Source organism: Asterias amurensis, chromosome 6 (genome assembly GCF_032118995.1).
Source record: "Asterias amurensis chromosome 6, ASM3211899v1".
NCBI lineage: Eukaryota > Metazoa > Echinodermata > Asteroidea > Forcipulatida > Asteriidae > Asterias > Asterias amurensis.
The window spans coordinates 10,578,985-10,630,511 of NC_092653.1; the positions used below are offsets into that span (position 1 = coordinate 10,578,985).

At 37.6% G+C, this 51,527-nt stretch overlaps 2 protein-coding genes across 2 annotated transcripts; one reads left to right on the forward strand and one right to left on the reverse strand.

Annotated features, from left to right (window-relative positions):
* Positions 1 to 12,829: 12,829 nt before the first annotated feature.
* Positions 12,830 to 30,022, reverse strand: LOC139939175 (beta-ureidopropionase-like). The gene is made up of 13 exons (XM_071934948.1): positions 29,808 to 30,022; positions 28,839 to 29,010; positions 28,259 to 28,346; positions 27,679 to 27,773; positions 26,978 to 27,062; positions 25,836 to 25,912; positions 25,141 to 25,195; positions 24,765 to 24,879; positions 23,834 to 23,915; positions 22,925 to 22,967; positions 22,472 to 22,539; positions 18,361 to 18,447; positions 12,830 to 12,992 (listed from the first exon to the last, which is right to left on the reverse strand). The coding sequence occupies exons 1-13, from the start codon at positions 29,915 to 29,917 to the stop codon at positions 12,909 to 12,911; spliced, it is 1,161 nt and encodes a 386-aa protein (XP_071791049.1). The 5' UTR covers positions 29,918 to 30,022; the 3' UTR covers positions 12,830 to 12,908.
* Positions 30,023 to 30,356: 334 nt separating this feature from the next.
* Positions 30,357 to 50,735, forward strand: LOC139939174 (acyl-CoA dehydrogenase family member 10-like). The gene is made up of 18 exons (XM_071934947.1): positions 30,357 to 30,405; positions 32,212 to 32,466; positions 33,725 to 33,873; positions 35,183 to 35,377; positions 35,972 to 36,130; positions 36,622 to 36,770; positions 37,052 to 37,276; positions 38,024 to 38,205; positions 39,562 to 39,712; positions 40,648 to 40,793; positions 41,231 to 41,404; positions 41,863 to 42,066; positions 42,702 to 42,868; positions 43,652 to 43,792; positions 44,358 to 44,495; positions 45,817 to 46,155; positions 46,726 to 46,953; positions 47,964 to 50,735. Exons 2-18 carry the CDS (start codon positions 32,265 to 32,267, stop codon positions 48,183 to 48,185), a joined length of 3,171 nt encoding a protein of 1,056 aa, XP_071791048.1. The 5' UTR covers positions 30,357 to 30,405; positions 32,212 to 32,264; the 3' UTR covers positions 48,186 to 50,735.
* The last annotated feature ends 792 nt before the right edge of the window (positions 50,736 to 51,527 follow it).

Here is a 51,527-nt window from a genome sequence, read left to right on the forward strand (position 1 = left end):
CGTTATTTTCTTCCGACTCCGATGACCGATTGAGCCTAAATTTTCACAGGTTCTTATTTTATATGTAAGTTGTGATATACGAAGTGTGGGCCTTGGACAATACTGTTTACCGAGAGTGTCCAATGGCTTTACATGACTCTTCTTCTGTACTGTACATAAATACGGAAGTTAAAGGACTCAGGGGTGCACCCCACTAAATAAACTCCCATAGCATAACAGTGCAAAAAGTGTTCAAAAATACTAGAGTCTCACATCTTTTTACAGTTAAGGGAACATTACCCATTAACTATAATTGAACCTTTTTCTCAGTGCAATTTTGTTTACAAAATATCCTCTTTTGGCCCTCAAATATGTCTATAATATAATACCTTGAGAGCTACAAAATACTAACGAGGCCGACGCACCGTTTTATCCATATTTATTGGGGTGCAAAAATGTGCTTTCTCAAGGTTTTATCACACAAAACCTGCTCGTTATCTAAAAGAAAATTAAATACCGTGTATTCAATCACATTTTAAGCACCATATTTTGTTTGGGAAATGAGACGACATATGGCTTTAATTTGGTTTGGAAATCTTATTGAATACTGATAGAAAAATGTGACAAGACGTTGTGACACACTATCGTGTTGAATAATAAAACATATTGCAACACGAAGTGTTCATTGATTAAAATGATTTCATTCGCCCACGTGACAGACGTCGAACATCTTTGCTTTAAGAGTGACAATCGGTTATTGAACGTGGGAAAAGATAATTAGATTAATAGTTTGGGGAAGGATTTATATAATATTATAGAAAAAGCAAAACATTTATCAGGTTCATTTTTAACTGCGTATTTGTTTACTGGTTTGATTTGTTTTAAATTTTGTTATACTAATTTACAGCTTAAAATATCATAGTCATGTAGCATTGATGTGGTGGTGCTTTATAAATGCTTTATTATGTATTATGTATTGTAGTAGTCCGAAAATTGCTGTTAGTCAAACAACCATAATATTCTTTTACTCAAACAAATTCGTGCATTCGCTCAAAACAAAATATAATTTCCATATTTCTCGGGGTTTTTTCTTCTTTAAAATGATTTACATTTTTTCAAATTTAACAACATTTGATCCCCATACATACATGTAACTATTTCCGCAGGGGACGGTTTTTGCCTGTTTTCAAAGAAAACAAAAACATGTTCTGATTTGATATGCTTCCGGGCAGACATCCAAGATTGTACACGATGACTGATTCCATTTGACCCTACACTGAGACTAAAAGATTGAAAAATAAATTGTAAGGACGTGGTCCCACTTATATACTTAGTTATTAATAATACAGGGTGTCTGAAGAAAAGAAAAAATCATACAATTTTGAAATGGCTGCCGAATAAAACATAATGATTCTGGAGAAAAAGGTTTGAATGAATGGATAGCTTATGGACTTGACTTTCATATAATAACAGATAAAAAGTCCGAAAATAATTCATGATTCTGCTCACTTTTGTAAAGGGAATGAAAATTAGGTTGCGCAGGGATTAGCTTTCCAATTTTTGAGAGGTTATAAGTCCTTTGGAGCTTACAAAATTCAATCCAAGATGACGGCTACTTATTCTTCAGTTAGCAGTGCTCACCCAAGCATGAATTATTTTCGGACGTTTTGGTGTCATATGAAAGTTGAGACCATTAGCTATCTATAAATATAAACCTTTTCCCCCAGAATCATTTATTTTATTTATTCGGTAGCCATTTCAAAAGTGTATAGGTTTTTTTTTAGACACGGTGTACGATGTATCCACGTGGTGATGAGTATGGTTGTTTTATTGTTCGGTTGTCGATTGCATGGCGTAAACAAGTACATAATTGGTTGATAATGTTATAAAATCCAACAAATATGGTGACGTTGGCAGTTAACCTTTAAAGGTTTACGTGTGCCAAAATAATGACGTGAACCTAATTGGGAAACTTAACGGCGTTCTTGAACCGAATAGTATCGTCTGAATATTACGAGTCAAATGATTCACCTTTTAAATTTAATTCGGGAATTCCCTTATATGAAATTATTTTCTGAAACCAGTTTCATTCAACCGTGCAAATGCAGATGCACATTTCCGGAACGTTGCCGCCCGTGCGGTTGAATAGTTTAACTCTCACTAACGAGCCGATGTCCTTAAAGGCAGTGGACACTATTGGTAGTTGTCAAAGACTAGCCTTCACAGTTAGTGTATCTCAACATATGCATAAAATAACTAACCAGTGAAAATTTGAGCTCAATCGGTCATCAAAGTTGTGAGATAATAATGAAAGAAGAAAACACCCTTGTCACATCACGAAGTTAAGTGCGTTTAGATGGTTGATTTCGAGACCTCAAGTTCTAAACCTGAGGTCTCGAAATCAAATTCGTGGAAAATTACTTCTTTCTCGGAAACTATGTCACTTTAGAGGGAGCCGTTTCTCACAATGTTTTATACCACCAACCTCTCCCATTACTCGTTACCAAGTAAGGTGTTGTGCTAATAATTATTTTGAGTGATTACCAATAGTGTCCACTGCCTTTAATCAACTTTAGGTTCAAAACATTGGAGCAGAAAACAAATTTGAACGATGTATTTTGTGTTTTTTAAGAAACTGCCCTCGAAGGCAGGTATACATTTAAGTTTTAGAACCGCTCGATCGTGGTTTTACTTTTACAAAGTAAAAATTGTGTTTAAAGGCAGTGGACACTATTGGTAATCACTCAACATAATTATTGGCATAAAACCTTTCTTGGTGCAAGTAATGGGGAGAGGTTGGTAGTATAAAACATTGTGATAGATGGCTCTCTCTGAAGCGCCATAGTTTTCGAGAAAGAAGTAATTTTCCACGAATTTGATATCGAGACCTCAGATTTAGAACTCGAAATCAACCATCTAAACGCACACAACTTCGTGTTACAAGGGTTATGTTTCTTTCATTATTATCTCGCAACTTCGATGACCGATTGATCTCAAATTTTCACAGGTTTGTTATTTTATGCATATGTTGAGACACACCAACTGTGAAGGCTTAGTCTTTGACAATTACCAATAGTGGCCACTGCCTTTAAAGAGCGTGTTTGAGGTCTGCGAAAATCCGTAGCGAATAATCTCCACGGAGGAAAATAAAGCTTTCTTTTTTTAAATAACCACATTACTTTGATTTTGATAATAATTGCAAGACAAGTTTATTTTGTAAGCTTCAAAGACTTTTCGTTTTCTCTTTTCTGTCAAATTAAACTATTTCTTCTTGTAAAAAGAGAAAAGGATGTTTTTCCTTTCAATATTATCTCGCAATTTCAACGACCAATTAGGTTCAAATTTGCACATTTGGTTTGTAATGTTGTGCATAATTTGTTGAGATAGAGTGAGAAGACTGGTCTTTGACAATAACCAAATGTGTCCAGTGTCTTTAAATCGGCAAATTACTTTTCTTAAACAATTTAAAAAAAAAAAATCAAAATTCTCAAAACCACCCATAATGTGTTACGACCTGAGACACCAGGAATTGAAGCTGTGCGCCACTAAAAAAAGAAAGAAGATATTTCCAGCCTAAAATGAGACACAGCCTTGGGAATTCTCGACAGATTGAAGCAATTTCACACCGACTGAAGACTGTCTTATAAATATAGCATCTCGATGAAATATGAATCAGAAGTAGCTTTTTACAAATCATGGATTTCAACGATAGAATTCTTTGGGGAGAATGTAATTTATCTGGCGAGAACATCAGCGATATACACTCGGGTAAAAGGATCCGGACTACTTGTTGTTTGGACTACAATTATGTTATTCCTCAGAGGTCGTTCACAAAATTATATCAACATTTTCACAAGCGTATCAACCACCACTTTTTCAATGCCCTCGCCCTCCCACCTAAAAGTGTACGCAGAAAAAAATGTAGTGTTTGTTTTACACTTTTTCATACAGATACTTGCAAGTGAATTGCATGCAAACCTTGTCCATGAGCACATATTTAGAAATATAAAAACGTACACCTCAAACAGATAATTTCCTACGTACCAGACGCAGCTTACCTGACTTTCAAAAGGTCAAACAAGCAAAACAAGAAAAACACTTCGTCTCATCTAACGGTTAAAAAAAAAGATATAGAAGCGACATCAAAGTTTTTATAGATCAACATTTTTCTGGAAAACGAAAGCGTAGGTGGACTTCAACCCACTCGTCCCTTAAACTTTTTCAGTTTGTGTAAATGGAGCATGTAACCACAAGTCCGATATAATGACTGCATTTCGGTAATACTTTCCTACAAAATCGTTATCATAAACTTTAAGGTTACGTTAAAGTTAACAATTTAATAGTATTCATTGTAATATACTAAATGAAAACACGCAGCTTTATGGTCGAGAGGTCTAATGCAGCTGGCTTGAGTTCTAATGTTTTCACGGCGTGGGTTCGAATCCCAACCGTTGTACCCATGTACTCATTGCATTCCCGAGTTCTGTGGAAAAAACATCCACATGCAATTAAATCACTCGGTGGGGTTTGAACCACCGAATTTCGCGTTGCTAGTAGAGTAATCTTCCACTAGACCACCGAGCTAGCCCGATGGCTAGAGGCAGGAAGCCTTCAGCAACAATTTAATAGATGTTATTTTTCTTTACCATAATTGTCCCGATCCCTGGGTGTATTATCAGCAAGCAATGAATAGTGATTCTCGTTGAACCAGACTATTTTTTGTCTTTTCCAATCTAGCTTTGACCAATTTGATTCAAATGAAAAGACGTTTATGGCCGACCATGATAAGGGTATCATGCTTCGTCCCACGGATGGGAAATAAAGCTGTTGGTCCTGTGTGTTCTGTAACGAATTCAACGTAAACGAATCACATAACACATGTCATTAGAAAGGGTTTACCCCAGTGATGCAGTGTTTCCTGAATTCTGGAACGGTTAGCTGCAGGTTTCGCAGCAGCATCTCATAAAAACCCAATTACTATAGAGCTCCAAAGAACATCATACTTAGAACATAGCTCTTTCATGCCTGCCGTAAGAAATAATGAGCGATTTGAGACACACATAGGATGTGATATAAGCTCCATGAGAGCTGTGTCATGTTAATAAGTGTCAGCTATCCTTCACAAACATTTCCGATTCAACCTGAGTAAGTGGCTCAGACATTTTGATGAATTCTTCTTATGGCTGTAAATTGAATTTGTTGAGCAACAGTTTTGAAATAATAATAACCGTATTTATAACGCGCCTTTTGCCAAAGGATACAAAGCGCCATGCAGGTATTATATTGCAAGGAGTGGGGCGAATTTTTTGAGATATAAGACCTAATATATGGTTAACAAGGGGCTGTGTCACAATATGCTGTCAATCCAGCCAGGAACACCGGGGCGAACCCCTTCTCTTTTCGATAAGTGCACTGTGTTCTTTTCTTTTACGTGTGTTTACACAACACATGGGACCAACGGGTTTACGTCCCATCCGAAGGACGAAGCGAGTGAGGATTAGGGTTAGGGGGTTTATGATGAGGGATAGAATTTAGGTTAGTGTCAGCGTTAGGGTTAAAGTGTGGGGTTGGGGTTTAGGGCCTAGGGTGATGGTATGGTTAGGTTTCGGATTTTGGTTGTCTTAAGGATTTCGCAGCAGCACCTTGCAAACCCAATTACATGAAGCTCCAATGAGTCTTAGCACATAGCTCTTGCATGCTCCCGGGCGTATACAAACGGAGCGATTTAAGTGATTAAAGCTCCATGAGAGCTCATGTTATTTTAGGTGTCAATTATCCTTCACAAAAATTCAGATTCAACCTGAGTAAGTGGCTCAGACATGTCGATGCATTCTTCCGATGGTTTTAATTTGAATTTGTTGAGCAACAGTTTTGAAAGAGAGTAAGTATTAGAGTTATATATGGTTATGGTTTAGGGATAGTGGTTATTTTAGGGTGCAGGTTATGGTTTTGGTTGGTGTTTCAGGTGGGGTTTGGGGTTGGGATTTAAGGTGGGGTAATGATTTTGAGTGGGGTTAGGGTTTGAGTTTAGAGTTAGGGTTTAGGGTGAGGGTTGTGGTTAGTGATAGAGTATGGCAATGGTTAGCTTTAGGGTGAGCGTATAGGGTCATTGTATTGGTGTAGGGTAACAGGGTTATTACGGTTGACGTTTTTTTTTAAGCAGATCACAAGGCATTCTACAAGTGGTGGGTAACAATGTAATTAAACTTCCATGGGAATAGGGCTATTCACATCGGTCATGAAACAGTGGATGAGATGGACGCACTCTTCCAAGTGGGATTTATTGATATCTTACTCTCCCTGTCGAAGCTTCAAGCTGCTCCCTTTGTCAGTCTTCTGTCGGCATTTCCTTCTTGTGACATTGGTGCAACAAATGATGGGCGGTCACGGAATTCTATTCCACACAAGTTCAGGATCGTTCTTCCTTCTTTTTTTAATTTCGCCCATACTTGAGGACACTTGATACTCAGGTCTCACTGTGGAAGGTTAATAACCGTGCAATCAATCAGTGTTGGTCACTCTTATGAAGTCACCGTGAAATAGAGCTTGGTTTCTATAACTTTCTTCTGTATCCACCACCTCGGCATCCATTCATTATCACTTTGCTGTCGTTTAAAGCCGATGGACCCTTTCGGTACAGCAAAAAAAAAAGTTCACAGATTTACAAATAATTTACAGGGTTTACAGAAGGTAATGGTGAAAGACTTCTCTTGAAATATTAGTCCATGAAATGCTTTACTTTTTGAGAAAACGGTAAAACAATATAAATTCTCGTTAGCGAGAATTACGGATTTGTTATAAACACATGTCATGACACGGCGAAACGCGCGAAAACAGGAGTGGGTTTTCCCGTTATTTTCTCCCGACTCCGATGTCCGATTGAGCCGAAATTTCCACAGGATTGTTATTATATATATAAGTTGTGATACACGAAGTGTGGGACTTGGACAATACTGTTTACCGAAAGTGTATAATGGCTTTAAAGGCACTGGGGTACCTATTGGTAAATTAATAGGCCTACTTAAAAAAAAACCTTGGTATTCAAGCAACGGAGAGATGTTGATAGTATAAAACAATATTGTGAGAAACGGCTTCATCTGAAGTAACGTAGTTTTTGAGAAAGGGGTAATTTCTCACTGAAATAATAAAAGTCGGTCAGCTGAAGCCTTTTATAAAACAAATGATAGCACACATATTATTCTCTTGCAACTTTTTCAACCAACTGAGTCCAGATTTTCACAGGTTTTTGTTATTGTATGCATGTGTTGGAATACACCAAGTGAGATCTTTGACAATTACCAAATGTGCCCAGGCATTTAACATGTTTTCTCATGCTTGTCTGTTTCGGCTGCATTACCTGAGGCAAGCTCGTTGGTTTTGTTTTATTTTATACATGAATTGTCTTGCTCTAATTATTGGAGACTTAACATGGTAAAAAGAACACTGAAAACCGCCAGTTCATTTTCTAGGAGAGTCATTTGTTTGTGCTGAGCTATAATTAGCTTGCTGCTGTTGTTTGATTGGGAGTTTATATAATATTGAGGTTTGGTTTGGGGTGGTTTGGAATCGTAGGTTAGGGTTTGCGTTAAGAGTTTATAAGATAAAGTTAATTAGTTAATTTTCGGAGTTGCCGATTGTAATCTGTTCCCAAAATTATTTGGGGTCAGCTTTTCGTCTTTATTGTTTTAGGGCCAAAAGGCTTAGGGTTTTAGAAAAAGGGTTACTGTTTTGGTTATGTTGGTAAATTTTTCTGCATTTAATTGTCTAAATAAGTGTTTGTGTAATGGTTTTTGGAACATGAACGAAAGACCAGTCAGATAGCAAAAAATCATGCCCTAACATGACGCTGTAGGCATTTCTGAATCGTTTTTTTTTTCCCAGCTAAAATATAAGATAAAGCTTAGGAAATCATGTCATGATGCCACAGAACTAAAAAATCACAAGCATTTTAAGAATATTTTAACTTGGACAACATGTAAGGTGTTATTTTAAGCTCTACAAGTGATGCAGTAAGCTTTTATGTTGCCTTTTTCTTGAACCTAAACCAAGATACAGCAGAAATTTTGCATCAAAACGTCCACAAACTGTAAAAGAAAAATGTCACCGAACCTTATTACGCGAAACATGAATTTTCCTTCCCCTTTCTATGTTTTCTAAACAACGTGTGCTGAGGCGACTGGTTTATTGGAAGTCGGAGTTTGTGGCGCATTTTGCATGAACGTTTACAACCAAGCTGGTCGTAAAGGGAATTATATGTTCCTTTTGTAACAATGAATAAACTGAAACAAGTAAAGCCGTGCGAGAGCAGCTTTATGGTGATTGTGGGGGGGGGGGGGATGTTAGAAATGTAGAATAAAAACATGAAACGATCTTACCATTAAATTAGTCGCTTTGTGGAGACCTTGGGGTTTTCCCTTTGGTTACCCATAAAATAAATTGCAACTCATTATTTACATCATTGCTATCCGGATTACGGCCATGTTAATTTAGGGTGACCTCATTATTGTTTGAAAAAGACCATGTAGCCATGCAATAAGGCCATAAACCATTCGTTTAGTTATATCTGCAATCAATTTCGTTTTCATGCGCACTTGATCTCTTTTTCTCGTTTAGGTTCGTATGTGTCATTTACAGACGAGCGCGGGCCTATACAAAACTGTAAACATTATTTCTGCAGCCTGTTGTGCCCTCGTTGCTATGTCAAGTTGTCAAGACAAGAGCAGCCAATAAATTGTCTACCCGGCGCAGCCTCTAAGCATACCTCACAGGGGGGTTGAGTTTACTAGTATGAGTCCATCATCACGACGTGTAACACATCCGTATCGTCTTTTTCCCAGACGTACCATGGTAATGCAGCCAGGTGGTTGATGGAATTGTGCCTTTGATGGTACAAACATGAGCCTTTTCAAGGTTTAGAGGACACAGTGTACTGTTTGATTTGGGTGTCTACAGGCAGACTTTACCCAAACCTAATAGTGTTGTAGTATTGTGCCCACCATCAAAATGGCTTATGGGGTTTAGCACACAGTCACAGCATGCTGTTCAGAGTGTAACCTATGGCATACGAAATAATAATTTGGGTAGGCTTATAGGACCGGAGCAGATCTGTTCTTTGATGAAATAATAGGTATTATAAGCTATTTTGAAAATGTAGAAATGTGGGTGTTTTTGAACTCGATCTTCACTTAGGTATTGCCAAAAAAAAAAAAAAAAAAAAAAAAAAACAATGCTGCAAAAGGTATGTTTTCTGGAAATGGAAAAAAAATCTCTAATCATTAAGCGTCCAAATCAAACCGGCATCTGACAGAAGATGTTATTCCTCTCGAGTGCCCGAGGCTTTACCCAAAGTGGCACAACCAGGTCGGCTGGAAACATTGCTGTATATTATTCCATTGTAGCCGTTTACCTAAATAGAGCAATTCCCCAGTCGGCCCAATGAACTATGCAAATGAAATAAGCTGAACGGGATAGCTTGACTTAAACGAGAGAGGGCGCGGTTTAGAAAAAAAACCTTGTGGATAGCTCTAGGGGTTAACTCATTTTTCTTCTCATTGTTAAAGATGCTATGTCAGATTTTTGACCACAAACATTAAAAAATAGAGTTGTTAGTAAATAGTGTTTTAAAGGGAGTGGACACTATTGATAATTGTCAAAGACTTCACAGTTGGTGTATCTAAACATATGCTTAAAGTAATAAACCTGTGAAAATTTGCGCTCAATCGGTCGTCGAAGTTGCGAGATAATAATGGAAGAAAAAAACCACTTATGTCACACGAAGTTGTATGCGTTTAGATGGTTGATTTCGAGACCTCAAGTTCTAAATCTGAGGTCTCGAAATCAAATTCGTGGAAAAATACTTCTTTCTCGAAACTATTACACTTCAGAGGGAGCCGTTTCTCACAATGTTTATACCATCAACCTCTCCCCATTACTCGTCACCAAGAAAGGTTTTATGCTAATAATTATTTTGAGTAATTACTAAAAGTGTCCACTGCCTTTAAAGAGTATCACCCTCTCTAACGAAAACAAGTTTAACTTTTAGTTTTAATGGTCAGGAACCATGACAAAAATTTAAAACGTTTCTTATAAAACACATAAGAATTGGTCATGTGATATATTGTCGGGATCCCGACAAAATTTTGAGCACTTTATTTCACTGCTACTAATAATTGGCGGAGTTTTTCGAGCAATGGCTCAAATGAAAGCTTGTAACTTTCTCGACCCCCATCAAAATACCTATGAATTTTAAATCAAAATTTTGGGGTCAAATCGGCCACAAATCTGACATAGCATCTTTAACATTTTGAAATGTAAAAGCGTCATGAAAAATATAACCAGTTATTTCATTTCTTTTTTACTTTTAATTATTTATAATAGGTCCTCTATTAGGAATTTCGTTTTACCGAAAGAAAAGACTACGATTAAAGAAAAAAAAATCAAAATTAACTTTCAACGGCTGATACTCCTCAAAACTTCAGAACCCTTTTGCACTTTTCAAATGTTTTCTGCTTTTGTTTTACTATAAAGTTACATTATACCAAAGCACTCGGATGCTGTTCAGTGGCATTTATTAATTTATTATATACATAATACAAGATACTGAGTGCACTTATGAGTACATTGTCATTTAATATAAATCCGGACTACACGTATACAATTTCACAAGGCGAAACCAAGTGAAATAGAAAAAGCCAGATTATATTGAGAGAGTCTGCGACACTCAATACACAGCCCACCCAGCCGCCGACCATATATCGAATAGCAATGAGCCGAAAGACCCTCCATTCTGTTGCATCCTCAAGCACGAACGAAATGCATTTGTTTTTAAAACTCACACACAGGTCATTATCACTTGAACTTTTTCTCACAAAAAAAAAACACTAGGGTGATGCCCTTGAAGGCACTGACTATTTTGGTAATTAGTCACAATAATTGATAACATAAAAACTTTCTTGGTAACGAGCAATGGAGAGCTGATGATAGTATAAAACGTTGTGAGAAACGGCTCCCTCTGAAGTAACGTAGTTTTTGTGAAAGAGGTAATTTCTCACTCAAACATTAAAATACTTCAGGCCTCAAGCCTTTTATTGAGATTTGAAAGCATATTTTGTGCATCAGGGGTCTTTTTTCTTTGATTATTCTCTTGCAACATCGATGACCTTTTTTTCCAAAATTTCCACAGATATGTTGGGGTACACCAAGTGAAAATACTTGTCTTTGGCCGATCTGCTCCGTGTCTTTAGGAAACTAGTTTATCTAGAGCAGAAATGCCCCCATTTGATTATGCCTGGGAGTGTGAAGCCTGAATTCACAGAAATATAGGAGATCAATGTATGGGCGTCATGTCTGCCGGCAGGCTGAGGAAAAATTTATTTGGAGCACGATTTGAATCAGTCCGTTTCACATTATTAAACTCAGCTTGAATTAAAAAAGAATTGGTCGTCAATACATGAACAAATAAATAAGTAATAAATAAGTAGGAAAAAAAATCCAACGATGTCACAAACTTCATTTAATTCAAATACAGCTTTATTCTCACAGAAATAATACAATTTGAATGGTACATTTGAAAATACTTGGAAGGTGATTTATAAATTTCAGTTAAAAAACACACTTTGGAAATAACTTTTATTCTTAAAAACGAACTATTCTTAACTAATAATAGTTGATATAATATTATTGATTGAAATTCCCATATATATTTTGCGTTACCAAAATGAGCTAATTAAACACGTTAAAAGGAACATTAACATTGCAATTTTGGTAACAAAATAGTTGCTGGCAGTGTAAGCACTGTATGTAATCCACCATATACATAAACTGACAAACCTGTAGAAGTTTGAGATTGATCGGCCAACTAGGTCACGAGAAACAAGTATTAAAGCGATTACACATTTTGATTTAAAAAAAAAATTAATCTAACACTCACTGCACCATAAACATTAAACGGGAAATTAGGTTTATTTATTTCTCATTGACATTTCAGATAGAAATATTTCAAGGGATGTTATCTTCTGTTATTATCATTATTATCATTTATGTAAATCTGTGATCTGAAACGACTTTGTTTCTTACAAGTTCTGTATAATTCCTTTAAGTTCTTATTGTTTGACACTGTTATAACATTATTGCTGTTTCGAGCACATCTTGTGGATACAAGGAGTGGGTCCTCTTTCTTGTTTTACTACTCCAATGTCATGTATAATATCAAAATACTTTGGTTGGTTCTGGCAGAAGGTTAGATGTTTCAGTGAATGGAATTTTCTTGTGTACAAGAAACAAGGTATGGTACAGTGACTTTATGTATATCTTGTTGTTTGTTTGTCTGTTGGCGTGTTTGTTTGTTTGTTTGTTTGTTTGTTTGTTTGTTTGTTTGTTTGTTTGTTTGTTTGTTTGTTTGTTTGTTTGTTTGTTTGTTTGTTTGTTTGTTTGTTTGTTTTTATTTCCAATCATTCAACAAATAACTAGCATGGAAACATAGATTGCTCAAAAAATAGTTTTGTACTTCATAAAGTAATTAAGTATATATCTCTCATAGTGAAAAATACCTAAAATACATCATCTATTTATTTGTTATAAGGAGAAAATTGGCTTACAAAATCACATGTGGTTCAGTAATTCATGATTGACTCAACTTCTACACCTTCTCCTCCTCAAATACTTTGTTGAGATTTTCGAATTGATTTTCCCCAAACCAAACAACAATATAAGGCACAATACAGGGATCTTTTCAAGGTACTACCTTTAAGTGGTGTAACCAGACTGTATCATTAATCATTATTTGTGGATGCTAGGTGGCAGCAGACATTCCATTCTTCTTGGAAGAGTGCACTTGCTCAGACTTATGCAAATATCTGATCATTACCTGGTATGTCTGCTGCCACCTAGGGTTCCAAAAAGTCTCTCATTGGATGGAAGGCACATCTTTTCTACTCTTTGATGATGTTGGGTTTGAAGTCTAGAGATGCTGCATCAGTCAATGACTTGGCGTACATGTCATAACGTCCAGTCATCTGTATTCAAAATAATCAAATGCAATGTATTACAACGAGGTGTATCAAGTTAGCAAGACTTGAGTCATCAAGGCCCAATTTCATGACTCTGCTTACCGCCGAATTCTGCGCTTACGATCACGATTCCCCGCTTACGTGCAAGCGCCGAATTTCTGCGCTAGCCTTGTAAGCGTAGAATGCCTAGTAACACGGAGTATGCTTGCGCAGAAGCCAAAATACGCCGCTAACCCGTGAAATACGCTTGCCGTAAGCACATAATTCCCTGCTTCCGTAAGCGCCAATTCTGTGCTTACGGTAAGCAGAGCCATGAAATTGGGCCCAGATTGTGGGTTCGAATCCTGGTCAAGCCAATTGTGCTCCTGGCCAAGACAAGAAAAGCCTATTAGCATCTAGTGACGAAGGCAGTCTGATACTTGGTTAAAAGGTGCTGTAGGGCCTATGCGCCATAGCACCTTGTAAACCTTTGAAGGCGCTACATAATTGGGTCTCTTAATTCATCACTGCATGACCTATCTTTCAGAAAGTTTGTATATATACTCAGCGCCTTAAGTACCTTGTTTGGTAGATACATGCGCTATATCTTCGATATTGTTATAATAAATTTGTTGTTCATAGTTCATTACTGTTTTCACGAAAATGCAATTTTGCCCCTGCTGCTGCTCTTTATCATTGCTTTAGACACTGTTTCCCATTCAAGTTTTTTTCATTTTTCCAAGCATGAAATTTAAGATCCTACACCATGGAAATATGCTGTTATTTCCTCCGGCTTATGAGCTACAAGGATTAAGTTCAACTATGAGGCATTCTTAGTCTCATTACCAAAAATGTATCATAATAATAATACGGGAATCAATGTGTGGTGAAGAGGTTTTCAACTAGTGGTTTAATCCCAACGAGGCCGGGTTCTTGATAATTTTACCGAGACAAAGTCGAGGTAAATTATCAAGAACCAGGTCTCGGCGGGTTTAAAGCCCTAGTTGAAAACCGATTCAACACACTTTGATTCCCATTCATAAATACCTTTTCGTTCAAAAAACATCATCACTTTTGGTCAAAAAGTAAAATACATGCAAACATTTTAATTATTCAATGATTTCTTTCAACACAACACCCCTCCAGCTATGAAATGGTAAGGCTTACGCCGCCCTCGAGTAAACAACTCCTTATAAGGGAATGCTGTGGGCGTCGCGCGTATCGCGTGATGTTGCACAACAGCTGTTTCAGCCGTTGCTCTCGACCAATAGGAATGAAGCAAATGTCTTATAATCACTAGTCTTGGTTCCAAGACCATTGGTGTTGCGCGGTCACACACAACCAACGTTCCGATTATGCACGGCAAAAACTGTCCACGCTTGTAATGAACGAACGCTAGCGGGCGCTGTTTCTCTGATTTACAGATCTCACCATGTCCTGTGCTCACCATGGTCTTGGATATTTGCAAATTGAAGGCGTGGCCAGACTATGTAAATTACTTTTAATGTATGCAATATTCATATCACGTGACGAATTGAAGATGACTATTCAAACTAGATCGAGTCAAAGGTCAATATGATCGGCGGTCTTTTTTTAATAATCTTTGCTCAAAGAGTGATTCCGTGGTCATTATAGGCCTATTAAAAGGAAAACAGTGAAATTTTAAGTATAGGTACCTATTCAGATTATGGATACGTGACGATTTGAAATCGTAAATAATGGTCAAAAATCGAACGTAAAATTAGCATTCAGAGAGTCCGTGTATCGGACGCTGTATGGCCCCACGGCGTGGAGCAATCGGAACGTGAAATAAGCCTTGTGGAATATCACGTACCGCCCATGCCGTGTCTCGTGGGGTTGAAGGTGTTAAATCCCAGGCGCTATGAACTCCCAGCTTGCGGGTGTCGAATCCGTTGTTTCTTATGATCGCAACGTTCCAGTATGCTCCACTTTAATTCATGGCCCCTAATTTCTTTTTGTTATGAGTTTTCAGGTAATTTTGATGATGTCAAAACCTAGGAATATCGCATATTGTTATATTGACAGTGTTATTGTGTGAGTAGCTTAAAAAAATTATGAGAATTTTTTATAAAAGGTTTAAATAAAAATAATGCTAAAACAAAATTCCCTCAAAGCATAATTTTGTCAAACAAAGTATTATTTTTTTTAATTCTGTGAATGAAGAGTTGTTTTTGAGGTAATGATTAAACTGGGCAACTAGTGGAATTTAATGACCCGACTATTCGCCTCAAATAACTGGGAGTTGAATAGCAGTAGTCGCCGCTGGACAAGCAATCAAAACTCGAAATTTCTCATGAGTTATTCCAAAAGATATTGTTACGACTACATTCCCAAAAAATGTTATTTGGTTACGTTCCAAGCTACGCAGCTACTCGGCTACGTTTACGTTTCAAGATACGCTTAGGTCTACGTTCCTTCAAGTTACACTATAATATCAAAAGGTATATGTTTTCAAGCCCGAGTCAAGCTACGCTTACATTCCAAGATACGCAGCTACGTTTACGTTCCAAGATACGCTTAGGTCTACGTTCCTTCAAGTTACACTATAATATCAAAAAGTACGCTTCCAAGCCCGAGTCAAGCTATGCCTACGTTCAAAGATACGCAGCTGCATTTATGTTCCAAGATGCTACGCTTCAGTCCAAGATATGCTTACGTTCCAAAAGATGTCAACGTTCCAAGCTACACAGCTACTCAGCTGCGCTTACAGATCTGCTTACGTTCCTTCAAGTTACGCCATAATATCAAAAGGTACGCTTTCAATCCCATGTCAAGTTACGCTTACGTTCCAAGATACGCAGCTATGAATTATGTTCCAAGATATGCTTACGCTCCACCAAAAGATACTGTTATGTTCCAAGCTACGCAGCTACTCAGCTACGCTTATACACTCCAAGATACTAATAGGTTACGCTACAATATCAAAAAGTACCCTTTCAATCCCAAGTCAAGCTACGCTTACGTTCCAAGATATGCAGCTACGGTTACGTTTCAAAATACGTTCTCACAAAGATGCTTTTGAATCCCTCAAGATTTCCTTCCCCCAAGATTAAAAAACTTTCACTGTGAATAACACTACAGGGCCCACCAGTTAATATCCGTTTGGCAGAAAATACTGTACACAATTTCTTTACTATCCAAAAATTTACTTGGGCACTACAAAATTTCAAATTTAATTAAAAATTGGCTGGCAACCAGTTTCTGCTAAGCAATACTATTTTGTGCTAACTATAAGCAAATTGTTTAGCCAATACAGGCTTCATCAGTGTGGGCCCTGGCACGTCGGGAGCATAACGCCACGATCGCATTTCAAGCTGCATATCATGGCAATGCAGGTGTCTGGATCTGGACATACACAGAAATGTTTGTGCTGGTACCACAAACCTTTCATCGTATTTCCACCTTGTGTCAAAGTTTCAAATCCTACTGATCTGGACATTATTATACTCCGATAAAAACATATATACCCACACACAGAGTAAAGCAAAAGTCATGCAATGGAATTACTGCATGCATTGTACACTACATGCACAACACTGATGAATTATTCATGAGCCAACCGCAACGCAGCCTCTGATTGGCTCCACCGGAAAGTCGGGGGAGATTTGCCGAAAAACAATAAAAAAGTTAAGACCCGTCGTTGCAAATATTCAAGACCATAGACCTTTTCGCAAATACTGGGGCGCGCGCGTAAAGCTTGGAATTAAATGCATTGTGGTCTAGCTGGTAGCAAAATTTGATTCATGTCTATCCCACAATGCACCTCATTCAACAGTCTGCGCTTGCGCATTGGTATTTGCGATAAGGTCTATGGTGAGATCTAAATCAGAGAAACAGAGCGCCCGCTAGCGTTCGTTCATTACAAGCGTGGACAGTTTTTGCCGTGCATAATCCGAACGTTGGTTGTGTGTGACCGCGCAACACCAATGGTCTTGGGACCAAGACTATATAATCACAGGTGCAAGGTCGCGTGTCACGCCCATGTTTCAACACTTTTTACTGGTGTTATATCATCCGTTCAAACAAGCCCTCGTGATGCCCCCTCAACCAATCAGAATGGATAAACTGTCTTAGTTATTTATGAATATCAATTTTAAAAAACTTGTCTGAGTATTATGATTACTAGAGCCTACCATTGCAGGAAACTAGGTTGAATTTATGATTCCCTCAGGGACAAGTTAGTCATCTATCTTGATCTTACCATCAGAAGTAAAATGGTATTTTCATTTTTCCCACTCTTACTCTAGAGCCTTTTTCATCCTACCCATAGCATGTCGCGTGGGAGCAATAAATTGCATTCTATTAATTTCTTTACAAATGGATTCTATTCCACTCTAGGCTCTGTCTGGATATGCGGAATGAAATAAAATAAAAAATAAAAAGGGACGAAAAAACATCTTTATAAATATTTATACGCTTATCCATGGCTGACGGTTTGCAACCTTTTTGTAGATCACGTTTTTTGGCCATGACATGAATCTCTACTCACTGTGAAAGATGATGTATTATGAGATATAGTTTACCTAGAGAAGTTTCAGCTTCAGTAGGCAATTTTTTTAGGAGAGGCAAGTAAATCTAAAATAATGTTCATCTCCTCAGACGAAAATTGTTTTTGTGACATTGTTTTACTCATTCCTTAAAACAAACCACAGGACCTCAGCAAGTAATTATTTAAGGGAAGCTTTCAACCATCTTTATCTTCAAACCATGTAAGTTTGATGTAAATCTGTGGACTTTGTGGTTTTTTTGTACAAAAAGTATCCCAACCCATCTCATAGCTGTTAGACCACCCCCCCCCCTTACGCCCCTTAGCTGCTTAGGCCGCAAGACAGCCATCCGAAAACATTACAAAGCTCCCGAAAACAACAACAAATAAATAAAAAAAGTAAATAAAAAACAATCAAACTACAACAAAAAAGGTTAAAAAAAGGGGGGTGAAGTAAAATAGAGTGGTAGTATAAATAAATAAATAAATAAACAAATAAATATCAAAATTAAAAATTTTTGTTTCTTTGGTCAACCAAAAAAAATAATAAATGAAAAAAAGAAATGAAAAGAAAATATTTTAACCATTTGCCGATTTGCAATCTGCTCTAGCAACGCAAAGGTCATGGGTTTTAATCCCAATCGAGTGATTTGGCCATGAATTGTTTATTTCACACAACGCAAGAAGAATACTGGGTATACAGTGCTTAAAACACATCAGTGTAAGGGTAAAAACAAATTATACATCTTTATCTCCGATGCAAGACTATTTTCTGTTAAACATAAAACAAATATACAACAAATATACAACATTTTATAAAGCAAAACATTTGAGACAGTCTGTTAAGCCAGAAAACAAGCAAGTTAAAGAACAACATAATATGCTTACCTGGAAGCTCCACTTGTCTCTGATTTGGCGTACTAGGTTCAGATCCACCTCAGCTACCAGAAGTCCATCCCTTGTACGAGATAATCCCTACAAGAATCATAACAAAAGTATTCAGAATGTAGATTTGTTTCAGGGAGTTCCCGATTTAAATATTTTTAGACTCCCTTACATGTTGTAACTTCTGTTTTAAGAACTCAAGAATCATCAATAGCCTCGGTGGTGTATCATGGCCTAGTGGTCAAGTACACTGGACTCAAGCTCTGGTGTTACTAATCATCAGATCAAGTCCCAGTCTTGAAACTTTTGTCTTTGAGCAAGATACTTATTAAGGCAGTGGACACTATTGGTAATTGTCAAAGACTAGCCTTCACAGTTGGTGCATCTCAACATAAGCAAAAAATAACAAACCTGTGAAAATTTGAGCTCAATCGGTCATCGAACTTGCGAACTAATAATGAAAGAAAAAAATGCCCTTGTCACACAAAGTTGCGTGCGTTTAGATGATTGATTTTGAGACCTCAAGTTCTAAATCTGAGGTCTCAAAATCAAATTTGTGGAAAATTACGTCTTTCTCTAAAACTATGGCACTTCAGAGGGAGCCGTTTCTCACAATGTTTTATACCATCAACCTCTCCCCAATACTCGTCACCAAGTAAGGTTTTATGCCAATAATTATTTTGAGTAATTACCAATAGTGTCCACTGCCTTTAACCATAATTTCTTTATCATTTGTATGGGACATAGGTCTTGTGTACAAGGAATAAACTTTAAAAAAAATTGTGTACAGACCATATTTGAATGTGACATCAAAACAAAAAATTATTTTGACAAAAGTTGCACTAGAAGGGTATCAAGGTTAGGGACTAATAATTCTGTTTTTCATTTTCAAAAGGACTCTTTCTGTTGAAAAATGGGTGGATCACAACAAAATTTACCTTGGAACCCCTCTACTTAAGGTGTTGTTTTATTGACTGTCAAAAACAGAATTAGTCTTGTGATATTGTGCACTGAAGAGAACAGTGAGAATCATGAAAGTAATTATTTTATATTTTGTAGATGTTATCTTATAGGCAATTGCTAGCATAATAATGGTTGAGGGGATGATGCAGGCAGAATGAAGAAGCGATTTTTTATGACACTTTTGAGTGTTAATAGCATAATTGGTCAATGCAGTAATGCGCATTGAACTTATTTTTAGATACCTAAGCCATTTATGATGAAAGATTATATGAAGCGTGAGAGGTGATGCAAGATTCATAAATGAAAGATTTTTAACGAGATTTCTCAGTGCAAATAGTGAGTGTGAATAGCATTACTGGTCAATGCACTATCCCGCAAAGAATGTTTGATTTATTTGGGGGGGGGGGGGGGAGACAGGGGGTATTTCTAAAATGAAAACACAAGTCAAATAAATGACTACTTTTTTTCATACAATTGCAACCTCAAATTGGTCTGTGCAGCAATACAAATTGAAATTACCATGTATATTATAGATACTTATTTATTAATGAATGATTCATTTCATTTATTTATGACTTAATAAAACCCGACAAGCGATGCCAGGAAAATGATAGAAAAAAAAAATTAGCGGAAAGGTTGAGTTGTTATAAAATTGATATGCGCCACTGCGCAACAATATGCATGGAAGACAGGCAGTTTAAGTCGTCTATGAATTTATTATTCATGATCATCATTCCATTCCTTGAACATTAAATGCATCATTAAGCGCGAGACGTGGGGCAAGTGAAGTGAATAAAAGTAACTATATAATACAAATTCAAAATTCATACGATTTTTCCAGCAACAATTTACGCACCAAAGAAAACATTGACTCCCAACATTGATCAATAAAATGTAAGCCTTCATGCTTGCATTGAATTAAATCTTGAAGGTAATTCGAATCACAAATGAGTTGCCCAAGGATAACCTATCCCCCCCCCCACCCCACCTCACCCATTGCGGTATAGCATACTAGAAATGCTTTCTTCACCTCTTTTACTGACAACAAATTTAAAGATGGAGCTCAGTTTGGTAATAACTTGTCACAAAATTGACTTATTTCAACCTGAAAGCTCACTTATTTTAAAGTTCAGCCACAAATCAAGAAGAAAAAAAAGCATTTGAAGACCCACAAGTCATGTAGCTTATTTCCCTTGAAATTTACCTTCTTGTTGGTGTTCTTCTTTTTTGGCGGGGGTAGGAGGCAATTTCTTTCCCCCTACACTTTAAAATTGCGACCCTCAAAAAAAAAATCTGATTTATTTTTGAAGAGTTTCCTTTTTGGAATCGATTTAAAATAAATTAGTGGTGCAGAAACAAAAATGCGGGCGGGGGAGGGGAGGTGCTCATTTGCTCCAAGTTGAGCAACTAACCAAACAGTCTTAAGGGCTATATTTTGAAGCAACACCCGGGGGATGTGCAGATCATTTTGTGTTCTCCAGATCAATTAAAGCACATCGATAGCCAACACTTCAAGTGAGAAGTAACTTAAAAATACCTCTTAGGGACCACAGCCGAGATTTGTACAAAGATTTGTACAAGGTTACTACAAAGCAGTAGGCATATTTCATGTACTTATTAGAGAAATAGGATTTCTCCTCCCTCCCCTCCCCCCCCAACTTGTTTATTTTTTTTTCATTTAGATCAAATTCATAAAGACATGAAGATAACATGAACATAAAACAGATATGGAATACCCCAGATTGCAAATTAGATGTTTTTAAAACCAAAGATAAATGCAAGCAGGCTTCATGCTCACAAGCTTTTGTGCTCTCTCCAGCTTTCATGCTTTGAGCTCACAGCTCTTTTTTTTAAACAGCCCATCACATCTTTAATTATATCTTGTTACTGTGTTAGCCTAGCCACACCATTCAAAGCTCCAAACATCACCTACTTCAAGTACATTAATAAACTTGAACAACCATCCATAAAAGTTAAATATAGTTACCGACGTCAGCACCCGCCATTTTCTTTTATTTCACATGGGATTATAAACTAGACTAAGATTCATCTATTACAAAGTGACACAAAAATCATCTTTCAAATTAATAAAACTCTATTGCCGCAAAAACATATATCTATTCAAATCAACCACAGCGCATTCCTGACCATGGGGGGTATAAAAAAAAGAATTAAAAAATGCATGGCTAGCTGGCACTGTTCCAAATATAACCGTCTATAATCCGAAAAAATACTGCAAGCTGCATAAAGGGTTTTCAGAGCCACAGAGACAGAAATACCATGGGAATAATGGAAACTAGTAATATGGCATCAATATTACATGTAATGAGGGAAGACTAACAAAGCGGTGAACAGCCACGGTGGACATCAAAGCTGTCACAGAAACTTTAATTCTTTTACAAAAAAAAACTGTCCCCAGGATTTCTTCGCAGTAATATGAGGTTAATTCCAACTAGGGGGAATTCCATTATAAGTGGAAGGACAGCATCATGTTTCTGATGTAGGTGTTAGGACTAGGAGCAGTATTAATTTTTTTTTTAAATACAGGCCGTGGGGAAAACTGACACCATATCCAGCAATTTTGTGTTTGTTTCTTTTTACTTGTGAAATTAATATCATAAAAACGTCATTGTGCATGAGGGAGTTTGAGTCGCAAAGAAGTGTGAACAAATCCTTACAGGTGTTGTTTGCTTTGTTTGTTAGCTATGAACAGCGAGTTCTACTGATTTGATCTGTCTGCCCGTACTTTGGATGACACCATGTGATGGCTTTGAATTGTTTAGTGGCCATCAACTTTCCACATACAACTTGTTACATATTGAGTCAATTAGGCTGTATGAAAATGGCCTTGCCCTCTAAAAGACGAAATCCCGACCAACTTGACGGAAAAGCTTCGTTATTTATGGTTTTAAGTAAATAAAAAAAATTAAAAAAATTAAACCCCCAAAAATGAAAAGAAACTTCAAAAATAACACGACAAATTGGAAATACAAAATTATTATACAACTAAAATTATTTTTTTAACAAAACAAAACATACTTGAATTTGTCTGAAGAAAAAAACTACCTAAGAATTTAAAGGGTATGTGAGCAGTTTTTCCACATTTCATCCTCAGTTGACTGAGTTTCCAAATTATGATCACAGTTCTTACCCTTGTGCGGCTTCCATCCGGAGCTGCTACGTAACTGGATCCATAGAAATGACCAAAGTCATTATGAGCTGTAAAGGAACAAAATGAACAGTTCTTCAAAGGCAATGGACACTATTTGTAACAACTCAAAAAAATTGTAAGCATAAAACAGACGTAATTATGAGCAATGGAGGGCGGTTGATAGTATAAAGCATCTTGTGAAATGGCTCCCTCTGAAGTTACCTAGTTTTTGAGAAAGAGGTGATTTCTCACTCAAATATGAAATACTTCAGTCTTGAACCCTTTTAAGGCATCTGAAAGCACACAACGGGAGCAAGAGTGTTTTTTCTTTCTTTTGCAACTTTATAACCACTTGCGTCCAAATTTTCACAGATTTGTTATTTTATGCACATGTTAGGATACACCAGTAAAAAACGCAAAGTTATTCACTCATTCTCAGCTCTGCAAACCTACCTTTTTTTCCATCACCAGACGTGAAGGCAGATGGAAACACTTCCTGTTTGACAAAAAAAAATGAAACAATATCCAAAGAGTTGTGAATTTACTGCAAACTACAACCTTGTAAGTTTGTTCAGGTCTTTATTTTTAAACAAGGAAGAGATTTGAAATGATGGGGGACCAAATCTTCATGAATCTTTTATTTTTACTTTAAGGGTTTTGATTTTTTTTTTTTTAGATCAATGTTTTGGTCATGAAATGAATCCCTACTCACTGTGAATGAAGATGTATGTAGTATAATTTACCTGTAGAAGTTTCAGCTTTATTTGGCATGAAGTTTTTGAAGAAGAAAACAAAAAGTGAAAATCACAGAGCAATGTTTTCAGTCCCGTAAACCCAAAAAACTATTTTTGTGAAATTGTTCTACTCATTTCTCCAAAACTACTGATAATGTTTGAAAATGACAACAGAATGTTTCCTTAGAAGAATAATATGATACCATGGTATTACATGTACAAAGCAATTGTTGCACGCTGTGACGAGGGTCCATAGGTTTTGTACTCCCTCTGGGGCAAATTGCACCCGAGGCGAAGTCCTACACACATGGATGTGACAGGCTGTTGAAAAAAAAACTGAATTAAATGAGCCCAAAGGGTGAAAGCTCGCAAGCGCGAAAGCTTTCGAGTGCGAGGCCTGCTTATATACATTTATTTTTTATTTTGAAAGCGCTGCTCTGCAATCTGGGGTGTTCTATATGGTTCCATCCCCATTTTCTTATAAATTTAATCTTAATTATGAAATATAATTTGAGGGTGGGGGGTTTAAACAAAAAACAGATTCCCGGTTAAAAACAGAGAAATCACATCTCTGTACCCATAGGCCCCCAGCTCCTTGGTCTACCACAGATTAAGCCTACAATCTTACCGTTCCCACTCTATTGATAGCAGCAGTGAAGTAGGTGTTTGCGATGGCTGCATTTCGAGCCTCGATAGACCACATCGGTTCACTGGTAAGAATTAAAACACAGAAGGAATCGTAAAAAAATTATTTATCCACTCCCTGAACCCTTAAAGGCACTATACACTATTGGTAATTACTCAAAATAATTGGAAGCATAAAACTTACTTGGTAACAAGGAGGGCTGTTGATAGTATAAAACATTGTGAAAAACGGCTCCCTCTGAAGTAACATGGTTTTTGAGAAAGAGGTAATTTCTCACTCAAAATAAAAGACCTCAGCTGAAGCCTGTTATTATGCATCTGAAAGCACACAAAGTTGTACAACAGAGGTGTTTTTTCTTTCATTATTCTCTCGCAACTGGGATGACTAAATGAGCCCAAATTTTCACAGGTTTGTTAATTTATGCTGGCGATCACTTCGGTTACTAAATGAGATCATGATAGAAATCTTCTTGTAAATTTTTAAAACACAAGTCTTCAGCCTGGGTTTCCAGCTTGGTGTCTCTGGCATGGTTGGCTGCAGAACCCACACTCAGTTGATGAGAGACACCAGGTGTGGATTTCACAAACAGCTAAGACTAGTCTTATCTTGAGTAAGGATGCCTTACTCGTCCTAACTTAGGACTAGCCTTATGTTTTTAATATATCCTAGGACTAGTCCTAAGTTCTTTGTGAAATTGACCCCAGAGCTTAAGTCCAGTGCACTCTTTCACTTGGCCATGACAAGACTTGTGGACAAGTCGTTAAATGTCTGCCACAGTGATAGGGAAACGGCTCTTCCGCAACTATCTCGTGAAACTGCTGTTCTGTGCGAGACTATTGCTCTCACGACTACGGTCTGGAATAAGAAATTGGGCTTAGGTGGTTGTTGCTCTAATAAAGTCTGCAATTTTTACCTCAATGCTCCGACGGTAGCTGACGGATTGAAGACGATCTCCGCCCCGTTCAGTCCATACATCATCCAGTTTAGAGGATGATGACGTCCATAGCAGATGTTAACTCCAATGCGACCTGTTTATCAATCAGTCAACCAGTTTATTGCACTAGTTACTACATGTATAACTATAACCATTACTATAACCATAAACAAAACCATAACCAGCAAAAAAAGTTAAAATTTGGCAAGTTAGAGTTACCTACTTCATATAACTTTGTGGTTGTAAATAATCGATATTTTATACATAAAAATAATTTTGATTTATCAAAAAAAACAGTTTACAAGGCTAAATTTTGAATAGGACCATCTGTTAAGGTGGAATGAGGTGAACTTACCAAACTGTGTGTCAAAGACTCTGTGTCCAGTGTTCCCCTCAAGGTAATAAGTGGACTGCCAAAATAACAAAAGACAAACATAACTAATTAATCTTCTTTTTACTATATGATTTGTTTGTATTTAAAAGATATCGCCTAACTGTCACGGCCAATTCAAGGTGTGGGCTACACATAACTAATTCGAACAGTCGAACTGGGCTGTCGACTCAAATCAACTGTCACCAGGAGCAAGTTGCCACCTACTCCTGGGGTTGAAACAGTGTTACCCTCTTTGCAGTCCGTAAGGATGTAGGCATGGGTGTCATCCACTAAAAAGCATGGGTGGCATGGTTGGCTTGTGCGTAAAGTGTCGCCTCTCACCAAGGTGACCCCGGTTCGATTCCCGGCCAGGGCCATACATATGTGAGTCCAACAGTTTGGGTGTTGAGTTACTGTATGTTGGACTGAAGACTGCACTAGTAGACTAATCATGCTTATAATGGGATCAGGCATACAGTGTACCACCACAATCAGAGTCCAACAGTTTGGGTGTTTCATTTTTCCATTTTATGCCCCTCTTAATCAACCGTTTCCCTTTTCTTCATATCTTCTTTTAACTATTGTAATGACTCTGTAATTTTATTTTTTTAAGATTGTCAATTTTAATCAAATTCAATTCAATTCTAAAATACAACATAGAGCTACTTTCCATATACCTCATTGAAGTCACCAACTCTGGGGATATGATTCTTGCGAGTCTTGCCAATTACAGCGCCGGAGTTAGAAATCACAACTGGATGTAAGCAAAAAAAGAAGAAAGGAAGAATTGTAATGAAATATTGTTTGCAATAGTAGAAGGGCCTGTTTGCATTTGTCAACATTTTCACAAGCATGATCAAAAACGAAAGCTTGGGTGAGGGGGTCTGCAGCCCATGTACATGGTACACTTTCAACACTAATTTGTTGTTGCTTTTGTCATTTTTGTAGGTATTATGCCGGTCGAATTATGTCAACTCAGGAAGAAAAATCCGTAACCGGAACACACAGTCTGAGAGTTATTGTCAGTAATGCTTTCTCAGATTCAACTTTTGTGGAATATAAACCAATATATTTTTCAATAAACACATTAATTTGAAGTGAAATGATTCCCAAATCTGTTTGTTGAAATCTGCCGTACTTTTATCACCAAGTAAGTTTTTATTGCCATTAATTTCAAGAGTGATTACCAAACTTATACCTTCCCTTTAAACTATAATAATAACAGGTATTTAGAAATGCTCCGTATAGAAAAATATATCACAGCGCTTACAAAAACTGAAAAATAAATGCACAATAAACAATTACAAAAACTTATCGAAAAAAAGCTACATACACAATGTTTGAAAAGCATGAGAAAAGAGAATCGCTTAAACAGGGAAGAGATGTGTTTTCAGAAGTTTTTTGAATTGGTCAGTGGATTTTGCAGCTGTAATGAAAGAAGGGATGTTGTTCCATTCTGTTGATGCAGTAACAGTGAATGTGCGATCGCCAGATTTGCTACGGGTCCTAGGAATGGTGAGCAAAAATGGGTCTCGAGAAGAGCGAAGATTAGGGCGAGATGGGTTATGAAAAGTAAAGCAATCCTTGATATATAATGGCGTCTGGTCATGGAAGGCTTAAAAAACAAACAAAAGTACTTTGAAGAGAATTCTGTCTTTAACGGGAAGCCAGTGGAGAGATTTAAGTAGAGGACTGGAGTCATGACGACGATCTAGCTTTAAGATAATGCGAGCTGCCCAGTTCTGTAAACTTTGCAGCCGCTTCAAACTGTAGAGAAAGACACAGAAATAAAGGCTGATTTTGGACTGTTGACTTGTACCTGTTGTATTCCAGATAGTGTCACTATGAGTCGAATCCCTCTCCAATATAGATGACAAAATAACCATGTTGTAGCGCTTCGCAAGCTGTGGAGAGACAATACAGACACGAACAAATAAAAATAAGAAAACATTTAGTAGATGTAGGATTGGAACTGCCTCTTCAAAGGTCACATTGGTAAGATACTGCTCTAGAGTTGCAAAGGTCAAGGGTTCGAATCCCAACCAAATAATATGTCTTTGATTTATTTCACAGAGCACTGTAAAGTACTGAGTATACTGTGCCAACACACATCGGGGTATAAAACAAAATTGATATATAAAACAAAGTTGGTATAACAAAACAATTTATTTGCTCCAGAAAGACAGGGGCAGACATAATATTTACTAGTAAAGATAGATAATGATTTGTTTTTAATTGACACATGGAAGATTTCCAGTGATATGAGCTGTGAATGAGGCTTAGGGAAAGAATTCAAGCAATTTTGAGTTAGATGAATTGCTAGATTTGTAAACACTTGTAAAGGACGGTGCAATAGTTAAGTGGCTGTCTGAAAGACACAAATGTCAAGACTTGGACATAAACAAATTCAGACTCTGTGGACAGATCAAAAACACCATGGAGCTCGAGAACAGTTCGCGTGACCATTCGGCCACTACACGGTTTAAGTTACTTGCATGTTGAGTGTTGAGTAAAGCTTACCTCTTGACAGTACACAGTCGTTGGTCCATCTTCGGCTGACTCGGCAAACTCACACCAAGGTTCCTTTTCTCGAGTGCAGAATGCAAATGGCATATCTTTGATGACGGAAATGGAAGCAAAACAGGAAAATAAGAGAAACAAAATACCTGTGGCTGTTAGTTCTCAAGGTAAAAAAGTTTTCTGTTCATGAAAATATTGTCAGAAAAAAAATGTACTTAGTATTCTATTATTATCTTCTTCTTCTTCTTCTTCTTCCTTACAAGTGCTGCTTCATAATTGAAGATTACCGCAATACAGCTAGGCGCATGCGTGAAACCATGAACCACAACCACTGGCAGCTTCGAAGGGTGTCATGGCCGAGTTGTTGAGAGCATCAAATTCAAGTTCTGGTGGTTAAGTCATTGGAGTGTGGGTTCAAATCCCGGTCTTGACACTTGTGCTCTTGAGCAAGATGCTTTACTATAATTGCTTCTCTTCAGCCAGGGGTATAAATTGGTACCTAGCCTACAAGGGTAGAGGTTGACACAGAAATTGTTATTCTGCTGGAAAAACTATGCAACCCAAATGGGTGTGTACTTACGCCATGCCTCTTGTAAACAGAGGATGTTCACTCCGCATTGCCCCGCTGTTTCTACAATCTGACCAATACGCCTGTGTAGAGCATCACGCTGTTGTAACAAAACAACAACAAAATTTCTTTTTTTTTAAAGGTAGGCCTGCCTAAGAGTTATATTTCCCATTATCTTGATTCTGATTGGTTGATCTATAGCAACAAGGAGTGTGATATCAACTTATATTGCACTGCCCATATCACACCCTGGGTATTGTGTGTTCCAACTCTGCGTATTGCGCTTCTATAAGCTTTACGCAAAACGTAGACCTACAGCTTATAATTTTAAGTTAAGGTAAATTCAAAAGTGGTGCGTTTGTGCAAATGCTGATCGCCATATGCGTTGCTTGAAGTTTGCTTGAAGATAAAGTCGTTATCACATGCGCACTCGTGAAAATACTAAGAATATAGCGTGTCTGCGTAAAATATCCAACCTGGATATGGTACGCAGAAGCGCTATATTTTTCCATATTGAGCTCGCGTTTGTGTGATAACTTATAATGTTTCAACATGTCTAGAGAGTTAAAGACTAGAGATCAATTAAATATACCTGATCCTTGATGGGCGCCGATGTTGGTAAAACGATTTTATTTTGGACCAAACCGATTCGCACGATACGAGGTTGGCGCAGCTCTTCTGGCTTTGCTGAAATGGAATGTCCGACAAGCTCAAAATCTCTCTCCTTCGCAAGACGAACTGCTTCCTCTGGTAACTCTAAGGGCCTGAAAACAAAACAAGTTTTTGACAAGTTCTCTTAATAATTATGAAGGCAATGGTGCAAAGACTTTAAATTGTCATGTCGGTAGAAAAAAAACCTGATTTTGCAATGTCGTTGCAGGAAAATGCACCGCTGTGGTTTTTCACCTTGTGAACTAACGTGATCCGCAATTTTATACTCCACAAAATGGTGGACCGTGTTAGTTCACAAAGTGAAAAGATACCATCTAATTTCAAAACATAATTGTACTTGTGTGTGGATCATATATTCTACTTTAAAACAAAATTCCAACCATATTCATTTCATAGCAAATGCTTTTTATAATAGCTCAACCCGCCCAATTTAAGGCAATGTCACACGTGGCCCTTTAATTAAGTTCTTAACCCAAAGGGCATTTTGTTATTAATATTTGGCAAATGTTACTCGCCCAAACAACCCACCAAACCCATGACTAGCACTGCACTGCAGTAGAGATTGAACTTGAAGTGAATTGCTAACTCCACTCACCAACATTTGAAACATCTTGAAAATAAATAATAGATGGAAAATGAAATAATGGAAAAATGAAGTGTAAACTTGAAATTTTGAAGTGTTAATGAAAAAGTAGTGGTCAACTCAAAGTACCCGTTCTGTGCTCATGTTGTTATGAGCTTTGACAACTTCGTAATTGTACTGTACGGCTACAATATTCAATAATAATAATATTATGTATTACAATACAGTAATACAATACAATACAATAAATAAAAAATTGTATTTGAAATTAAAATAATCAAATAAAAGTCATGAAGATCAACAAACTTTGATTTCGATCCATCTTGGCCATAGATGATTCGTCGAGCTTCTGCTAACTTATCGGCTGGCAGATGATCCTCCAGTATTTTCTCCAAACTCTCGCATTCCTCGGCCATTGTTGATTTGTTTTTTTAGATCCACAAAACCGAATAATCTGTCACCAGGAGGGGAGGTATACGTGTGCAGTTATAGCTAGTCGTCCGTCTGTTAACGTACTTGACCTACTTTCCAGTGTAACTCTGTTATGTTCATCAGAACCCATACGCTTCCGGGACATTGAATGGTTGTGTTAGACAGTTAAACTCACAAACAAGTCCTTCTAATATTTTTTTCATTTTTTTTTTTTTGAAAACAAACAAGTAAATACAAAACTTTAATTTCAGTTACTATTAAAAAAGCATGTAAAACACTAAACCATTATCATATGAATACAATGTGTTAGTTATGACGATATGATTGAGCTAAGTGAACAATAAGACTTTTTATTTAGAAAGAGTAAAAGTTGTAGCGTGTCTATGTTTTCTTCTTTTCTTGAATGTGTTGTAGAATGTCCAGCTGGTTGTAAACTTTGGACTGCTAGATGGTGTCTTCTACTTTTTTAAAGGTTAGAACTGATTAATAAGCTATTCAACTTTTATTTCAAAACTTTGCATTTGATCCTTAAGGTTTCTATAATGCTAAGTAAGATATCTGTTAAACAATGTCCATGTAATGACAATGACATTGACATGTATGAATGAATGAAAATGGTCAAAAAGTGAAATGATTACGGTTGGGCGGGGCGGGCGGAGGGGGTGCATGATTGAGAGGGGGGGGGGGGGGGGTTCGCCGGATTAAATGAGCCATTACAGTAATATACAAATAATGAATGTTTATGAGTGCACTGGTGTGAATATTATGTTCATGAGTTGAAATGTCCTATATTCAATGATGAGGTTCAAGCAAGGAGCCGAGTTGATTGAATGGAACATTCCATCTTTCATTTCAACGAATGAAAATATTTGCACCATTGGCATTGCACGAATGAAAAACATTAATTTTTTGTTTTATCCAAGTAGATCTTTGTCATTTTCATTGGTGGATACAACTTTCAAAACAAACAAAGTGTAGGCCTACAATTTTTAATTGCGAAATTACACCCGTTTCTTTTGCCTTTGGGTCTGCCTGTTGGATTCAACAGTGACAATGTGTGTTCTGTACCATTTGAGACACGCAGACGCCGAATGTAGTATGTGCCTCGTATCACTGCTGCATTACCAAAGACTAGACATGCACACACAGTGATGTTTTTACTCAGCGTGCAATAGTACTTTTTGAATGGAACGAAAAATGCACGGTGAGTGATTTCACGTGACGGACAATCCTCGTATCAAATGGCAAGGATCTGCTTGGGTGTTATGTAATATTGTTTATTTCAAGGTAAGGAAACAGATCCACATGATCCACTTGTAGCATAAGATAGTCTTTGGTAAAAAAAAAGAAGTTTAAATTTCGTTCACAATTTTGAGCTTGTTTGTTGTCGAGTTGAGGTTGAGTGGTCTGTTTCAAATACATCCTGGTGATACTGACCCAAAATGTTCAACATTTAGACTCCTTAAGTGGGGTGATTCTGGAAATAAGTTCTTTGACTGCGGCTGACACCTCTTTAATTTGCAATAGTACTTTTTGAATGGAACGAAAAATGCACGGTGAGTGATTTCACGTGACGGACAATCCTCGTATCAAATGGCAAGGATCTGCTTGGGTGTTATGTAATATTGTTTATTTCAAGGTAAGGAAACAGATCCACATGATCCACTTGTAGCATAAGATAGTCTTTGGTAAAAAAAAGAAGTTTAAATTTCGTTCACAATTTTGAGCTTGTTTGTTGTCGAGTTGAGGTTGAGTGGTCTGTTTCAAATACATCCTGGTGATACTGACCCAAAATGTTCAACATTTAGACTCCTTAAGTGGGGTGATTCTGGAAATAAGTTCTTTGACTGCGGCTGACACTTCTTTAATTTGCAATAGTACTTTTTGAATGGAACGAAAAATGCACGGTGAGTGATTTCACGTGACGGACAATCCTCGTATCAAATGGCAAGGATCTGCTTGGGTGTTATGTAATATTGTTTATTTCAAGGTAAGGAAACAGATCCACATGATCCACTTGTAGCATAAGATAGTCTTTGGTGAAAAAAAAGAAGTTTAAATTTCGTTCACAATTTTGAGCTTGTTTGTTGTCGAGTTGAGGTTGAGTGGTCTGTTTCAAATACATCCTGGTGATACTGACCCAAAATGTTCAACATTTAGACTCCTTAAGTGGGGTGATTCTGGAAATAAGTTCTTTGACTGCGGCTGACACTTCTTTAATTTTTTTTTTACATTTTAAAAATTTGATTAAATTGAAAATTTCATTGTTCTCTCGCAGTCTCGCAGATTGGTGATGTCACTAAACTGCATCAGAAGATAACTGCAACAACAATGAGGCTCCTTAAGGCTGCATCCACCTGCCATCTCCTGGGCCATGGATTCCTTGGCCAGTCACCCTGTCACATGGCCAGACTGTCCTCTCAGACATGGCTAAGTCGTGGTCTCAGAGTATCCGCAGTGTTTGATAAAAAGCGGGCCGTCATATTTGATATGGGTGGGGTTCTGATAGCCAAGCCAGGCCCAATATTTAAAGGTATGGCTAATAGTGTAGTGAGTTGACAAGCTGACTGCTTCCCCTTCTGGATAGTCACTGAAAAAGTTATGGGCATTTAGATATTCGTATACACATATTGACTGGCAATGAGGTAACTGGTGTGCGTCTATTCCTCTGAGGGACTTTGAGTGACCAGAAAAGCAACCTGTTTCCCGAGGCTGAAGGTCGAGGGAAATAGGCCCCTTTTCTGGTCACTCACAGGCCCGAGGGGGAATAGACGTACACTACTTACCGAATTATGCCAGTCAAGATGTGTTTTATAACACAGCTCGGTCTAATAATGTGAAATAAGAACAGAAATCTGAAAAGAAAGGAAGTTTTGTAGTTGCTGTTCACAGTTCAAATCAAGAGAGGGCGGTGTAACCGGGCACTATTTTCAAAGACTAGTGCCCACTCGGGAACTAGTTCCCGCAAAACACGCACATGCGATCACTAGACTATATTAGTCCATTCCACATGACCATGTTTCAGCCAACTAGAATACAGAACAAGCAAGAGGTGTGTTATAATGGATGTTAGTTCTTTGACTGAGGCTGCAGAAATCACACTAGCATTATCACGCAAGGCATGACAATAAAGAAAACATACACAGCTGTAAAAAGCAATTAATAAATTTTTGCCAATGTCAAATAAGGACCTAGTCAAACTGTCATAGAGTTATATATAAGAACTAGAGAGCGCACTTGCCTATATTCGCGCCCCGGCATGCGCCCAGGCGGCCATTTTCTAAGTTGACAGAACTGGCATCTCACAGCGTGTGTTTGTGCGGCCATTTTGTAAGTTGAACAAACAGCATCGCGTGAGCGTTCAATAAAAAAAACCTCAAACGTGTATTTCATATTCAACGCGCGTGCAGAATGACGCGCTTGTCATCTTGCGGTCCCGTGGCGTTTGTGCACGAAGCATCACTCGTGCGCCCTCTAGTTCTTATATATAACTCTATGGAAACTGTTCAACAGGTTTGTTCATTGAAATCTAGGTGGATGGGAGTCAGATATCATCCAAAACCATGATGTTGTATCCCTTTTGTAGTTCCTTGAAGTTTATTGTCTTTCCTGGGATCTACATCCAAGAAAGGCACCAACAAGTTTGGAAGAGAAACTTTTTGAAGGATGGGACAACTTGTTGACAGATAGGAAACTTGTCGAAGCAAAATGGTTTTCCCAAAGCTAAACTTATTTTACATTTTTATGTCAGCAGCTGATAGCTTTTTTTGTTTGTAATTTGCTGATTGTAGAATACGAGGCACAAAGAGGGCTTCCAGAAGGGTTGGTTGTCAAGGTGATAAGAAAATCAGGAGAAACGGGATCGTGGAATAAACTCAACCGAGGAGAGATAACCAACGAGCAGTTTTATCCAGCATTCAGCAAAGAATGCTCTCAAGAGGTAAGAAATCCTAAATTAAAATGAAAAGCATCAGCATATAGACCTTTTTCACAATCAAACTTGATCGCTAGCTAGACCAGCATGCACCTCATTCCATGCCTAATGCGGGCGTACCGATTGTTTGAGAATAAGGTATACAAAATATGCTATTTCTGAGTGAATGTAGACATATCAAATATCTTACCAGTGGGATTTCATCAATGAGGCTGACTATCATTTAAATTTCAAAAAAAAAAAATCATAATCTCATTAGTTGAACAGTTGTTAGTTTTAAAATACTATTCATAAATACCTCAGACAGTTTCGCTATTCCTATTGGTGATGAGCACGTCACGTGGGTGTGTTTAAACCTTTGTTTATAACTAGTTAAAAGTGTTGAAACATGGTCGTGACAACGCGAGCTTTGCACCTGTGCTTATAAGACAGTTTCTTCATTCATATTGGTCGAGAGCAACGGCTGAAACAGTTGTGCTACATCACGCGGTACGCGCCACACGCACAGCATTCCCTTTCAAGGAGTTGTTTACCCGATCGATCTGAGGGCCTTACCATTTCATAGCTGGAGGGGTGGTGTGTTGAAAGAAATCATTGAACAATTATATTTTTTGCATTTATTTTACTTTTTGACCAAAAAGTGTTGATGTTTTTGACCAAAAAGGTATTTATGAATGGGAATCAAAGTGTGTTGAATCGGTTTTCAACTAGTGATTTGAACCCGCTGAGGCCTGGTTCTTGATAATTTACCTCGACTTCGTCTCGGTAAAATTATCAAGAACCAGGCCTCGTTGGGATTAAACCACTAGTTGAAAACCTCTTCACCGCACATTGATTCCCTTGTTCAAAGACATTTTAAAATAAATGAGTTCAATACAGTGAAAATTAAAACATGGGGAGACCGCCATCATAGGGCTCTCTTGTGGAGTGCTGGTAAGTTAATCCAGAGGTTGTTCACCACATTGTCGCCCTGTTTTGGCCGAGTGGTTAAGATCATCAAATTCAAGTTCTGGTGGTTTAAGTCATCGGAGTGTGTGTTAGAATCCCGGCCAAGGCACTTGTGTTCTTGAGCAAGATAATTTAGTATAATTGCTTCTCTTCACCCAGGGGTATAGATGGTTACCTGCGATGGTAGAGGTTGATATTGTGAATAAAAACTTTACTAGGATACGGCAGCTCATCTCCCCAGTGGGCTGAAAAAGATGAAAAGAAATGTTGCTGACCCAAGGGCACTGATGCCTTGAGATGGTTATTGTGATATGAGCTATAGGAACTAGTTATTATTATTTATTGTATTACCTATATTCCACTACAGCTGGGATACGAGGTCACCCTGTCTGGTCTCCTTGAAGCATATGCAACCAAGGCGTCCATGCCCTTCCCTGAGATGATTGATGCCCTCAAGTGCATCAAAGCAGAAGGCCTCAAGACGGCACTACTCACAAACAATTGGAAGCATGAGAAAGCAAAGAAGACGCTCATGGCAGTCGATACAGGTTTCTTTGATGTGGTAAGATGATGGAAGGTTTGTTTGCAAGCAGGCCTAATTAAAACTTCACGGAGGCGATTGCCACCATGCTCCCTGGTAATTGCCTTGGTGCCCTCGAAATGCTCCAGTAGGAATTTGCAATTAAGGATGCCCTTTACCAAGGAGAAAATGCCTTGGTGCCCTTGCCCTTTCAAAAACAAAACATACAGGCTTGCAAGGTGCATAAAGAGAGGAAATATTGGCAGGCAGCAGAAAATCAACCTTTGACATTTGACAAGCATCTGAAAGCACACATCTTCGTGTGAAAAGGGTGTATTTTCTTTCATTATTACAACGTCGACAACCAATTGAGCTCAAATTTTCACAGGCTTGTTATTTTATGCATATGTTGAGATACACCAACTGAGAAGACTGGTCTTTGACAATTACCAATAGTGTCCAGTGTCTTTAAGTCCAGCGTATTTCACAGAATGAGAATGAGTGTCATGGGCAGGGATGTTGTTATATTAAGGGGTCTTGTGCTCCACTGTTCAAAGGAAGTTTCAGGGAAATTTTGTCCCCAAAATCTTTTCTTGAAGTAAGTTTGTCCGTCCTTGCCTCTTTCATCGTCTTCAGGTTGTAGAGTCGTGTAAGGTGGGTGTGGCTAAGCCAGACCCTGCCATCTACAAGTTGTGTCTGGATGAACTCAAGGTCACACCAGAGGAGAGCATCTTCCTGGATGACCTGGTACCTAACGTCAAGGCTTCCAGGGACCTGGGGATCGATACCATTAAGGTGAGATTGAAACGGGGGCTACTCCGGTAAGGCCAATGTGGTAGAGTGATGAGCTTGTAGCAGAACACATCATACCTGTGCTAACTGACTTGCACTTGCTCCCCATCCAAAGAGTTAAATATAAACCGTGACTCGTTGTTTCCAAGATCTTACAAGGTGATGCCCTCAGCATTTCTGAAGTGATCTTGTGCAGTTATATGCTTCAGGGTCTCGAGGCTTACCGTCTTCACAAAGACAAAAACTCCTTTAAGAAAAAACGGCGAATCATCAATGGGGGGAGAGAAGTTTTCAGAGCGCAGCACCAAGGCTTTGGAACTCCCTACCTGAAACTGTGAAACTTTTAAACTCACTACACATATTAATGAACTCATCTGCATAAAGAAGCATTTTGTTTACTCTATTATCTAATAATGTGATGCTACTTTCATTGCTTGTTGGTGCAGATGAAATAAGATTTATAAGAACTGTGTATTATTTACATTCTTGCATAGGTAGATGACACTCAGCAAGCTCTACATGAATTGAAGGGTCTACTGAACTTCCCAGTACAAGGTTATATGGACGGGACAACAGCCGTGCGCAAGGGGCTTGAGCTGCCTGTGGAGTCACTCAGAGCCTACTTGGACACTCTCAACATTGGGTAAATAATCTTAAAGTCACTGGACACTTTTGTCAAAGACCAGCCTGCTCACTTGGTGTATCCCAACATACGCATAATATGCATAAAGGGTAGGTCTCCATACTTTAAAAATATACCTTGCAGGAAAAAAATGCTGAGCGTTTTGATACTCCCATCGGGTGTGATAAAGAACCCAGTATTATTATTAATATTAAAAGTTAATAAGTTCAATTACTGCTGGTGTGATTACCTTCTCATAAAAGTTTCCCTTTTTTCCCCTTTGTTATCTGATTACTTTCCAGTTCCAGCACCGATGGTGTATTAAACATCCGTCAGTTCAAACACGGACAATCCAATCCAACGTATTTCATCCGCTACGCAGATCGCGACATGGTGCTGCGCAAGAAGCCGCCAGGTAAACTCCTCCCATCGGCCCATGCAGTAGAGAGAGAGTATAAAGTCATGAAGGCTCTTGGTGGAGAGGGGGTACCAGTCCCAAATCTGTTAGCGCTCTGTGAGGACGAGAGGTAACATTACACAGTGATGTGATTTCTCAGTTTTAATTTTTTAAACCCCCACCCCCAAAAAAATCTGGAACACCCCAGATTGAAGAGTTGGGCTTTCAAACCAAAGAGAAATGTATGTAAGCAGGCTTCGCTTTCTGAAGCTTTCGTGCTCACAAGCTTTCACACTTTGTGCTCGTTTTCAATAGCCTAACACATCCCTGCATTACAGGAAAGCTCCATTAAAGCAAGAGGCTAGAACAATAACATCCTTTTCATCTGACAACTAACACCTGTTATCTCCATGTAATTCCTTTTCCAGACAGTTGACTTTATATTTGATCATGCAAAATCCAGTAGGGCTGCTGACTGCCCCAGGCAGACTCACTGCACTTTCATTAATTGTTAATGACCTGAATAGTTCAATGTACGGTAATCACACCCAATCATGAAAAGGATGTATAGTGTAGTTTGTGGCAAACTTGTTGAGATATCTCTGAAATTCGGAGCGAATATGTCCATGCAGTAAGAATAATCCCTGATTGGAATACACAATCTGAGAAACTTTACTGACAGTATAACCTTCTCAGATTCCAATTTGGAGGCATAAAAACTAATATATTTTTACATAACCACATTGCGTCATTGACCATGTGACTCGAATCCCAGCCCAAGTCAGCAAAAATGGGCTTTTAAAAGCATTAAAGTCTTGAGTCTGAGTCCAGCTTCAAAACTCACCATCTACCCTTTGTACTGAATTTCACTCTGCAGCGTTGTTGGTACACCGTTTTACTTGATGGACCATGTCAAAGGTCGTATCTTCAAGGAGCCCTCTCTCCCTGGTTTACCTGCTGCTGAGCGCCGGGCAATCTATGATTCAATGTGTGACGTACTGTGCCGTATACATAATGTAGATATTAAGAAGGCTGGACTAGAGAAATTTGGAAAACAAGGTATGACTTGAAAACCCTGTACCACCAAGGCAGTGAGATGAGATCTGGGCCCAATTTCCTGGCCCGGCTTACCGGCAAATTCTGTGCTTCTGATCACAATTCTCCATTTACATGTACGAGCAAGCACTGAATTTGTATGCTTTAAAGACAGTGGACACTATTCTTAAATGTTAGAGACTAGTCTTCACAGTTGGTGTATCTCAACATATGCATAAAACCTGTGAAAATTTTAGCTCAATTGGTCGTCGGAGTTGCGAGATAATAATGGGGAAAAAACACCCTTGTCACACAAAGTTGTGTGCTTTCACATGCTTGATTTCAAGACCTCAAATTCTAAGGCTGAGGTCTCGAAATCAAATTCGTGGAATATTACTTCTTTCTCGAAAACTATGTTACTTCAGAGGGAGCCGTTTCTCACAATGTTTTATACTATCAACCTCTCCCCATTACTTGTTACCAAGTAAGGTTTTATGACAATTATTATTAGTAATTACCAATAGTGTCCACTGCCTTTAAACAATTCAGCACATTTTGAATAAAAAAAAATTCAGCATGTGTATGGGGACACCAATCCTTTGAAAATTATCCAAACCATATGACCTATGACTTTAATTGATAAACAAATATTTTTTTTCAAAACAGTTTATACAATCAACAGCTGCAGTGCTACTCACCAATTGAGTTTTTATGGTCATTCATTTTGGAGCATTACCCAATGTCTGACCCTACCTCTCTGTTAAGTAGATTAGCGCCCTCTAGGGATCATGTTACTCTTTACTCTGAGTTATGTGATTCTCGATTGAATGGTACAGATAGATCTTTCACTCTCTAATAAAGTCAAACCGTTGTTCTGATAAAAGATTACTGCTCGTCTCTATTTCAAACTACCGATAACTAAATTGCCTAACTGATCGTCTACTCAAACCCTCTCTCCAAAATGCATAAAAGCAAAATTTTTAAAGCCATTGGACACTTTCGGTAAACAGTATTGTCCACAGACCCACACTTCCTGTATCACAACTTATATATAAAATAACAAACCTGTGAAAATTTAGGCTCAATCGGTCATCGGAGTCGGGAGAAAATAGCGGGAAAACCCACCTTTGTTTCCGCGCGTTTCGCCGTGTCATGACATGTGATTACTATAATCCGTAATTCTCGTTGTCGAGAATTGATAATTGTTTTATTGTTTTCTCAAAAAGTAAAGCATTTCATGGAATAATATTTCAAGAGAAGTCTTTTACCATTACCTTCTGTAAACCCTGTAAGTTATTTGTAAGTTTGTGAACTTTTTTTTTTTTTTTCTGTTCCGAAAGTGTATAATGGTTTTAAACCTTACTATCTGTCTATCTTTAGGTCAGTATGTGTCTCGTCAGATAGCAATATGGAGTAAGCAGTACAAGGCCAGCCTGACGCACGATATTCCTAGTATGACCAAGCTTATGGAATGGCTTCCAAGACATCTACCTGAGTCTGAGATGGTCTCCGTTGTTCATGGAGATTTCAGGTATTCTTATAGTCTTGGTGACAGACGTTATTGGTGCCTCGTTGGCGTAGTCGGCAGTGCGTCAGTCTCATAATTAAACACTTGCGATCTTGGCTGTGCTCCGTGATCATAATGGGTTGATGTAGCTGGCAGCCAGAGGCGCCCTTGCATGCCTGCTTCTCGAACACTTTGTCGCCGCGTCCTTCGCAATTCAGCTCTTAGCTGCGAGTAAGGATGATTAGCCCCCCAAATTATTATTGTTATTTTTATTTTTGAGTTGGGCAATTCCTCTATGGTAATACTCAAGGCCTCAAACACTCAATGCTTTGTTTTGTTAGTGGTGTGGTGGGGTGATGTGGAAGTTTTCCAACAGCGCCCGCTATCGCCTGATTTGGGCTCTTGATTCTTTTATGTACACTACCAATCCTAGAACATGGGACCTCTGGTTTAAAGGGAAAGTTTACTTTGGTATTTGGAACCGTTTGATTTTTTTAGTCTGATAAAATTTTGTAGATATATACAATAAAACTTACCTGTGCATGATTGTCCATGTAGGAAGAATAATCCGTAATTGGAATACACAATTTTCAGATTCAAATTCGGAAGAAAAAAAAAGATATATTTTTCCATAACCCCATTACTTCAAAATGCTTTATACCATCCAAAGCTGCTGTACTTCTTGTAATAATTCTAAAAGCCAGATGGCGGGAGTTTGAACTTGATGCTAAACTTTTCTTCCTGTAGCTCGTCTGTGTCAAACTAAACATGGCTTCCTACACAACATGCTTGTTGCCCTTGAGTGCACTTTTATAACAACAACAGCTGTACATTTTTATAACACTTCTAACTAAGAAAATCTCATTAAATTTAAGAGCGATTATTAAAAAATTATCTTCCCTTAATTGATTTGAGTGAGTGGTTGATTTTCGTGAAAACTGGGGTTTTTTTCTCTTTAGATTGGATAATTTCATTCTTCATCCAGACACAGCGGAGGTTGTGAGTGTCTTAGACTGGGAGTTATCCACCATTGGTGATCCACTATCGGATCTCGCCTACTGTTGTCTGCCTTACTACCTCTCTCCCAAGTTTCCTCTCCTTAAAGGTTGGTGCTAGTTACTCGTAAACCCTTCCACCCCTGGGTATGGGCCTGATTTCACAAAGCGCAAAGATTCATTAGTGCAGAGATACTTCTCTAAGGGGCTGTGCCGCTTACATAAAAACTTACTTGGTACCAATATTGGGCAATGGGTGAGCGGTTGATTGATAAAACCATTGTGAGAATTGGTTTCCTCTGAAGTTACATATAGTTTTTGAAAAAGAGGTATTTTTTCACTCAAATATTCAAAGGCTTCAGACCTTAAGAGCACAAATTAGGGGTGTTTCTTTCTTTCTTTCTTTCCTCGCAACTTTGATCACTAATTGAGTCAAAATTTCCACAGGTTTGTTATTTTATGCATACACTAAGTAAGAATACTCAATTTGACAATAACAAAAGGTGTCCAGTGCCTTTAAAAATGTTATACTTTCTTTAACCTTCAGGTTTTGCTGGCCGTGACCTCTCTGAGCTTGGTATCCCCACTATGGATGAGTTTGTGGCACAGTACTGCAAGCAAAGAGGAATACCAATGGTTGAGAATCTAGACTTCTACATGGCGTTCTCTTTCTTCAGAGTGGCGGCCATCTTGCAGGGAGTCTACAAAAGGTCACAGCAAGGTCAGCACAGAGAAGTTTTTAGTGTTTCATTAAAGCATTTCATTGCACATGTTCAGCTGAACACATGCATAAAATAACAAATCTGTGAAAAAAAATCACAATTGGTCATCGAAGAGAACAATGAAAGAAGAAAAAAAAACTTGTTGCACAAATTTGTGCGCTTTCAGATGCCTAGGTCTGAAGTCTTTTAATAGTTGAGTGAGAAATTACCTCCTTTTTTTTTTAAACAGCTCTCCAATTGTTTGTTACCAAGAAAGTTTTTCTGCTCACAATTATTTTGAGTAGTTACAGTAGAGTGCCTTTAAAAAAAATGTTTTATCAACAAACTCTCTGCCTCAGTTTATATCTTTAGCCTCTCGAGAAAGGCTCCACGAGGGTTAAATCATGAGGCCATTAACTGAAAATTTCTTTGAGTTTCTATTTTCATTACAATTATTTTATTTCAATTGTACATGTAGGCCAAGCGAGTTCTAAAGATGCACAGATTGTTGGTATGCTGGCCGAGAAGATGGCAGACACAGGATGGTCCTTCACTGGCAATGGCTCACCCTCATCATCATCCATGGGGGGTCCACCCCCTAAGACCAGTGGTACGACCCAACACAAGAGGAGTTACTCTGTATGGACATCTCAAAGAAGGGGTTATTCCACGCAGGCACCAGGTACATGTAGTTTAGTTTACTGAATGATGTGGTTGGTCATGTCCGATCAGTGCAGTGCGCTGGACTCAAGTTCTGGGCACAATTTTACAAAGCAGCTTAAAGCACAAAAAGTAGATAAGCACAACAAAACTATGCGTGCAAGATAAAAGCCATTGGACACTTTCGGAACAGAAAAAAAAAAGTTCACAGATTTACAAATGATCTACAGGGTTTACAGAAGGTAATGGTGAAAGACTTCTCTTTAAATATTATTCCATGAAATGCTTTACTTTTTGAGAAAGCATTAAAACAATTATCAATTTTCGATATCGAGAATTACGGATTTATTTTAAACACATGTCATGAGACGGCGAAACATGCGTAAACAAGGGTGGGTTTTCCCGTTATTTTCTCCGATTGAGCCTAAATTTTCACCGGTTTGTTATTTTATATATAAGTTGTGATACACGAAGTGTGGGTCTTTGGAATTACTGTTTACCGAAAGTGTCCAATGGCTTTAAGGTCACAAGCCACTGGTATCCTGCGTACTTTTGTTTAGCAAAAGACATTTAAGCAATATTTTCCTCTGAAGTAGTTCATGTCCGTAATTTATGTCTGCTATTTTAAATGAAGAGTTTTAAAAAACTTTTTTTTAGGAGTTCTTGCCATATCGATCTCAGCCTTGTCTGAGCGTGCTCAGTCCATACATGCAGACGTTGAAGATCTCGTAGTCAATGATGTAATCCCAGCAGAGAAGGAGTTATCTGCCCATCAATCATCATCGGACAAATGGAAACCACACCCACTAATAGAGCAACTCAAGGTTAGACGTTTAACGGGATAACTTAAAGGCAGTGGACACTATTGGTAATTACTCAAAAATTTTATTAGCATAAAACCTTACTTGGTAACAGTAATGGGGAGAGGTTGATAGTATAAAACATTGTGAGAAACGGCTCCCTCTGAAGTGACGTAGTTTACGAGAAAGAAGTATTTTTCCACGAATTTGATTTCGAGACCTCAAGTTTAGAATTGGAGGTCTCGAAATCAACCATCCAAAAGCACACAACTTCGTGTGACAAGGGTGTTTTTTTCTTTTTTCTTTCATTATTATCTCGCAACTTCAACGACCGATTGAGCTCAAATTTTCACAGGTTTGTTATTTTATGTATATGTTGAGATACACCAACTGAGAAGACTGGTCTTTGACAATTACCAATAGTGTCCAGTGTCTTTAAGCAATTTTTTCACTTAGTTAAAAATGATACAATAAAAGTATAGCATTGTGTACTTGCAAATGTATATAATTTTAGGTTTGTCACTTCCCTTGGGTTCCCTTTCTATTCTATTCTATTCTATTCATAACCAGTAACTGCCGCGGGATCACCCCCTAATAAAGGGAAACCGCTAACATAGGGCTAGATAGCTCAGATAGTAGCGTGTCGGCACGTTTATCCGACATGTCCGAAGGTTGTTGGTTCGAGTCCCACTCTAGTAAATTTGTCTTTGTTCAACCCCAAATTATTACTGAACAGTTTTTTATTCTGCTTTTAGCCTCGCTGCACAGTTTAACACCAGATACTATTTTGATTTGCTACAATAATAGGATAAAGCCAAAAGCAAGGGATTATGGAATCTCTTCTTGCCTGTAGAGGCCGATCCTGAGTCTGAGTACGGTGCCGGTCTTACTAATATGGAGTATGCTCATCTATGTGAAGTAATGGGAAAGTCTGTCTACGCACCAGAGGTAGGTTTATGCAACTATGTAACTATGAACTAAAATCGGCGAACAAAATGAAAGAAAATTTATTCAAAATTTCTTTTGTTTCTAAACACAATAATTCTACTTATTTGAAAGGGTATTTTACCAGTGGCATAACCAGAAGGGGTGGTAGAAGACTATCCCCCCCCCCTCCACCTGCTCAGAACCATTGCTCAGAGTTGCGAAATACACAACTTGAATTCCAAGGATTGGGAAGATGCGCTGTGAGTCTAATCTCAAATACTATAATTGCTTCTCTTAACCCAGGGGTAAATGGGTACCTGTGAGGGCAGAGATGGTTCTTGTGATTGATTCAGTTTAATGCGCTACATATTTGGCAGCACAGGCTGTATACTCCCCACGGAGCTGAGATGGTTTAAGGAATTAAATGGCCTAGTGATTAGGGTAATAATGTTGGAAGTGCTTTGAGACATTGTGTATAAAGCGCAATATAAAAAACGAATATTGTTATTATTATTAAATAATTATTATTTCCTTCAATTGTTCTAAAATCAATCAGTACTTCTGTTTGTGTTTTGTGTGTGAGTAGATTTTTAATTGTTCAGCACCGGACACTGGAAACATGGAGGTTCTGGTGAAGTACGGAAACGCAAGTCAGAAGGAAAAATGGTTGACGCCGCTACTTGATGGTACCATCAGATCATGCTTCGCCATGACCGAACCTCAGGTACGCATGGGCCCAGTTTCATAAAGCCTGTAAGCACAAAACAAACTTGCTAAGAACCAAGAGGTATTTAATGAGTTTTGATACCTTTTGTAGATCAAGTTTTTGGCCGTGGCATGAATCCCTACTCACTGTGAATGAAGATGTAAAATAACTTACTGTAGAAGTTTCAGGCTCATAACTTTTTGAGAGAAAAAATGAAAATCAATGATCAGGAGATTGTAAATACTTAACTCGTTCTACCACAGAAAAGATTGTTCATGCTCTGATTTCTTCTCGGTTTGATTATTGTAATTCTCTCTTCTGTCTTCTACAACAGAATCAAATCTCTCGTTTGCAATGACTGCAAAACACTGCAGCTCGGCTGGTCACTTTGTCCTCCAGGAGAACCCATATCACTCCGGTTTTAAATGCTCTTCACTGGCTCCCTGTTCAATATCGCATTTAATACAAATTACTTCTGCTTGTTTTTCATTCTTTACATGGTTCTGCTCCTCAGTATAAATGTCAATTAATTACCCGTTACAATCCTTCCAGATGTCTTAGATCATCCACTTTGTCATTACTGGTTGTTCCCCACACCCACAACAATTGGGGTGACAGGGCTTTTTCTCATGCTGGTCCTTTACTTTGGAATAATCTGCCTCTTAATATCCGTAACATGTCCTCTATTCATAAGTTCAAAGAGGCCCTCAAAACCCACTTTTTCACTGCTGCTTTTCATTAATTTTGTGTTTTTCCTTGCGCCATGTGCATCACTTGTGGTGGATACCGGCGCACTATAAGTGTTCATATTATTATTATTATTATTATTATTATTATTATTATTATTATTATTATTATTATTATTATTATTATTATTATTATTATTATTATTATTATTATTATTATTATTATTATTATTATTATTATTATTATTATTATTATTATTATTATTATTATTATTATGCACAAATTATTTTCGTCTTGCCAAAAATATTTTTTTGTTCAATTATTTTACTAATTTCTCAAGAACTGCATCACCTCAGCAAGTAATATTTTGACCACATGCTGAGATCAATATGACAAGAACTCCTGGAAAAAAAATTGAATTCCAAAGAGTGGAGTCATTTGGATCATGCAAACCAGTAGGACTTCTGACCGCCCCAGGCAGATAGATAAACTGCTCATGCATATACAAGTTTAATGACCCAAGTAATTAAATAAAAACACCCCCAATGGTGAAAGAGATGTACATAGTTCCAAGTTCTTGTGGCGGAATTCATCAAATCTAAAACGACACAATCTAACACTTTCCCCTAATGGATTGGAAAAACTTTTTCAGGTCGCATCCTCAGATGCTACAAACATCCAATCACAAATCGTCCGAGACGGTGACGACTTTGTAGTCTCGGGTCGCAAGTGGTGGATCTCCGGTGCCATGGACCCTCGCTGTAAGATTTGCATCTTCATGGGGAAGACAGACCCCAGAGCAGACACCCACAGACAGCAGAGTATGGTCCTGGTCCCAATGGACACCCCGGGGGTCAAGATCATACGCCCGTTGTCAGTGTTTGGGTACGAGGACCCACCAGCCGGTCATGCAGAGCTTTTGTTTGAGGATGTTCGAGTACCGTCTGAGAATATCATACTTGGAGAAGGAAGAGGGTTCGAAATTGCTCAGGTAGGTATTTAAAAAAAAAAATTGTTTTAATTGTTTGAGACTCATGACACATTTGGTTTCACTCAAAATATATATCAGCATAGAAACTTAATTGGTAATGAGCAACGATGAGCTGTTGATAGTGTCAAACCTATGAGAAACGGCTCCCTCTGAAGTAATGTAGTTTTTGAGAAAGAAGTAATTTCTGACTAAAATATTTGAATCGAATTCTCATGCATCTGTTGAAACTAAGGAGATCAAAGTAAAACATACTTTTGGGTGAGCAATTTGGAGTCACAGTTTGCATGCCATTGGTTTAGGGGTTTTGTTGTTTTTGTATGCTCCGTTTTTAAGAGTATCACATTTTTCATAAGAGCAGCACAGACAATCTGACAGGATTAGTTTGAATTTGATCAGTGACAGCAGAACAGTACAGGTTGGGTTTTCATTTCAAATTAAGAACTAAACTTTAATTTCCTTTGACCCACTCACATAGCAACCTGGTATGTTTTAAATGTTTGTTTTTCTGTATGGCACTAAAAGTATGGATAAAGTTCTTGATATTTTGACTTCGTGTTCTGTCTTTTCCAGGGTCGTTTAGGGCCAGGTCGGATCCATCACTGCATGCGACTGATTGGTATGGCTGAGAGATGTCTACAACTCATGGTGACCAGAGTTCAAGAAAGGATAGCCTTTGGCAAGCCTCTAGCTCAACAAGGGACCATACAAGAAGCTATTGCCGAATCTAGAATAGAGATAGAACAGGCTAGGTTACTCACCCTGAAGGCAGCTCATATGATGGATACAGTGGGGAACAAGGCAAGTTTTTTTTTTTCATTGTTTTTAAAGGCAGTGGACACTATTGGTAATTACTCAATATAATATCAGCATAAAATCTTTCTTGATAACGAGTATGGGGAGAGGTTGATAGTTTAAAGCATTGTGAGAAACGGCTCCCTCTTAAGTACCATTAATGTAGTTATCGAGAAAGAAGTAATTTTCCATGAATTTGATTTTGAGACCTCAGATTTAGAATTAGAGGTCTCAAAATCAAGCATCTGAAAGCACACAACCTCGTGTGGCAAGGGTGTTTTTCTTTCATTAAGTATCTCGCAACTTTGACAACTGATTGAGCTTAAATTTTCACAGGTTTGTTATTTTATGTTGAGATACACCAAGTGAGAAGACTGTTCTTTGACAATTACCAAAAGTGTCCAGTTTCTTTAAGCTGTGTTCCCATTGGACTTTCTTTGATTAAAGTACTGTGCCTTTTCTGTAGAATGACAAAATTAAATCCAATGGGGATGTATAGTAAATTTACCTCCCTGTCCCTTCACCGCAACCGTGATGTAAGATTTACAGGCCGAAAGAGGTTGCAAAAGGCCACAGTAGTTAACAGGACTGTAAAATGCAAATACATACATGGTAGCAAGCACCCTTGTTTACTGGTTCCCTCAGCATTGTGAGCTACAGTGATGAAGTCCACTTATTTCACATCCTTGATTTCATTACAGGAAATACCAAATTATGGAAGTAACTTCTTATTTCGATGGAAGCAATTGAAAAAAGCCTGAATGTGTGCGAAATCCCCATTTGTATTAGTGTTCATGTATGTATCGATTCCAGGTTCTCCTGTTGTCTATTGTCAGTTGTTGTTGTTCTTGTTTTTTTTTTTTTTCTTCTGTTGTTTTTCCCAATTATTCTTTGTTGTAATACGTTAAAGTACTTTTTAACTGTATTGCCTGATATATTTTCAAATTAGTATCATAAAAACAGAAATCATTTGATGATATCAAAACTTTGACCTTGTTGATTGTCCTTGTGCATAGGTTGCTGCGCCGGAGATCGCAATGATAAAAGTAGTGGCTCCCAACATGGCTCAGCGTGTCGTAGACAGAGCCATCCAGGCATTCGGAGGGGCAGGACTGAGTGATGATTGGCCGCTGGCTTATTACTATTCATGGGCAAGGATCTTGAGGTTGGCTGATGGACCGGATGAGGTACACAGAAGGGCAGTCGCTAGAATTGAACTCAAAAAGTCACTGAAATGATCAGTAGTTTTTGATACGACCAGAATACTCGGGGGCAGCTAGCCCAGGGCCAATTTTCATAGAGCTGCTTAAGCAAACAAATTTGCTTAACATATTTCTGCTAAGCAGAAACAAGCAGGATATACCAGTCACAACTTGTACATGTGATATGGTATTCTGGTGAGCATAATTTGGTTGTGCTTGGCTACTTTTTGTGTTTTAGCAGCTCTATGAAATTGGGCCATGGTTGGACTCCTCTAGTGCAGAGTACCTAAGACTGACGTCCTGCCAGGGCTAGGGGGCAGCAGACTATAAAGGTCAACTCTTTCAAATCCCACCACTGCCACCATGAAGTAATAATAATAATAATAATACATGTACTTGGTTCTTTTAAAGTGCTCAGCATTATTTTCTTGCAAGGTTTTAGACTATGTTTGAAAGTTTGAGAAACATTCCGTTATCATTTAGCACCATGTAATGATTTACAAGATGCTGTGGCGCAATATACAGCAAATCAAACCAGGAACACTGAGGTGAGACCTTCTCTTTTCGATAAGTGCACTGGGTTCTTGTACATTCATTTCACAACACACAGGACCAATGGCTTTACGTCCCTTCCTAAGGATGCAGCACCAATTGTTACAGTATGATAAATTCACTTGTGAACATTTTCTGGAAAAATATGATAAGTTCACAAGGCTTTAGCCAGTTCACATTGTGAACATTTTCAAGAAAAATATAAGTTCACAAGGATATATATAGCCTTGTGAACATTTTTAAGATAAATATGATAAGTTCACAGGGCTATAACCTTGTGAACATTTTCTGGAAAAATATGATAAGTTCACAACATTTTCAAGAAAAATATGATAAGTTCACAAGGCCTTGTGAACATTTTCTGGAGAAATGTGATAAGTTCATAAGGCTATCGCCTTGTGAACATAAAGATAAATATGATAAGTTCACAAGGCTATAGCCTCGTGATAAATATGATAAGTTCACAAGGCTATAGCCTCGTGAACATTTTCAATAAAAATATGATAAGTTCACAAGCCTTGTGAACATTTTCTGGAAAAATCTGATAATTTCACACTTTCAAGAAAAATATGATAAGTTTAAAAGGCTATAGCCTTGTTAACATTTTCTGGAAAATATGATAAGTTCACAAGGCTATAGCCTTGTTAACATTTTCTGGAAAATATGATAAGTTCACAAGGCTATAGCCTTGTGAACATATTCAAGGAAAATGTGATAAGTTCACAAGGCTATAGCCTTGTGAGCATTTTTAAGATAAATATGATAAGTTCACAAGGCTATAGCCTCGTGAACATTTTCAATAAAAATATGATAAGTTCACATAGCCTTGTGAACATTTTCAAGAAAAATATGATAAGTTCACACTTTCAAGAAAAATATAAGTTCAAAAGGCTATAGCCTTGTTAACATTTTCTGGAAAATATGATAAGTTCGCCTTGTGAACATATTCAAAGAAAATTTGATAAGTTCACAAGGTTATAGCCTTGTGAACATTTTCAAGAAAAATATGATAAGTTCACAAGGCTATAGCCTTGTGAACATTTTCTGGAAAAATATGATAAGTTCACAAGGCTATAGCCTTGTGAACATTTTCTGGAAAAATATGATAAGTTCACAAGGCTATAGCCTTGTGAACATTTTCTGGAAAAATATGATAAGTTCACAACATTTTCAAGAAAAATATGATAAGTTCACAAGGCCTTGTGAACATTTTCTGGAGAAATGTGATAAGTTCATAAGGCTATCGCCTTGTGAACATAAAGATAAATATGATAAGTTCACAAGGCTATAGCCTCGTGATAAATATGATAAGTTCACAAGGCTATAGCCTCGTGAACATTTTCAATAAAAATATGATAAGTTCACAAGCCTTGTGAACATTTTCTGGAAAAATCTGATAATTTCACACTTTCAAGAAAAATATGATAAGTTTAAAAGGCTATAGCCTTGTTAACATTTTCTGGAAAATATGATAAGTTCACAAGGCTATAGCCTTGTTAACATTTTCTGGAAAATATGATAAGTTCACAAGGCTATAGCCTTGTGAACATATTCAAGGAAAATGTGATAAGTTCACAAGGCTATAGCCTTGTGAGCATTTTTAAGATAAATATGATAAGTTCACAAGGCTATAGCCTCGTGAACATTTTCAATAAAAATATGATAAGTTCACATAGCCTTGTGAACATTTTCAAGAAAAATATGATAAGTTCACACTTTCAAGAAAAATATAAGTTCAAAAGGCTATAGCCTTGTTAACATTTTCTGGAAAATATGATAAGTTCGCCTTGTGAACATATTCAAGGAAAATTTGATAAGTTCACAAGGTTATAGCCTTGTGAACATTTTCAAGAAAAATATGATAAGTTCACAAGGCTATAGCCTTGTGAACATTTTCTGGAAAAATATGATAAGTTCACAAGGCTATAGCCTTGTGAACATTTTCTGGAAAAATATGATAAGTTCACAAGGCTATAGCCTTGTGAACATATTCAAGGAAAATTTGATAAGTTCACAAGGTGAACATTTTCAAGAAAAATATGATAAGTTCACAAGGCTATAGCCTTGTGAACATTTTCTGGAAAATATGATAAGTTCGCCTTGTGAACATATTCAAGGAAAATTTGATAAGTTCACAAGGTTATAGCCTTGTGAACATTTTCAAGAAAAATATGATAAGTTCACAAGGCTATAGCCTTGTGAACATTTTCTGGAAAAAAAATATGCTAAGTTCACAAGGCTATAGCCTTGTGAACACTTTCAAGAAAAATATGATAAGTTCACAAGGCCTTGTGAACATTTTTAAGATAAATATGATAAGTTCACAAGGCTATAGCCTTGTGAACACTTTCAAGCAAAATATGATAAGTTCACAAGGCTATAGCTTTGTGAACATTCTCAGGAAAAATATGATAAGTTCACACTTTCAGGAAAAATATGATAAGTTCACAAATTTTTTAGGATAAATTCACAAGGCTTTATATAGCCTTGTGAACACTTTCAAGCAAAATATGATAAGTTCACAAGGCTATAGTTCACACTTTCAGGAAAAATATAAGTTCACAAGGCTATATCCTTGGGAATTTTTTTAGGATAAATTCACAAGGCTTTATATAGCCTTGTAAACATTTTCTGGAAAAATTTGATAAGTTCACAGGGCCTTGTGAATATTTTAAAGATAAATATGATAAGTTCACAAGGCTATTTGAACATTTTCAAAAAAAATATGATAAGTTCACAAGGCTAGCCTTGTGAACATTTTAAAGATAAACATGATAAGTTCACAAGGCCTTGTGAACAAGTGGATACAAGTGTCTTGATAGTTAG

Coding starts and splice junctions, on each gene's coding strand:
- LOC139939175 (XM_071934948.1), bottom strand. CDS start 29,917: ATGGCCGAGGAATGCGAGAGTTTGGAGAAAATACTGGAGGATCATCTG. Junction 28,347..28,838: donor CGGCGCCCATCAAGGATCAG/GTATATTTAATT, acceptor TTGTTACAACAG/CGTGATGCTCTACACAGGCG. Junction 18,448..22,471: donor CGGATGGAAGCCGCACAAGG/GTAAGAACTGTG, acceptor TGATTCTTGTAG/GGATTATCTCGTACAAGGGA.
- LOC139939174 (XM_071934947.1), top strand. CDS start 32,265: ATGAGGCTCCTTAAGGCTGCATCCACCTGCCATCTCCTGGGCCATGGA. Junction 32,467..33,724: donor GCCAGGCCCAATATTTAAAG/GTATGGCTAATA, acceptor TGCTGATTGTAG/AATACGAGGCACAAAGAGGG. Junction 36,131..36,621: donor TGGGGATCGATACCATTAAG/GTGAGATTGAAA, acceptor ATTCTTGCATAG/GTAGATGACACTCAGCAAGC.